Source organism: Eucalyptus grandis, chromosome 7, assembly GCF_016545825.1.
Source record: "Eucalyptus grandis isolate ANBG69807.140 chromosome 7, ASM1654582v1, whole genome shotgun sequence".
Taxonomy (NCBI): Eukaryota; Viridiplantae; Streptophyta; class Magnoliopsida; order Myrtales; family Myrtaceae; genus Eucalyptus; species Eucalyptus grandis.
In genome coordinates, this window is record NC_052618.1 from 11,355,705 (window position 1) to 11,427,793 (window position 72,089).

The 72,089-nt window shown below is 39.7% G+C and overlaps 3 protein-coding genes across 3 annotated transcripts; all 3 read right to left on the reverse strand.

The window, feature by feature from the left end:
* Positions 1-7,358: 7,358 nt before the first annotated feature.
* Positions 7,359-12,901, reverse strand: LOC104455027 (WAT1-related protein At1g68170). The gene is given in 9 exon segments (XM_010069888.2): positions 7,359-7,635; positions 7,736-7,769; positions 7,772-7,886; positions 8,004-8,162; positions 8,296-8,545; positions 8,660-8,776; positions 9,028-9,090; positions 9,197-9,494; positions 12,784-12,901. Coding segments are annotated over 9 exon segments (1,431 nt in total).
* Positions 12,902-24,814: 11,913 nt separating this feature from the next.
* On the reverse strand, positions 24,815-28,689 carry LOC104455029 (WAT1-related protein At1g68170). The gene is made up of 7 exons (XM_010069890.3): positions 28,490-28,689; positions 28,321-28,383; positions 27,957-28,073; positions 27,576-27,825; positions 25,429-25,587; positions 25,162-25,313; positions 24,815-25,061 (listed from the first exon to the last, which is right to left on the reverse strand). Exons 1-7 carry the CDS (start codon positions 28,687-28,689, stop codon positions 24,815-24,817), a joined length of 1,188 nt encoding a protein of 395 aa, XP_010068192.3.
* Positions 28,690-38,315: 9,626 nt separating this feature from the next.
* Positions 38,316-40,296, reverse strand: LOC104455030 (WAT1-related protein At1g68170). The gene is made up of 4 exons (XM_039316457.1): positions 39,893-40,296; positions 39,198-39,356; positions 38,930-39,081; positions 38,316-38,829 (listed from the first exon to the last, which is right to left on the reverse strand). The coding sequence occupies exons 1-4, from the start codon at positions 40,157-40,159 to the stop codon at positions 38,553-38,555; spliced, it is 855 nt and encodes a 284-aa protein (XP_039172391.1). The 5' UTR covers positions 40,160-40,296; the 3' UTR covers positions 38,316-38,552.
* Positions 40,297-72,089: the final 31,793 nt, after the last annotated feature.

Here is a 72,089-nt window from a genome sequence, read left to right on the forward strand (position 1 = left end):
AGATTCGCTGCAAAATCACAAGAAAGTAGAGAGTAAAAGCGAGAAAAAAATCGAGACACAAGATTTTTATCTCGGTTCATCTTTAAATTAAGGTTATATCTAATAGATGATTCCACTCTAACTAATATCTCATAATTTCCATTGGATTCTTCAATTACAAGAAAAAAAGAATATACATACGCACATCCACAATTGCTATTCATGGTTCAGGCCAAAATTATTAATAAAATATGTGTTCAAATTATAAAAATCCTCTAGTATCTTGGAGGCGCTATCCCGCAACTCTTGGACCTTGCAAACTTATTGGAGAGCGGGACCCCATGTTATTTTGTCGATACAAACTCTCGGACCTTGTAAAGACTCCATCACAACATTGCTCTCGCATTTTATTTACAGTGTTGAGTTAGGGCTTTACGACGATAACAAATAAGTGAAGAAATTATGAGGCATGTGAAAAAGAAATCAAAATAATAAATTGCGGCACCGGCGGGCACGCGGGTGGGAAAACGTCTGGCGTGACGTTATTGAACGGAGGGTTACCGTGGGATGGCGCCCCTCTCGTGCAATTCGGGCGTCGAGGTTGGCTTCGACGTCTCTTCCTTTCGAGCACGTGCACCGGCGACTGTGCTTGTCCCATAAAAGTTCGTGTCGGGTCGCGTTGCTTTCCACTGACCCCCTTTTGACTATTTTTTCACTCCACTGGCGGAAGCTGCAGCCAATTTGGCCTTTCGGATTTGAGACCTAATTTGTCTTTTGCTTCGATCTTTACTAAGCACTCGATTCCACGAACTCTCGTATTCTCGTCAATGGACCGGTGAATTTGCACCATACTTTTAATATATACACATACTGATAAAAGTATCCAAAAAATCTGAAATTTATTATATTTTTATTAGTTTAGTTTGAAATTTTTAAATATATCAATTGAGTTCTAAATTATTTTTACGTTTCACTAATTGAATTTATATGGTCAATTTTAACCGGAAATCGCTGAAGTGAATGCTGACAATTCCCCAAGTAAGTAACGAGCGCTCTCTGCAATTTGTGATATGCATTTGCATCCAAGACCCTAGCAATTCAATATTAGAAACCCATGAGTGCAATAATGTAGCAGGCACCTATAACCGTCCAGCTTAGAGCAACAAGAGAGATAACTAAATTAAGCCCATCAAATGCTAAATGGTTTCAAAAAAAAAAAAACAAGATATAAGAGTCTGAATTGCTGCACTCCGTCAACCAATAAACATGGGGGAAAAGATGCTGCTCTAAAACACATAGAACCAAACAGTGCATGAACCCGAACCACGGTCGGACCTCATCCACCAGCCCGAGCACCTTTGAGTAATCCCCGGCGTCCTTACTTTGGCCCGTCGCCGCACACTTCACGATCATCACCACAAACTCCACCACCGATGGCAACAATCCACCTCTTGCCTTCCCCTTGCTACCAAAATCAATCCTGCGCAGACTCTCTAACAACCTAATGTAGGATGCAAAACATGCAAACCCAAGATCTCCATAATGCACCTGTTTTGGAATCTATCATTCTTGATGCGGAAGTGAAAAGCGATGATCCATGCGCAAGTCCTTCTCCTCTATTGCCCTTTGTATCACTGGCTCAATGAGACGGCCTCCTCACCCTTTAGCGCTAGGTAAACACTCTTTTTGTGAGGATACTTGTGAGAATTAGGGTTTGAGAAGAGACTTAAGTACTATGTAGAGTTTTCAACTAGATCCTCTCATTACGAGTCAGGCTCAACTTGGCCCACACTAGCCAGCTTCATATTAGACTAATTAAGAAACCTTCTATCTCACCTTAGACTAACCCCGTAAAATGGTGAATTACAATATCAATTAATGTAGCCCACATCAGGAAAACTCTTACACCTAAAGCCCTCGCGCACTACGTCCACGTACAGCCCGTAGGACTCGAAGTAACGCATGTATCTGAGCCTCTGGACGTGGACCGAGTAGGGCTTACCGGCCAGTTGAGAGGAGAGCAAGCCGAGAGAGTTAAGGCACAGCCCGTCGGTCTTGAGGAGGCGGGATTGGTCGGGGTGGGGAGTGGAGAGAAGCTTTGGGAGGAGGGATAGGGAGCGGTTGAGGAACGAGAGGTGCTGCTTCGTGAGGGACTGGATCGCACTCTACTGTTGTTGGTGGCCGTCGGCGGTTGAGGCGGAGGGCTTCTTGGGCTTTGCGGCGAGGGTGACGGTGAGGTCGGAGAAGGGGCAGAGGTGATTGGAGAAGCGGGAGTGGATGTTGTCAGAGGATTGGGAGGTGAGTAGGGATTCGAGCTTGGAGAGGAGGGCGGATTAGACTACGTCGAATGCCATTGCAGAGAGAGAGAGAGAGATAGAGAGAAGGGGGAGGTGTGAACAGGGGCTGCCATGGGGCGAAATTGATTTTGAAATGCAACGCGCCTAAAAGTCGGAACTAGAGGTGTGCAACGGAAACTGCCCGAACCGGGACCGGACCGGACCGGCCGGTTTTGGGCGGTTCCCATGGTCGGCGGTCCGGTTCCCGGTTCCTAATCTTGGAACCGGCGACCGGTTGGTCCGGTTCCCGGTTCCAAGGTGGGAACCGGACCAACCGGACCGGAACAAATTTTTTATATATAATTTATATACATATAATATATGAATATTATATATGAAACTTATTGTAATTGGAATTACTCTTGTTGTTACTCTTTATTTATAGAGAAAACTTACTTGTTAGTTTCATAAAGATTGTCTATAAAATCTAAGCCAAGCACAACCTTTAATCACGTTGTTCATGGCTTTTATGCTTAAAATTAAACGTGAAACACATAAACTATGATTGATATTCACACAAGTGAAGTTTGAATATTTTGCACGTGAAAACATGTGTGAGTAGTTTTATTAAATTGTCCAGGAACCGAATTGGATTGATCGGTCCGAAGCATGATCATTCTTTAATAAATGGTCGTTCTTTAGTGAAAAAGAAAGTGTCGATTATGTTGGACCGGACCGGACCGGACCGGAACCGATGGTCTAGTCCGGTTCCCGGTCCTAGGACCAAACGGTCCGGTCCACGGTTCCCAAAATTGGGAACCGATTCTCCCGGTCCGGTTCCCGGTTCCACCTTGGAACCGGACCGAACCGGGAACCAATCACCCCTAGTCGGAACGACGATATTTTGGGAGACCTCCCAAAGGAGCGACTACCCCTTGCACTCCTACTTACGATTGCAATTTAGTCCCTATTTGGTAACCATCCTCGGAATAGCAATTTCTATTTTTTTATTTATTCTGAAAAAAAAAAAAACAGAAATCCATTTGGCAACATTTTTGTTCCCAAGAACAAATTTTTTTTTTTTTTTTTTAGAATAGATTTGGAACAAAATAAAAAAGTAAAACAAAGTTGTTTCTTGTTTCTAGAAACTATGTCAAGAATCAAGCCCAACTTTTTTTTTTTTTTTTTTTTTTTTTTCTTTTTCCTTCTCTCTTCTTCTTCTTCTTCTTCTTCCAGCCCTAGTTGGTCATCGGCCATTGTTGCTGTCGTTGATGGTGGGTGGTGATCAACTGGGTGAGGTTCAACAAGCCTCGACCTTGTCAAATTTGGGTGAGGCCAAGCCTTGTTGGTGGCCAAGTGATTTGGCAAGGCTTAGCCTCGCTAGGCCAGTCTTGCCCAAATCTGGTGAGGCCAAGGCTCGCCATGGCTAGGTGAGCCACCATTGAGCTTGCTAGCCTTGCCTTAGCTCGAGGAGGCTTCGGCAAGCTCGCCGGATCTCGCCTTGTCGGTTACCAGCCATAAAGAATGAGGAAGAATAAGAAAAAAGAAAAATATAATAAAAGTATTAAAAAAATAAGAGAAATAAAACAAATTAAGAATCCTATCAAACACATTTCTATCCCAATAATAGAAATTTTCTATAGTTACCAAATGTGTTTTTTTTTTCTTTAAAAAATTATTCTCGAGAACAAAATCAGAAAAAATCATTTCTGATTAAAAATTATTCGCGAGAACATAATGATTACCAAAAGCACTCTTATTGTCCCTCAACTTGTGGTCAAAAGTGCAATATCGTCCCTAGAGTTTTGATTTATGCAGTATGTTCCAGAACTTTGGTTCAACGTGCAATATCGTCTCTAAATATTCGATATGGTTTGCAAAGCATATAGAAATGTTTAAAAGTTTGGGGACCATGTTAGGTATTGAATGAGAATTCATGGATCATATTGAAAAAATAAAAAATTCATGAATGATATTGCATATTTAGCCAAAGTTTAGGCATCGCATTAAATATGTTAAGAGTTTCATCGACGACATTACACATATATTTCCCTACTTTTAATTACCTAAAATATATAGATTTATTTGCTTTTACAATTTTGACGGGTCTTGACATAATACTGCCTACCACGTTACACCACCAAAGGCACGACCTAATTTCGCAAAACATGGACGAATTTGATTGAACGTTTTAGTTGTAGTTAAAAATGGATATTCTGGTAGTTATACTACTTAATGTTTTTATCATTTGCACATTTACATTTTTTTTTTAGTCAGTCAAACTCCACTCTTATTCTAACTCTTACTCTCAAATTTTTGTCCTATATTCTTACAAGGCCTGGGAATCAAAATTTATATTTGAAACTAAATCGTCTCCACTCCAACCTTCTCTGAGAAAGTGAGGATTCGAACCCCCACCTCTCCTTTCATATTGGAATTGTGGCCATTGGGACAAAACCCCAATGGTTACATTTACTAATTTTCAACACAACATAAGAATCACATAATCTATCCAACAAAGTATGCTGTTGTAAGGATGGTTTGCACACTTCTAAGGACTTTACTGTGAAAAATAGGTTATTGTTACGTCTAATATATGTCAATTCTTCACTAATCACATAGTATATTCTGTTCAAGTAAATGGCGTCCTTGGTATCAAGAAATATTATTTCAAAGTGATAGAAAACATTACTAAAAAAGAATGTATTTCCGCTTGTATAAGAGAAAGAAAAACTATTACATACGAATACTAGAAAGATTATGGACAAAAGGATCAATTTTGCATTCTTAGTTGTATATTTCCTTTCAATTTTTTTTCTAAAATATAATTTTTCAATGCATATAATTATTCAGTGAAGAAAAAGTAATTAAAATTATTACACGTGTAAATATTCAGATTGTGCTGAAGGCACGGGCAATTGACTAGCTTTCTTCAAGACGAATCAACGACCCAAGGAGCCATGCGATTTTATGTTTTTTTCCCTTTTATTTTGATCAATCTTATTTTTTATCCCTATTTTTAAGAGAGTTCTATTTTGGTCCGCATGTTTTATTTTGTCATAATTCCAGTTTTTGCGATTGTTTTATTCTCCCTTCCACTCGTCCTTGTTGTCTTTATGAGTGTAAGTTTTTGGTGCCCCATCTTGTATATTTTGATTCTTAGCTTATATATTCTTACCTTACCAAAAAAAAAAAAAAAAAAACCCTTTAAATGCGAATTTACCTTTTGATCCTTGCATTCTGGCAATGTTGAATGTTCCGTATAGATATTTTCGTAAGAAAAAGAATATTAGCCTCTCCATTATGCTTGAGTAGATAGCCTAATGAATATTTCAAATCAAGATAAACTATAAAATGTGATACCTATTATAGGAGTTCATCGTTTCAATTTGACATGATTAGTTTCACTTGCGTAATGACATTTTTTATTTTGTATTCTACTCTCTTAAAAAAGAAAAAGATTAGGCGGAGTCAAAGTTTGACCGCAGGCTACTCCAGCCGAGCTCGAGCGGCTTGGCTCGAGCCGAGTCTGAGCTTAGGCTGCAATCCTCGGCTAACCAAGTCGAGCTCGATGAAAAGCTAATCGAGCCGAGGTGGGGGTCTTGAGGAGTCAAGCCGAGCTCGAGAAATTAAGCTCTATTGACTCCATTACACATCAATATTTGTTATCATACTACGTTGTTTTTTTTATCGTTTCTTATAACAACGATATCAAATAAGTTTAATCGAATTAAATGAATCGAGAATTATATGACCAAGCTGTCCTGAGCCATATCAGTTTTTTAATCGAGGGATGTTCATATTGGGCGCGTTTGGACAATAAATTAAGCTTGCTCTTGGACCACCATTAAGCACCTTCTAATTTTTCTTTTGTCAAAGGAAATGATGCATAAAAGGATCTATACAAAACATCAGAAATCACCACAACAAACGAAGACCATAAAATTGTAAAACTAAAATCCAGAAATCAAGGTACATCATGAGAGCATGGTCGGTATAAGTAAGCACACATTCATCCTTCAAAAAGAGATTTATAACTACATCTAAGCAAAACAATTGGTGGGTGATAATCGAATCACACATCATTATCATGTTAAACTGGTGACAAAAGCTAAGATGGTGTGAAGACCGTGACTAAGGAGGTAAATCTTTTAAGCAAGTAACTTAAGGACTTGATTAATCTTGGTAAGAAAACCAATGAAAAATAACAAATTAGATCTATAAAATATATTGAAATAAGTAGCTCGATATATATATAAGTGCTTTAATTTGTTGATGAGAGTTGTAACATGCTATTTATGTTATGAGGTGGTGCAAATCGTCAAATATCTAACTTATTAGTTCGTCAAAACGACTAGAGATAAACACATTATATTTTCTTTAAAACTTGGCATGATTGGGTCATAAAATTAAAATGACTCCAGGACCATCACTCTTGATTGGTTTGCCCTACGCTTCTTATAAAAAGAAGAGCTAACAAAAGTTACTCTTTTACTTAGTTAGGTAGTTTAGTTAGCCAATACATATAAAATTCTGAGTGGGGAAATCTTCCATACTTAGCCGGACCTATTTAAGACCATACTCATGATCTCTCACATATGCAATATGTCTTATGGACATGGAATTGGTCATATATCCACGGAAAGTAGCCTATAATTCTATGCTATAGCCAAAGAATTATTAGGTGAACCCACATCCACAAAATACCCTACTTTTTTTTATGGACCTAGTAAGACAAAACAAGAGCTTGGATCGACAACCAAAGATGGATCCTATAAATATTTTCTCAACAGGGTAAAATAATCCACAATTGCATAGAAATGAAATATCTTAATTTGAGGTATAGAAGCAGTTACACGTAGAACTCAAGAATACCCCTCCTCTTTAATTGAGATTTATGAAAAAATTATAACAATGTAGTTGAATTAATCATGCAAAAGGGAATCGCAAGACTTGGGTATATCTTACACCATTTGCATTCCATATCCTATAGACAATGTCTGACTATTTACCAAAATGCCCACTTTTGGACAAGATGAAGTTGCCTCCTCTTTGGCACGTCAACGTGGCTGCCTGTATTTGGGACAATTGTACATCGTACGATTATACAAGGTCAGTCGCTCGTTCAACTCGATCGTCCCCTTCTCCTCTTTTCTCTTCGAGACTTTCTTTCATCACTTCGCTCTCCTTCTGCGATGGCTCTTGAACATCGTCACCCTCCTTAACATCGTTCTTATTAGGAGAGACGACAACGATCTCGATAGATTTAGACTCACCGGGGCTACTCAATGGTACTAACCGATTCGTCTTCTTATCCTCCTTCCTTTTGCCCCATAGCACTGCATAGAGACCGAGTACTATGAGCCCTGACCCTAGAATGCTGCCATAAAAATAGATCGAGAATTTCAGATATCTCGTGTTAATTTATTTGAAGGGTTCAAATACTTTAAAAATATGTGTATATCTATCGATTTATATACCTTCCCATATGCAATTTTTCGTCCAACACCATGACCCTGCCAAGGCCACGGTCACCAGCATCAAAGGATTGAAAATCGACACGAACACCGGTCCTCTCATCCGCACACACCAAGCGATCAGAGTATAGCACAACGCGGAAGCGACTATCCCCTACAACACCACAGGCGAGGATTAGTCGACGATAGGTAACCGGATAATTCGACGGTTCGATATTGAGCCCTAATGAATGTGCACGACATTGGTAAGTAAGGGGCTTGTAGTGGGTACCGAGTATGATACGGTGAGGAGCCTGATGTTCCATCCGAGCTTCCACTGGCTCCAATCCCTCTCTCGGCACAGTGCATAAACCGCCGCTTGGATCGAACCCATGAAGGTCATCAGGGCCGTGCTTGTGTATTGGTGCGGGAAACCTTCGCTCATCTTCGCCTGTCCAAAAGATCATTTTCATTAGGACGACGACACGAAGCGAAGCAAAGGAAAGATCTCACGCAGTGAAACGAAGCAAGGTCAAAGGCGAAAACATGAAGAGACGTATTGGAAAGAAAAGGCGAAGACCCACCTGAATGATCAGCCACGAAGCGTAGCAGAAGCAGCTGGCCACGGCCAGAAGCGATCCCAGGAGGAGATCGCTCGAGCCCTCCTGGCCCCGCTGGGTCGCCGCCACGTGGCGCAGCAGGTTCACGTGCGTTGACCAGAGGTTGACTTCCGCGCCCTTGTAGAACGTGAGTAGCATCGCCCCACCGATCCCCATTAATGTTCCCGCCGCCTTTGCCTTCCCTGCAACCGTCCTCACCCTCACCTTCTCCAACCTAATCTCGATCGACCAACGCGAACATGAAAGAAAACAGCAACCCTCGTCAGAAGAACATCTCAGCTGAAGATCCACATGCTGAGGAAGTTGCATTAGAAAATCCTGTACATACCCAAGAAAAACGGCCAAGACGAAGGTCACGGCAGGGACGAGGTTGGCCATGGCAGAGGCGTAGGTCGCCGATGTCATGGATAAGCTTGCTAGGTACAAATTTTGCCCCATTGATCCCCTGCAGTTCATTCAATCAGAGTCAACAAAGAAGACCAGAAACTTCCCCATGCATGAACACCTGAGCCTTCCGTATTTATGCACTGGAAGTCTGTTTTTTAAAAGAAAAATCTAGTAAACGTTGTATATCTAGTCTGCTGCAGTATATGGAAACATGGCTTTTAGGCTGTTATCACAAGCGCTATCTTCATAGCACCACAAGCCACTAAGCATTTCCCAAATGTTATGGATCAAACAACACGAGGCACTTACCCAAATAACCCACAAAAGAAGGCTTGCACAAGCACTGTCCATGTTATCTTTGGCCTGCTCTTCCTGTTATATGTGAAGGAAGGAAATCAGTATACGCATACGTATTCGAATAGATTGATATCGCAAAGGGAAAATGTATACTCCGTTTGACAAGAGAAGAGTGTGTGACCTTTCTAAGAATAAAGCCAGAGGGGCCAGCAGAGCCGTTGCGAACATGAACCGGTAGGCAATGACCACTGACAGGTTCATCCCGTCGCTTGCGGCAAGCTTGTACAGTATGTTGACGCCGGCAAAAGCAACCTGGACGACCACCATCATCAGTGCGGCCTTCATTTCCTGCCTGGCCTCGAACAAGCGATCGCTCGAAACCCTCTCTCTCTCTCCCCCTCGAGATATCGGTTCCTTGAACGAGTGTGAAGGTATTTTAGGTAAACGCGAAACTTGAAATAAGAAGGGATCTGCTGAATCTTTGTATTGAAAATGAGTAAGAGAGTGAAGAATGGATGATGCAGAAGAGAGAAGCGTCTGTGGGATATATATAATGCAACAGAGAAAGAGGCCACCAGGTGCTTTGCTTGGCTATGTACTCACGTCACAATGCATTAAAGGACCCTCGCACGTGCGATCCCCGGGCTGGCACGTGGCAGGAAGAAGAGAGAGAGAGGGAGAGAGAGTCCATTTGGGTGTTGGCTTCTTCAGTGCGCAGCGGTCAAACAAATCCAAGAAAGTGGAACCGCTTTTTAGGGCAAAAGCATCGCGTGGCTTCACGGATGATCACAATCTCCACTAATTACATGTATAAGTTGATGCGAAGTATTACTTTACTTTACCATTGTGTGCTTAGCTACCCATTCAGGTAGATCAAATTAATTGGATTCCTAAGTTTATTTTGTGCTTCGAGAGCATCTATTTGTCCGCGGAGATTGATTGGGTCAAAAAATTCGGATGCCCTATACCATTAAAAAAAAATACTACGCATTTAAGTCTTAAAATACAAGGAAGCTCACATGCTTTAGTAAATGAGGAGCAGTCGTGTGCACATGCCAAATTGGTGCAGCCTATTAATGTTTACTATTGTGCAGGCTGATTTTATGGATTTAATTTGGTCATGAACCTTTCGATTGATCTAATATAATCCTAATCCTTCCAGTAATGCAATGAAGTTATAAAACCTTTCAACTGATCCATGTAGGATGGGCAACAATGACTAGACCACATTGTTAGCAATGTCAGGAAAGTTTTCCATGCCAAATCACCAATCATGACACGTAGGATGGCTGACGATGAACGGACTGCAACGTTAGCAATTTCAAGGGAAGAGAGATTTGGTCGGGAGGACTCAATTGCATTTTCACACAAAAGTTTAGGTATATTGTATTAACTAAAAGGTTCATGATTTAAATTGAAATTTATACAATGGATTTAGGACTAGAATATCAAATTTTCTTATATTCTCCTCCAATTAACTAGAAAAGATACTCACATAGTTAAGAAAAATGTGGAAAAGAAGAATATAGTTTTTTTTCGATATGTAGTAATGAGGAATACACAAGCTTATTTATAAGCAATATGAGATGGTTATCTAAGGTAAAAAAAATTAAACATAATATGAAATATAATTAACCAAGGATATGCTATATTAAAGGGGATTTATGCATAATCCTGAGAAATATTCTGGATCAACTAATATCCTAATATTGCTAACATCCCTTCAAACGCAAGATAAGTTGAAACAAATCGAGTTTGAAAAATAATCCGAACAACGTCACAAAAATCTTCGATTAAAATAAGCTCAACGAATCAAAGACGAGGTGGCGTGGCTATATCAAGCAGAATAAGCCAGACATTGCTAAGCAAAGGATACCATGCAAAGACATGTCTTTGCGGTGTCAAAATATACCTCCATTGAAAATAAAAGCTCAACTTGGCTATGCATTAGAGACATCCTAACACAATCACCGTGGCACTTGCTTAGACAAGAATAATACACTTGGGTGAACATTGTCGAGCTGCAGGGATTGATTTATTTGCTTGAGATGCATGGGTGTGCCGTTGAGAATGATAAAGTAGAAAAAATAGAATTGAGAAATTTCAAAGGTGCACCAGGTGCGTGGTGCATGGGGTGTGAAGTGCACTAGAATTGCCTCTTCGATACCAATTTAAAAAGACATTCTCTATCAAACGACATATATGCATAATACTGAGAGCCACGAGGAATCAACTAAATATTGCTAACACTTACATATGGACGGGATGATGCCAGGGCAATCTTTTAGGTGCAGTTTTTCCTTGTGGATGCATGTAGACACGCCAAAAAGATACATGCTATATTTTCTTCCATCATCTATCTTCTTTTCATGGGGTGGCTGACTAAGTTTGGGTATGATAGCACTGTTAGGAATCGCCGTTTTTTCTTCCATCATCTATGTTCTTTTCATGGTTTGGTTAAGTTTGTCTTTGATAGCACTATTTGAGATTCGCTGCAAAATCATAGGAAAATAGTGTAAAAGCGAGGAAAAAATGGAGATGCAAGGCTTCTATCCCGGTTCATCTTTAAATTAAGGTTATTTCTAACAGAAGATTCTACAATAATTAATATCTCTTGCTCTCGATTACATCATTCAATTATAAGAAAAAAAGAATATACATACACACCTGCCAAGTTGCTATTCATGGCTCAGGTCAAAATTATCAATAAAATATGGGTTCGGACTATAAAAGTTCTCTAGCATCTTGGGGGTGTTGTTCTCGCAACTCCCGAACCCTGCACGCTCATCGGGGAGTTGGGACTCCTGTGCCATTTTGTCGATGAAAAGTATAAATCACACCGCAACAAAGATTCTATCACGACATTCCTCTCGCATTTTATTTATAGAGTCGAGTCAGGGCTGTACAAGGATGACAACAAGTGAAGAAATTATGAGGCACGTGAAAAAGAAATGAAAATAATAAATGGCGGCACGGGCGGGCACGCGGGTGGGAAAACGTCTGGCGTGACGTTATTGAACGGAGGGTTACCGTGGGATGGCGCTCCTCTCATGCAATTCGGGCGTCGACGTTGGCTTCGACGTCCCTTCCTTTCGAGCACGTGCACCGGCGACTGTGCTTGTCCCAAAAGAGTTCGTGTCGGGTCGCGTTGCTTTCCACTGCCCCCCTTTTGACTATTTTTTCACTCCACTAACGGAAGCCGCAGCCAATCTGGCCTTTCGGATTTGAGACCTAATTTGTCTTTTGTTTCGATCTTTACTAAGCACTCGATTCCACGAACCGTCTCGTATTGTCCTTAATGGACCGCTGAATTTGCACCGTATTTTTAATATATATACACACATATTGATAAATTTGTCCAAAAAATCTTAAATTTATTATACTTTTATCAATTTAATTCAAATTTTTTTAATTATGTTAATAGAGTCCTAAATTATTTTTATGTTTCCCTAATTGAGTTCATCATGTCAATTTTAACTGGAAATCGCTGAAATGAATGTTGACAATTCCCTAGGTAATTAACAAGCCCTCTCTCCAATTGGTCATATGCATTTGCATCCAAGACCCTAGCAATTTAACATCATAAACCCATAAGCGTAGTAATGTAGCAGGGATCTATAACCATCCGGCTTAGAGGAATAAAAGAGATGACTAAATTACGCCCATCGCATGCTAAACGATTTAAAAAAAGACAAGATATAGGAGTCTGAATTGCTGCACTCCGTCAGGCGAATAAACAGGGCGGAAAAAGATGCTTCTCTAAAATACAGAAATCCAAAGGGTGCACGAACCCGAACCACAATCGGACCTCATCCACCAGCCCGAGCACCTTCGAGTAATCCCCAGCGTCCTTACTTTGCCCCGCCGCTAAACACTTCACGATCATCACCACCAACTCCACCACCAACACTGCGAATTCCCCTGCGTCCTTACTTTGCACTCAACTCGCAACTGCAATTTTTTTTTTTTTTGTTTTTTTTATAGAAATTATAGAACAAATGATCTATGAATTTTTGATCCAATGTGTAGTGTCGTTTCTAAAATTTCAATTTATGCAATGTAATATCTAAACTTTGGCCAATGTGTAATATCATTTTTAGACTTTTAGTTTGTTTTTACGTGGTTCATGAATTATTGATAAATGTTTAATATAATTCATGAATTATATAAAGATATCTAAAAGTCCAAAGGACCACATTAAGTATTGGACAAGAGTTTTTAAGGACTATATTGAAATAATTAAAAGTTCCCAAACAATATTACACATTTAATCATAATTCAGGAATCACATTAAATAAATTAGAACTTCATAAATGACATTGCAAATATATAAATTTAGTATTTTTCCAAGTTTTAATTACCTAAGATACATAGGTTTATTTGTTTTTACAATTTTGACATGATGCTACCTACCACATTACAGCATAAAAGGCACGACTTAATTTCACATAAAATCGACGAATTTGGTCAAATATTTTAACTGTGGTTAAAAATGGATATTCTGGCACTTGTGCCTAATGTCCTTATCATTTGCACACTTACTAATTTTCAACACAGCATGAGAATCTCATAATCTATCCCCGTGTTGAATTTGATAGAGTGGGTACTTCTTAAAATCCATGTTAGCTATTTTGATAAAACATTCGATGATCGATTCATCTTCAAGTTTAATTGTGCTGTTGAAATCAATCAATTTAATATAAGTTACTATGTATAGGATAAGGTATTCGTTCCTGTAGGTATTGCGTGGTATATGAAATGCACATTGCTAGTGTACTTAATGTATGCTGATATGTGTATGGTTTATACACTTGAGGACTTTATTCAGAAAAACAGGTTATTATTACATCTCATGTTGTCAATTCTTCACTAATTGCATAGCATATAGTAGTTGAAGTGAATGGCGTCCTTGGTATCAAGAAATATTCTTTCCAAGCAAGAGAAAACATTACTAAAAAAAAATGTATTTCCACTCATTTGAGAGAAAGAAAATTAGTACATATGAATACTAGAAAGACCACGGACAAAAGGATCAGTTGTGCATTCTTAATTGTGTATTTCCTTTAATCTTTTTTGCTAAAATATCGTTTCAACGCAAATAGTTATTAAGTGAAGAAAAAATAATTAAAATTATTATAGTAGAAATATTCATATTGTGCCGAAGGCACGAGCAGTTAACTAGTTCTCTTCAAGACCAGTCAACGACTCAGGGAGCCCAGCGATTTTATTTTTTATTTTTTATTTTGATAAATCATACTTTCGATTTCTATGTTTTTCAGAAAGTTCAATTTTGGTCCCCATGTTTTATTCGGTCATACTTCTAGTTTTTGTGATCCTTACTTGTACGAGCATTTAAATGCAATTTTACACGTTGATCCTTGCATTTTGGCAATGTTGAATTTTAGTCCGTGTACTTGTTTTTGTAAAAAAAATGAAAATTAGTCTCTATATCATTCTTCAAAAGATAACCTAATTAAAAAGTCAAATCAAGACAAACTATTAAAACGTGATACCTATTATTCAAGTTCATCAAATAAATTAACAAGTGATGGCGTCCTTATTTCGCGTTCATATCATATAAACATAAACTACTCATGTGCGAAAAAAAAAAAAATTGCTCATGAACCTAGAGTTGTGAATGATTTGTAAAGTATTTCTAAAAGAAAATCGTTTATATTATTTATAAAAATGAATGAGTGAAATATATTTCCATCATTTACAAAATATTTTGCTATAAATTACTATTGATGATAAAAATATTTTTCACTAAACTGAATACTATGTCAAATATTTTTTTTTTAAAAGTAATCAGTTTACTTTTTAAAAAAATTATCTTACGAAAAACAAATACAATATTAAATTATAATAGTTTCCAACATTAGGTCGTTGACTCGTTATGACAAAAAAAAAAAAAATGGGAAGCACAATTTTCTGGAAACAACTCTGGGAAACGGACCAATCCAACCCGATAAATACATATGATAGTTGTGTTTTCGCCATGTCAGGGTGGGGGGTGTTTTCTGCACTCATCTAATTAATATTCGTGCAAACATTTTTTTCCCGTGAGTAAGAGAAAATTCCGTGCATATTAACAGTGAATAGTAAAATATGGAAATTAAAAGAAATCCCCTAATTACGAAAAAGCAAAACTCCCGAAGTCAAACTCTCTGCAATGTCTCGTTTTCTTATAGTCTCAGTACATAATTCATTGATTGCAAGCATGCAATTCATTTCCAGTCGATCGGAAGATGAAAATCAAGGCTCCGATCAGCAGTGAGGATTGCCAATCAGTTATTCGTCAGCGATCGAACGGGGAGCGATCTCAGCCCACGTTTCCCTCCGCCGCTGAGAGGTCTGCGCATCGGAGAAAAAAAAAATATAATAATAAAGACTGAACCTTTCACATGCAGACTTCCCCATAATGTCGGACGACCAAATTCAAGTTTAGTCAAGCAAGAGTCAGCGGGCGTCATTGATCAAAGCCGGGGGTGTTCACATTGATTATCTATCTTACCCAGTTCATCAAGAGATGCATCAAGTGCTAAATTACAGATACTATGATCGTCTTATTGCTAATCCAAGCATCTCGGATTCATTGCCATGTTGTGTCATCCTAACTAATGTGAGGGATTGGGTATGAACCCGACACCGTCTGGAGCGCATGGATATTCCCACAATCTCGATCAATATATTTGTAAAGAAATGACCAGAGGCCTTGGTTTTTTGCAACATCAAGTACAAAATTTCTGATGGTGTCCAGGATAGTTCTTTCATTGCCATGCTTAGACTAGGGTGTCAATGAGTCGGGCCAAGCCGGGTTCTCATGATACCCGATCACCGACCCAAAACCTCAAAGGGGCACACTTGACCCAACCCAAGACCCCAATATCATATAATCCAAGGTTTAGTAGGTCGGGCTAGCGCTGATTAGCTAAAGCTCAAATCTAGAGTTTCGTCTTGCTAGTTGTTGATGAGCACATGCATAGGGAGAAGGGCAGAGAAAAGGGAGATTAGGCTGTGCTCTGGGGTGTAAAAACCTGCACCGGTCTGGCCCAATCTGACCCCAATCCAACAATATCAACATCTAAAAATCCCTACAGACTAACGCCCGGACCCTAAAATTTCACGCGGGCTTTTTCAACACCTCTATTTTAGAGGGCCACCGGAGACCACGAGGACTAAAACCAAACCAAATTCACACATTCGGGGCTAAAAAAAAAGATATACCAAATCCACAGATCGGGACTAAAATGACAACAAATCCACTCGTACGGGGCAAAACTGGAAACGGCAAAACATGCATAAAACGCGAGGGAGAGAGAGACCTGGTCCGCACTTGATCTGGCACTTGCGGTCGCACCACGCCATCAATGATGCAGCCCGCATTGAAGACCAGCTCTCTCGACCAAGAGGATCGGCCCGCATTCAAGCTCAATGAAACCGAGAAGCCATATCGACATCTTGAGTCCATCCCGAAGCTGGAAAGACACCTTGGGAGCCATAAAGACGTTATGCTTTTACTATTTCTCCTAGTTTTAATGCCCTGTCTTTATTTCTCCTAGTTTCAATGTTCTGTCTTTATTTCTTTGACTATATAAGCCATCCAATTTCTTGTAAAAGACGAACGATTTTTGATTAATGAAAAAACTTTGCTTTGAAGCAAGTCAACCTTGTTTTAATGCTCTGTATTTATTTCTTTGACGATATAAGCCATCTAATTTCTTGTAGAAAACGAATGACTTTTAATTAATGAAAAAAAATTTGCTTTGAAGCAAGTATCGTGAACCTTGTAGAGTTCATCCTTTTGAACCTAGAAAATTTTTCACTCCGTTCTTGAAGAGTCGGAGCTTTTGAAATGTGCACCCTTGAATTCGAGTTGCAGTCATCGATCTAGAAGAATCGGTGCCCCCTCAACTTCCTTGGAGGCCTAGAAGAGCAACCAACGGAGTTTCTATCTTTTCCTATTCCGTTCGTTATTTCCAACCTAATTTCGACCATCTTATTTCAAAAAACCCAAAACATAGAAATTTTAGATCCAGAAGTCTTTGTTTATTGGGCTTTGGAATCAGGTCGATCATACGATTGTTCTCCTAAGCTTGCGCAGTGCTGAAATTTCTGTTCGTCCTGTTTTCCCGTGTGTAAGTCACTCTCCCGATCCTACTGTTTGAGAAAGCCTATCCTTGGCTTGCATCAATCAGCCTTGCTGCACAGTTCGCGAAAAAAGAAAATATGCCATTTACCGCTAAAATCCTTCGAGAATCCTTCTCAGATCCAACCAACCGGTGAAGGGAAGCGAAAAGCTACTCACCGTTGGGCTGAACGCACGCGGTGGAGCAAGCATCGTTGCAATCCACGGCGGCGGACTCGATGGCGACGTCCATCCGTGAGAACACCGCGGTCAGGATCAGCACCGCCAGCAGCATCTCCTTAGTCTTCATCTTCATCGCCATCATCCTCGTAGCTTTTCCTCGGTCTTTTTCAGTGGATGGAGAAGGGAGTGTCGAGAGGTTGGGGTGGACCTTTACAGAGGATCGATCCGCTGGAGTGACGATTTTGCCCGCGCCCCGTGCCGGAAACTACGGGACTGCCATGCTAGTGGATGTGAAGCGAAGCCCCCGATGTTGAATCTGGATCCTCGAATGCACCGTTCGGATTGCGTGCGTCAGACACGTAGGCGGAGTCAAAGTTTGACCGTCCTCTACTAGAGCCGAGCTCGAGCCGAGTCTGAGCTTCGGCTGCAATCGTCGGCTAACCGAGTCAAGCTCGATGAGAGAGCTCTATTGACTTCATCACACATCGATATTTATTATCGTAGGAGGCAGTTTGTATCGTTTCTTGTTACAATGATATCTTACAAGTTTGATCAAATTAAATGAATCAAGAATTATATGATCAAGTCATGCTGAGCCATATTAGTTTTTTAATCGAGAGATGTTTGTATTGGGCGCATTTGGACAATAGATTAAGCTTGCTCTTGGACCATCATTTATCACTTTCTAATTTTTCCTTTGTCAAAGAAAATGATACATAAAGGCTCTATACAAAATATTAGAAATCACCGCAACAAACCAAGCCCATAAAATTGTAAAATTAAAATCCAAAAATCAAGGTTCATCATGAGAGCATGACCAGTATAAGTAAGTACGCACTCATCCTTCAAAAAGAGATTTGTGACTATATCTAAGCAAAACGATTGGTGGTTAATAACCGCATCACACATTATTATCATGTTAAACCGGTGACAAAAGCTAAGATGGTGTGAAGATTGTGACTAAGGGGGTGAATCTTTTAAGCAATTAACTTAGGGTGCGCATGGTAAACTTCCCCAGCCCAAGAATTTCTATTATTCTCTTCCCCAGAATGTTTGATAACGGCAAGTTAGTTTTTTGTTCCTGGGAACAAAAAGTTAGCCCGGGAATGGTTTTGGAATAGAAATGAGAAGTAAAAAGAAGTTGCTTCTTGTTCCCAGGAACAAGTTTAAGAAATAAGTGAATTTTTTTTTTCTTTTATTCTTCTCTTGCTGACTGCCATTGACTGCCCTTGACCGCCGCCTGCCGTCACCCGCCGCCACCGCTGCCGCCGTTAACCGATCGCTGCCGCTGCCGGCCGCCGGTCGCTGCCGCCAACCGCCGCCATCGACCGCCGCCGCTGGTCGCCGCCACCGCCACACGTTGTCGCCGGCCGACCGCCGCCCGCCAACCGCCGCCGCCGATGGGTCGTGCGATGGCGATCGGTGGCGGCGATTGGTGGGCGGCGGTCGGCCGTGACAACGTGCGGCGGCGGCGGCGGTCTACCGGCAAAAATAAAAAAACAAATAAATATAAAAAGAAACTATTTTTTACCAAACGCATTTCTATTCTTTTTCTATTTCTAGAGTAAAAATTTTGTGTAGTTACAAAATGGGTTTTTTTACATAGAAATTGTTCCCCAGAATAGAAATAGAAAAGAACTATTTCTGAAAAAAAATTGTTCCCCAGCCAAGAAATGTTACCGTGCGCAGCCTTAGTGGCTTGATTAATCTTGGTAAGAAAACTGATGAAAAGTAACAAATTAGATCTATAAATATATTGAAATAGGTAGCTCGAAATATATATATACATACATACACACATGTATGTATGTATATATATGTATAAAATGTGCTTTAATTTGTTGATGAGAGTTGTAACATGCTATTTATGTTATGAGGTGGTGCAAATCGTTAATTATCTAACTTATTAGTTCGTCAAAACTACTAGAGATGAATGCATTATATTTTCTTTAAAACTTGGTTTGATTGGGTCATAAAATTTAAATGACTCCGAGACTATCACTCTTGATTGGTTTGCCCCTTTACTCTAAATTTGACATGCTTCTTATAAAAAAGGAGAGCTAACTAAAGTTACTCTTTTACATAGTTAGGTAGTTAGCCAATACATATAAAATTCTGAGTGAGGAAATCTTCCATACTTAGCTGGACCTATTTAAGACCATACTAACGATCTTTGACAAATGCAATATGTTTTATGGACATAAAATTGGTCATACACATTATGCCATAAAGTAATGTATCACGTTGTATATCCATGGAAAGTAGCTAATAATTCCATGCTATAGCCAAATAATTATTAGGCAAACCCACATCCACAAAATACCTTACTGGTTTCACGGACCTAGTAAGATGGAAGAAGAGGCTGGCTGGACAGCCAAAGATGGATCCTATAAATATTTTCTCAATAGGGTTAAATAATCCACAATTGCATAGAAATGAAATATATTAATTTGAGATATAGAAGCAGTTACACGTAGAACTCAAGAATACCCTTTTAATTGATGTCACGCCCGAACCCCAAGCGCGTGCCCATCCCTCTCTGGTTGATAATAATTTGCGACTTCTCAGGACGAGTCGCCGACCCTTTTTATTTTATTGCACATGCGGAAGCGAAAAGAAATCCCCTGACAGTAATCATCTCGGGATAGAAAAGCAGGACAATAGATTCACAAACAAACATGCTTTTATATATATATATATTGAGTCATGTACAAAGGTCTATGGCCCAAAATACTACAAAAGACTAGCCTTCCAAAAAGAAGCGGTCCTAACTGACCTACGCTTCCAATCACCTCCTCTCAGCTCCAGGCCCTCCACTCAATGACCCTGAAAATGTTGTCCCACAACGGGGTGAGATATCATCTCAATGAGTCTAAGCTCTAAACCCCAATTAGGAGGGAAATATGCCAAGAAGCGTCCTAAGCACGCAATCACACAATCAATGAGACTTACCTCGTCTCAACTACACCCTGCAGGTCAGCACAGTTCATATCACAAATCAGAGCATCACTCAAGCTCAATTAATTGGAACACAATACTCAATTTATCAAGCGTTCCTAGTTTTGATCTCGGCATATAGCACGGCCTACTCTCAGTTCGGCGGTTTTCTGGCATTGCCAGGCTTCGTTTCACCCCATTGAGCATGGCACGTCTCTTTATCAGATGGCTTTCCCGAAGAAGCATAGGGTCCAGAATCAACTGCAACCGGCTTCCCGTTGTCCAAGGGGTATCCCAAATAGGGATAATGTCTAACTCAACAGCCCGGGACGATTTCTCTCAACCATCACACAATCACTCAAATATGGCCCAAGGCACCGTGCATTACACTCAAATGCTTCAATTAAAATGGTGAGCCTGGCATTTTTCTTCGTATTAGAAATTCACATGAAATTACTTGTGTGTGGGTACACGGTCAACTTGACCCAGAAAAATTGATATTCTTCCTTTTTGAAATCCCACTATTTCATATAGTACAAAAAAAAAAAAAAAACTATTTTCGGTGCCAAAACTCGACACTTAGGATTTTCTGAATAAATATTGGAAATTCACAATTTTGGAATTAAATACCAAAGATCCAATCGGCACTCGGTTTGCATAATTTAACACTCAATTGCAGAAATTAATCACACCATTGCAATCAGCACGAAATTCCGGTCACCGGCTATCTCGGCCTAATTTCCGGAAAAATAATTAATAATTATATAATTACTGAAATTAATTAAATAAATCAATTTAACTTCTAAAAATACTAACCTAGGCCAGAATCATTAAATTAATAACAAATACGGACCCGAAAAATTCCCGAACCCTTCTAGATAAATAGTACAATTTATTTAGGCCTTAGCTAAATCATGCTAACCACCTAACATGCTCAATTCAATGATTACATTTAATTTAATCAACTAACCACATAATTCCTAATAAAATAAATCTAAACACCCCTTAAACGTTATTAGCCTACTAAGTAGAGTTTAGAGTATAAACTCACCGGTGTATCGCAAAAACCGATTCACCGCGACGAAGACTCAACGGCGGCCGAAATCTTAATTTTCGGCGATGTCGGCGAACTCTTGGACCGGGCCTAAAACTTGGCCCAACAAATCTCAGCCCAAGTCTAAGATTTGCTTTTGAAATTGGACTGGGCTTGAGTTGCTTCGCGGACTTCAATTAACTCGGGCTTGGAAAGGCTGAGTTGGGCTCAAATTCAAGTGGGCCTTAAGCTTGCAATGGAATTTGGCCTGAGCTTGAATCACTTGGGCTTTGCTGGGTTGAACAAAATGGGCTGATTTTTTATGGGCCTGACTTCGTTTGGACTTCAAATGGAAATGTGAAACTCGCTGGCTTGCGGCAGAATTCACGTGGGCTTGGACTTGAAGACACGATGGGCTGATACGGGCTGAAGAAATGAAGCTGGGCTTCGTGCGTTGTTGCTAATCCACGTGTGGGCTTCGCTGGCAGCTTCGGTTGGCGAGATGGAGATGCTGAGTCGGTGGTAGAAGACAAACGACCATGGAGCAGCAGGGTTTTGTCGCTGGCTTCGCGAGGACGAGACGAAGATGCTGTAAAGATGGGCCTCCGGTTGGAGGCTTTGACCTCGTGCTGTCCAAGTAAGGACACGAAGAAGGTGGGGGTAGGCGCGCAGCTTGCGGAGTCCACAAATGTGCTGAGGTTGACCGGTTGGATGGAGATCTCAGTGCACTTGCTTCGTGGCAACTAATGGGGCAGGAAATGGAGCTGGATCCGTGAAGCGCGAGATGGATCCGAGGCAGGCGACGTCGTGGGCATGAAGCGCTGCGGGGACACCTCGGCGAGCGAAGACGTGCGGCAAGGAGTCAGCAAATTTTGAGGAGCTCGTTGGTTGACTGAGGGGATTTCGGTGGGATGAGTGGCCTCGGTGAAAAGAGTTGAAGAAGAAAAATGAAACACGAAATAGGAACAAAAGAAGTTGAGGCCGAATGAAGATAGGGATTCGAAGAAGAGAGGGGGAGGCTTCAGAATTCAGTGGTATATATAAAAAAAATAGAAAGAAGCAGAAGCAAAAGAGATAAGAATGGAGAGGGGATCGCGGAGATGGGACCGGTGAAGCAAGCTTGTCCAAGAAGCTTGAACAAGAAAGGAAAATAGTCAACAAGCCTTAGCCCTTGCATTAATTACTTGTCCCCTAATTCTTTCTAGCCAAATAAATCCCACAATTATCCAAATTTTGCTGCAAAGGTTGCTGCTCTTCCATAATTCCGAATTTCATTCAAAAAGTCTCCAATTTCTTCATGAAATTCCCCAATCTGACGTCCAATTTCAATAAAGAAAAAGCCCGTAAAACTTCTACAGGTGCCTCTCATCATAGAGCTCAACTTGTAAGCCCAAATTTCCTTCAAATGAGTCTATCTGAATTTCCGTTAATTTTCCGTAACGTCCGATTCGATTTTCTGTAAAAATCTCGGAATCTCTGAAAAATCTTCGGAGAATGAGTCGACGTTCCTAAAATAGGTCGTGACACCACAGAACTTTCAATTTCTGAAATCGGGTTCAAATTCGTCGTTTCCGGCGCGCTTTTAGCGTCACCTAGTCTACCGGGTAACTTTTAGGAATTTTTGGTGCAATTGACCCGTGATCGATTTATCTCGAGTCACAATGTACATCTTTAACACATTGACGACTCTCAATTGTCGTGAAAATCTCAAGGTTTTAAATATGAACACAGGGTACCCAAAACGATAGAAAATCAATTTAGTGCCGATCAATGAGAATTTTGCAATCAGGTGGAATCACCCACATTTTGATCACCTATCTCACTCGAATCGACCTATCTCTGATCTCCGATTAATTTTTAATTGTGCCGTAATGACCCTTGCAAATTAGCACGGTCGAGCAGTTGATTCCTGGTCGAATTCTCAAGTCTTTTGCGTTAAAATCCCTTAATAATTTTCCCAGATAGTCTAGTTATCTCTTGAGTGATCGGTTCAGAGAATAGCACTATAGATGCATCGACGAAAGGCCCGATTTATTCGATTGAAATCAGATTTGAAAAATCAAGATGTCACAATTGAGATTCACGAAAAAGATTATAACATTGTAGTTGAATTAATCATGCAAAAGGGAATTGCAAGACTTGGTACCTTACACCCTTTGCATTCTATAACGTATAGACAATGGGTGTGTTTGGAAAGGCTTTTGGGAAAGTTTTGAAGAAATGCAAAGGCTGTTGAGTGAAAGGTGTTTTCCAAAATGCAAATTGTGTTTGATAAATTGTATTATAAAAGTCATTTGTGAAATACTTTTGAGTGTAATAGTGTTTGGAAAAAAGAAGAGTTGGCTGGCCAAGAACTAGTAGTCGCCGGCGAGGAGCAAGAGGTTCGACGAAGGGCGGGTGGTTCAATGCAGGTCGTTCGGCAAGGGTCGCGGTGACCAAGTTTGCGACCAGATGGGTCATGCAAAGGTCGCGACTTCCACGGAGGTTGCCTGAAGGTCACGGCCAGTGACCCATCTGGTTGTAGCGCGAAGGTTGCAACCTTTGCGGTGGTTGCTTGAAGGTCACGACCAGTGACTCATCTGGATCTACAAGGTCGCAACCTTTGCGACCTCCATTGAGGTCATGACCGGCGACCAAATTTGCGTCTAGCGACCCATCGTGGAGCAGTCGCGAAGGTCACGGCCAGCGACCACATCTAGTTGCGACCAAATCTGCGACTAGATGGGTCGCGTGAAGGTCACAACCTTCGCGGAGGTCGCCTGAAGGTCACGGCTAGCGACTAGAATTACATCCTGACCTCCACGGAGGTTGCCTGAAGGTCGCGGCTGATAACCCATTTGGTTGTAGCGTGAAGGTTGCGGCCGACGACCAGATCTACAACCAAATGGGTCGCGTGAAGGTCACGACCGGCGACCACATCTAGTTGCGACCAGATCTGCAACCAGATGGGTCGCACGAAGGTTGCGACCTTAGCGGAGGTCGCCTGAAGGTCACGCTCGGTGACCACATTTGGTCGCGACCTCCGTAGCAACCTCTCGATCGGAGGTCGTGGCGTGGCGGGCGCGACGGTCGCCGGCAATTGCCTGCTCTTCATTGACAACCCCTCACGAAGAAGAAGATGAATAGTCAGGGCAAAATTGAAAAAACGAAAAACCAACGAGGACAATTTGGGAAGAAATTTTTTTTTTATTTAGCCCCTCAACTCAGCATGCCGAGAAGGCTAAAAGCCCAAGACAGCCCCCCGCTTGCCTTGGGCTTTCAGCCTTGTGAAGGCTAGCATTCCGCAAATGGGGTTTGAAGAAATTTTATCAAATACCCATAAATTAGCCAAAGGAGCTTTGGGTGTTCAAAGTGGCTTCTAAATGCCACTCCCAAATGCACCCAATGTCTGGCTATTTACCAAAATGCCCACTTTTGGACAAAATGAAGTTACCCCCTTTTTTGCACGTCTACATGCTTGCTTGTATTTGGGACAATTGCACATCGTACGATTATACAAGGTCATTTGCTCGTTCAACTTAATCTTCTCCTTCCCTTCTTTTCTCTTCGAGACTTTCTTTCATCACTTTGCTCTCCTTTTGCGATGGCTCTCGAACATCGTCACCTTCCCTAACATCATTCTCATCAAGAGAGGCGACAACGATCTCGATGGAATTAGACTTACTGGGACGGCTCAATGGCACTAATCGATTCGCCTTCTTGTCCTCCTTTTTGCCCCACAGCACCGCATAGAGGCTGAGTATTATGAGCCCTGAACCTAGAATGCTGCCATAGAAATGGATTGAGAATTTCAGATATCTTGTGTCAAATTATTCGCAGAGTTCAAATGCTTTTAAAATATGTGTATATCTATCAATATATATACCTTCCCATATGCAATTTTTCATCCAACACCATAGACCCCGCCAAGGCCACGGTCACCAGCATCAAAGGATTGAAAACCGACACGAACACCGGTCCTCTCATCCGTACGCACCAAATGATTAGAGTATAGCATAAACCGGAAGCGACTATCCCCTACAACACCACAGGTGAGGATCAGTCGACCACACGTAATCGGGTAATTCAACGGTCTACATTGAGCCCTAATGAATTTGCACAACATTGGGAAGTAAGGGTTTGTAGTGGGTACCGAGTATGATACGGTGAGGAGCCTGACGTTCCATCCAAGCTTCCACTGGCTCCAATCTCCCTCTCGGCACAGTGTGTAAACCGCCTCTTGGATTGACCCCATGAAGGTCATCAACGCCGTGCTTGTGTATTGGTATGGGAAACCTTCAATCATCTTCGCCTGTCCAACAAATCATTTTGCATTACTATTTCTTGTTACAACAAATAGCAATTAGCAACATGTAAGGGCGCGTTTAGTAACGATTTTGTTCTCGGGAGTAGATACTGATCAGAAATGATTTTTTTTATATTCTATTCTAGAGAACAGATTTTTAGCATTTTAAACCGTTTGGTAATCTGTCCAAAATTTCTGATTCTGGAATAGAATTGTGTTGGTACAATGTTCATCGATTCTTTCCAAATCAATTTTTTTTAATTTTTAAATAATTTTTTACTTTTTTTCCTTTTTTTTATTATTCTTTTCTTTTTTGACTTTTTTTCTCCTATTCTTCTTCTTCTTCTTGTGGCCTCGGTGACCTCATTGGTCTTGCGTCGCGAGGCGGGCCATCGGGCAAGGCTAGGCGTAGCGAGGTTTGCCCATCTTTGGTGGGCCTTGCCAGGGTTGGGCGAGGCCTGCCTGGCCACCGATGAGCTCGTCGGACTAGCGGACGGCGACCGGCAGCGGCGGACGGTGGTGGACGGCGGTTGCAAGATGGCGGAAGGGAAGAAGAAGAGTTGATTTTGATTCTCAAATTTGTTCTCGGAATAAAAATTAACTTTTTTTTACTTTTTTATTCTTGATTCTACTTCAAATTTGTTCCCGGAACAAATTTGTTCTCGGGACCAAAAATTTTACTAAACGCGATTCTGTTCCAAAACTACTCTTGGGAATAAAAAATCAGAATTTGGTACTGTTTGGCATGTTACCAAACAACCCTAACTGACCATATTTTCTCATTCTAAGAACGTTTTGATTAGTTGTCCCAAGTAGTTACCATCTATTATGTCACATTAGCCTCTTGCGAAGGGTAATCAAAAGTATCCATTTGAAATCATTGGTGTAGGCAAAACGACCCTGTCCATTAGCATTGGGCAAGGCTTGGCTCTACTCATAAGATGGTAGGTGTGACTTTTATGGTTGCTTTGGGTGTGCGACGTTAGGATTCAAATTAACAAGCTGTGCATCCAAGTTGAGCGCACTTAAACCATTTGGGCTCGTTTGTTTGTGTTTCTTTTTTTTTGTTTTTGAACACTTTTTCTGTTTTTTTTGTTCCTGGGAACAAAAGGAGCAAAACGCGTTTGGAGTGCGTTTACTGTTCATTTTTTGTTCCCATGAACAAAAAAGAAACAGAAATAAGAAACAACAAATTTGTGTTTCTTATTTCAAACACATTAGAGGAACACTTTTCTATTTTCTCCTTCTTTTTCTTCTTATTTTCTTCTTCTTTTTTTCTTTTGCCGGTCGCCGGCCTCGCCATGGCCGGCGGCCTCGCCTAGCCACGGCGAGGCTCGCCGTAGCCGGGCGAGGGTCGGCCTCACGGCCGGGCGGGCGAGCTCGATCTCGCCCAGGATTCGGCGAGGCCGAGCTCGCCCGGCGGCCGGCGAGGCTTGGCCTCGCCGGGGGCCGGCGAGCCTCGGCGTGGCCGGGCGAGGCCACCAGCCCTCGTCGGCCGGTCGCCGGCCATGGCGAGGGCCGCGACCGGCCAAAAGAAGAAAAAAAAAAAAAAAAAAGAAAAAAGAAAAAAGGAAAAATAAGAAAAAAATAGAAAAAATAAAAGAAATAAAAAATTATACAAAATTACCAAACGTGTTTCTGTTTATTTTTTATTCCCGGAACAAGTTTACCAAACACGTTTTTGTTCAAAAATTGTTCCCAGGAACAAAACACTTTTTTCTATTTCTTTCCCTAGAACAATTTTTAAACGAACGCAAACAAATGCGCCATTGATCACTCCGGTCCCTTAGAGGCTCATTAGGTCTTGTGGGTTGAACTCTTTGGTATCTAGATAAATCTCAGCCATCGAGAAGAATCTCATTTTTATAAATGTTTTTATAAAAGAACCTTGACTAGGCAAAGGTGAATCACGCTAGAAAGATCTCCACACAGTGAAACGAAGCAAAATCCAAAGGAACGTGGAGATGTATCGAGAAGAAAAGGCAAAGACCCACCTGGATGATCAACCACGCAGCGTAGCAGAAGCAGCTTGCCACGGCCAAGAGCGATCCCAGGAGAAGATCGCTCGAGCCCACCTGGCCCCGCGGGGTCCCCGCCACGTGGCGCAACAGGTTCACGTGCGTTGACCAGAGGTTGACTTCCGCGCCCTTGTAGAACGTGAGCAGCATTGCCCCACCGATCCCCATTAATGTTCCCGCCGCCTTTGCCTTTCCTGCAACTGTCCTCACCCTCACCTTCTCCAACCTAACCAACGTGAACATGAAAGAAAACGGCAACGCACGTCAGGAAAAACATCCCAGCTGAAGATCCCCGATTTACTAAATCATAAGCCAAGTACATGTCGAGGAACTTGCATGAGAAAATCCTGTACATACCCAAGAGAAACAGCCAAGACGAAGGTCACGGCAGGGACGAGGTTGGCCATAGCCGAGGCGTAGGTTGCAGATGTCATGGATAAGCTTGCTAGGTACAAATTTTGCCCCATTGATCCCCTGCAGTTCATTCAATCAGAGTCAACAATAAATGTCCAGAAACTTCCCCATGCATGAACACCTGAGTCTTCCATATTTATGTACTTAGAAGTCTCTTTTAGAAGAAAAATCTAGTAAAGGTTGCATCTAGTCTGCTGCAGTAGATGGAAACATGGCTTTTATGCTGTTTACGAGTGCTATCTTTATAGCATCACAAGACACTAGGCATTTCGCAAAGGTTATGGATTCAACAACAACAGGCACTTACCCAAATAGCACACAAAAGAAGGCTTGCACCAGCACTGTCCATGTTATCTTTGTCCTGCTCTTCCTGTTATATGTGAAAGAAGGAAATCAGTATACGCATACGTATTCGAATAGATTGATATCACAAAGGGAAAAAGTATACTCCGTTTGACAGGAGAAGTGTGTGTGACCTTTCTAAGAAGAAAGCCAGTGGGGCCAGCACAGCTGTCGCGAACATGAACCGATAAGCGATGACCACTGACAGGTTCATTCCGTCGCTCGCAGCGAGCTTGTACAGTATGTTGACGCCAGCGAAAGCAACCTGGACGACCACCATCATCAGTGCGGCCTTCATTTCGTGCATGGCCTCGAACAAACGATACATCGCCATCGCTCGAAACCCTCCCTCCCTCCCCCCTCCCTCTCTCTCTCTTTCTTGAGATATCGGTTCCTTGAACGAGTGTAAAAATATCTTTGTTAAACGCGAAAATTGAAATAAGATGGGATCTGCTGAATCTTTGTACTGGAGATGAGTAAGAAAGTGAAGAATGGATGTTGCAGAAGAGAAGAGTGTATGTGGGATAAATATATAATGCAACACAGAAAGAGGCCACCAGGTGCTTTGCTTGGTTAAGTAGTCACGTCACAATGCAGTAAAGGACCCTCGCACGTGCGAGCCCCGGGCTGGCACGTGCCAGGAAGAAGAGAGAGAGAGTCCATTTGGGTGTTAGCTTATTCAGTGCGCAGTGGTCAAACAAATCCAAGGAAGTGGAACCGCTTTTTAGGGCAAAGGCATCGCGTGGCTTCACGGATGATCACAATCTCCACTAATGACATGTATAAGTTGATGCGGAGTATTACTTTACTTTATTATTGTGTGCTTAGCTACCCATTCAGGCTGATCGAATTAATTGGATGCCTAAGTTTATTTTGCGCTTTGAGAGCATCTATTTGTTTGCAGAGATTGATTGGGTCAAAAAATTCGGATGCTCTATACCATTAAAACATATATACTACGCACTTAAGTCCTAGAATACATGGAAGCTCATATGCTGTAGTAATTGAGGAGTAGTCGTGTGCACATGCCAAATTGGTGCAGCCTATTAATGTTTATTATTGTACAGGCTAGTTGTATGGATTTAATATAGTTATAAACCTTTCAATCGATATGTAATAATCATAATCCTTGACTACACATTAGAGACGTCCTAACACAACAGCCATGGTGCTTGCCAATCAAAGGATTCCATGGAAAGAATAAAAGCTCGACTTGACTACACATTAGAGACGTCCTAACACAACCGCCATGGTGCTTGCTCAGACGGGAATAATACACTTGGGTGAACATTGTCGAGCTGCGGGGATGGATTTATTTGCTTGTCACGCATGGGTGCGTTGTTGAGAATGATAAAGTAGAAAAAAATAGAATTAGGAAAATTTCTGAGGTGCATAGAGTGCGAAGTACATTAGGATTGCCCTTTTGATATCAAGTTAAGAAGACATTCTCTATCAAAGGAGATTTATGCATAATCCTAGGAGGTATGAGGAATCAACTAAACGTTGCTGACACGTATAAAGGGACTTAGATATGGACGTGATGATGCCGGGGTAATCATTTAGATTCCCGGTGGATGCATGTAGACACACCAAAAAGAAGCATGCTATATTTTCTTCCATTTTTCTATCTTCTTTTCATGGGTGGCTCACTAAGTTTGTATGTGATAGCACTGCTAGGATTCGCCATTTTTCCTCCATCATCTATCTTCTTTTTCATAGGGTGGCTGCCTAGATTTGCCTATGATAGCACTATTTGCGATTCACCGCAAAATCATAAGAAAATAGAGAACAAAAGTGAGAATAGAAATCAAGATACAAGGTTTTTATCTTGATTTACTCTTTAAATTAAGGCTATATCTAGCAGGTGATTCCACTATAATTAGTATCTTATGCTCTCAATTACATTCTTCAATTACAAGAGAAAAATAATATATACACACACCCAATTGCTTTTCATGGGTTCAAGTTAAAACTACTAATAAAATATAAGCTCAAACTATTAAAAACCTTCTAGCATCTCGAGGCCGCTGCCCTCTCAATTTTGGACCTTGCATGCTCATTGGGGAGTAAGACCTTAGTGCCATTTATTGATGGAGAGTATAAATCACACTGCAACAAGTGGCTTTACGACGATCACAAACAAGTGAAGAAATTAAAAAAATGATAATAAATGGCGGCACTGGCGGGCACGCGGGTGGGAAAACGCCTGGCGTGACGTTATTGAACGCTGGGTTACCGTGGGATGGCGCTCCTCTCATGCAAATCGGGCGTCGAGATTGGCTTCGACGTCCCTTCCTTTCGAGCACGCGCACCTGCGACTGTGCTTGTCCAAAAAAGTTCGTGTCGGGTCGCGTTGCTTTCCACTGCCCCACTTTCGACTATTTTTTGACTCCACTAACAGAAGCTGCAGCCAATGTGACCTTTCGGATTTGAGACCTAATTTGTCTTTTGCTTCGATCTTTACTAAGCACTCGATTCCACGATCTGTCTGGCATTGTCCTTAATGGACCGGTGAATTCGTTCGTATTTTTAATATATGACGATAAAATTATCCAAAAAATCTTTAATTTATTATATTAAATCAATTTAGTTCAAAAATTTTAATTATGTTAATTGAATCCTAAATTCTTTTATGCTTTACTAATTGAGTTTATCTAGTTAATTTTAATAAAAAATCACATTCGCCAGGTAAGTAACAAGCCCTCTCCGGAATTTGTCATATGCATTTGCATCCAAGGCTCTAGCAATAAAATATCAAAAACCCATAAGCGTAATGATGTAGCAGGCACCTATAACCGTCCAGCTTAGAGGAATACAAGAGATGACTAAATTAAGCCCGTCCCATGCTAAACGATTTAAAAAAAAAAAAAACAAGATATAGGAGTCTGAATTGCTGCACTCCGTCAGGCCAATAAACAGGGCGGAAAAAGATGCTAATCTAAAATATAGAAATCCAAATGGTGCACGAACCTAAACCACGGTCGGACCTCATCCACCAGCCCGAGCACCTTCGAGCAATCCACAGCGTCCTTACTTTTTAGCCCCGTCACCACACACTTCACGATCATCAAGAGCATGAGAGCATAGAACTCCAAAGACCAAAAGGAGGGTGAGTGACACCGCGAATTCCCCATCCTCACTCGCCTCCTTCACAACCGGCTATGGCAACAATCCACCTCTTGCCTTCCACCCCCCACTGTTAAACTGATCTGCCACCGTGTACAAGTACACTGCAGTCAAATCGATCCCGTTTCGGAGAAGAAGAAATTTTAACAACCTAGAGCCCTTCGCGCACGGCGTCCGCGTTTGGAGAGAAGCCGTCAGCCCACCCCGAGGACTCGAAGCAGCCCACGCCTTATTCTTCAGCCATTCTGGACGTGGACCGCAGTGGGCTTACTGGCCAGTTTTGAGGAGAGCGAACCGTCAGGCTTCTTCTTCAACACCTGTCGAGGGTCGACAGCCCTGTAGGTCTGGAGGAGGCGGGACTGGGGATATCTCTGCATCTGGGAAAGTTAAATATGGGTAAAAAATCAATCAAGGGGAGCGGAAATATGAATCAAATGAAAATTAAATATGGGAAAAAATGGTCTGAGAAATGGGTCTAAATGGGTTAGCGAAAACCCACTGAGTTTAAACCCATGGCATTTTTTAACTTTATAAAAATATTTTTTTATAAAAATCGTGCTGCTTCGCGAGGGACCGGATTGCGCTCTGCTGCTTAAAAAATTTAAAATTCATTTTAAAAAATATTTTAAAAAGAATTGCTTTTCCATTAAATTTATATTGCATAAAAATTGTTTAAAAAATTTATTGTATAAAAATGTTTTAACAATACTTTTTTTTTATAAAAAAAATCATAAAAATGGCCGGCAGCGGCAGCGGAGGGCTTTATACGTTTTTTGAACTTTTTATTTTATTTACTATTTTTAATTTAATTTGAAGTTTTAATCCAATTAGCATATAATAGAAATGGGGCTTCGCGGCAGGGGCGGTGGCGAGGTTGGACTCATTTGTCGCCCCTACTAGTGTCCTTACTTTGGTCAGTTCCACCACCAACACAGGTGAGCACTGAGCAGGGACTCAAGCTTGGGGAGAGAGGGGGCTTGGGGGGCCATTGTAGGGATGTGTGGGGGAAACGACGGTGGGGGTCTTCTTTTCTCGGGGCGCGAAAAATCAGTCGGAACGGCGGCGTTTTTGGAGACCAACTAAAGGAGAGAGTAGACCTTGCGCTCCTACGCGCAAGTGCAAATTTCTTTCTAATTAGATTTAGGGGATAATAGCATAAATGATCTATGTACTTTTGGTTAAATGTGCAATGTTGTCCTAAGATTCTGATTTGTCTGTGAATTATAGCCCAACATGTGACATCATTTATAGACTTTTAATTTGTTTCTATATAAGTCATGAACTATTGGTAAATGTTCAATATAGTTCATAAATCATATACAAATATTTAAAAGTCTAGGGGATGGCATTAAGTATTGGGCCAGACTTTTTAGAGATTATATTGAAATAATTAAAAGTTATTGTATATTTGACCAAAATTTGGAAATCTCATTAAATAAATTGTAAAATTCATGAATGACATTGCAAATACATAAATTTAGTATTATCCCTAGTTTTATTTACCTAAAATATATAGTTTTACTTGTTTTTACAATTTTGATAAGTCTTGACATGATGTTACCTACCACATTACACCACAAAAGCACGACCTAATTTCGCAAAAAATGGATGAATTTGGTCAAACATTTTAATTATAGTTAAAAATGGATATTTTGGCACTTATACTACTCAACGTTCTTATCATTTGCACATTTACTAATTTTCAACGCGAGAATCACATATTCTATCTCCATATTGAATTTAATAAAGTGGGTACATTGTAAAATCCATGTTAGCTATTTGGATAAAACATTCAATAATTGATTCATCTTCGAGTTTAATTGCATCGTTTGAAATTGATCGATTTAATATAAGTAACTAAGTATAGGATAAGGCATTCGTTCCTGTAGGTATCGTGTGGTATATGAACTGAACATGGGTATTGTACTCAAATGTATGCTGTTATAAGGATGGTTTAAACACTCTTGAGGACTTTTTTTTTTCCTTCTGAAAAATAGGTTATTATTACACCTGTTACATGTCAATTCTTCACAAATTGCATAACATATTCTGTTAAATTGAAGGCGTCCTTGGTATCGAAAGAAAGAAAATTATTAAATATGAATACTAGAAGGATTATGGACAAAAGGATCAATTGTGCATTCTTAATTGTATGTTTTCCTTTCATTTTTTTTTTTTTTGGGCTAAAATGTCATTTTCAATGCAAAAAGTATTACTAAGTGAATAGAAAGCAATAAAAAAAAATAATTACAAAAAATTACACGTGCACATATTCAGATTGTGCTGAAGGCACGAGCAATTAACTGGTTTTCTTCAAGACAAATCAACGACTCAGGGAACCATGCGATTTTACGTTTTTTTTTCCTCTTATTTTGATAAATCATATTTTGATCCCTATGTTTTTAATAGAGTTCAATTTTGGTCCACATATTTTATTTTGTCATAATTCTAGCTTTTGCGATCCTTACCTGTACAACCCTTTAAGTGCAAATTTACACTTTGATCCTTGCATTGGCAATGTTGAATTTTCGCGTTTTCATAAGAAAAAGAAAATTTGCCTCTTTTTTATGATTTAAAAGATGGCCTAATGAAAATATCAAATCAATACAAACTATAGAAGATGTGATACCTTTATATAAGTTCATTGAGTCAATTTGACACAATTGGTTTAACTACATGCTATAATGAGTAATGGCATCCTTATTTCACGTTCATATCCACATAAACATATTTAGAACTACTCTTGTGAAAAAAAAAAAATCAGGTGGGGATAATTCTCGAGCTCTATTTTTATGAGAAAAATAATTAATTTGAAAATATTTTTCAAATAATGGATGTTTGTATTATTTAAAAAAAAATGAATAAACGAATTATATTTTCATTGTTCATGAAAATTTTTAGACATCAAACACTATCAATGATAAAAATATTTTTCATTGATAAATTATTTCAGGTGATACAAATAAATATTTTTTATAAGTTATTTTTCAAATTATTTATTTTTCACAAAATAAATGAAACCTTGAATTATAATCGTTCGCAAGGTACATTTGTGGGATCATTGACTCACTACTTAGTTTGATAACCTGATACGACAAAAGAAAAAATAAAATGTGAAATGTAATTATATTTGTGTTTACCACCATGAGGGGGGCTGTTTTTTCTGCACTCATCTAATTAATATTCATGCGTAAATTTTTTCCTGTGAGTATAAGAAAAATACGTGCATATTACAAAAGTGAATATGTAAATTATGGAAACTAAAAGAAATCCTCCAATTATGACAAAAGAAAAACTCTTTGCAACGACCTGTTTACATATATAGTCACAGTACATAATTCATTGATTGCTAGCATACAATTTATTTCAAATCGCTTGCAAGATGAGAATTACAGCTCTAATTAGCGTAGGTTGCCGATCATTGTTCGTCGGCGATCCAACAGAGTGATCTCAGCTGACATTTCCCTTCGCCACCAGGAGGTCTGCACATCAGAGAAAAAATAAAAAAAATTGAATAACATAATAAAGACTGGACCTTCCACATGTAGACTTTCCCGATTATATCTAACGACAAATTCAAGATTAGTCAAGCAAGAGTAAGCGAGGACGATTGATCAAATCTGGGGCTCTTTACAATGATTTCAATCAAGAGAAGAATCAAGTGCTAAATCACTGATCCTATGATCATCTTCTTGCTAATTCGAGCAGCTCAGATTAGTTACTATGTCATGTCATTCAAACTAATGTAGGGGATCGGGCATGAACCTGATGCCGTCGGGAGCACATGGACATTCCCGCAATCCTGATCAACATTGATTCGTAGTTAAATGACCAGAGGCCTTACTTTTGCGGCATCAAGTATGAATTTCCAATGGCGCGTGGGATAGTTCTTTCAACGCCATGCCGGAAACTCGAACTATTTAGACGGGGATGTCAATGGGTCGGGCCAGGCAGGGGTTTAATGATCCCGGCCCAGCCTGAAACCTTATAGGGGCATGCTTGACCCGACCCAAGACCCTAATATCATATTACCAAGAGAATGGGTCAGGCTAGGTTAGGCGGGTTGGGCTAGCGCCTACATCTAAAAATCCCCACAGACTAAGATTTGACCCTAAAATATCCAAATTTTAGGGTCTAGTCTGACTCGAGTAAGGCTGACGCAGGCTTTTTTGACACTCCTAGTTTAGAGGGCCACCGGAGACCGCGAGGACTAAAACCAAACCAAATCCACAAATCGGGGCTTAAAATGATACCAAATCCACAATTCGGGGCTAAAACGACAACGAATTCACTCATTCCGCGCAAAATTAGAAACGGCAAAACATGCATAAAATGCAAGAGGACTAAAATCAAACCAAATTCACACATTCTGGGCTACAAACGACGCCAAATCCACTATTCGGTGCGAAAATTGGAAACGGCAAAACATACATAAAGCGCCAGAGATAGAGAGAGAGAGAGAAACCTGGTTCGGCTACTGGAGCCAAGCTCGAGTGGCTTGGCTCGAGCCGAGACTGAGCTTAGGCTGCGATCGTCGACTAACCGAGCCGAGCTCGATAAAAAGCTAGTCGAGCCAAGGTAGGGGCTTGAGGAGTCGAGCTTGACTGAGGCGGAGGCACATGGAAATTAAGCTCCCTCGACTCCATTACGCATCGCTAATGATATTCGTCCGAGTCGTCTGGATCGTTTCTTGTTACAATGATTTCTTATAAGTTCGATCGAATTAAATGAATCCAGAATTATATCATCAAGCCATGTTGAGGCATATCAGTTTTCTTAATCGGGGGATGTTCGTATTGGGAGCACGTTTGGACAATTGATTAAGCTTGATCTTGGCCCACCATTTATCACCTTCTAGTTGTTTCTTTGTTTTGGTCAAAGAAATGATGCATGAAAGGATCTATGGAAAATCTTAGAAATCACCCCAACATAATAGGTCCATATAATTGTAAAACAAATTAAAATCCAGAAATCAAGGTATATCATCGGAGCATAGTTAACAGAAGTAAGGATGCGCTCATACTTTAAGAACAAATATGTGACTACATCCAAGCAAAAGAATTTACGGTGGATCACCAAATTACATATCATGATTAAACTAGTGACAAAAGCTAAGATGGTAAGAAGACTTTGACTAAGTGGGCAGAATTTTAGAAGTAGGCAATTTAATGAATCAATTAATCTTGGCAAGAAAATCAATGAAAAACAACAAATTAGATATATAAAACGTATTGAAATAAATAATTCAACATAGTGGTGAGCAAGAGTTTAGGTAATCCAATTCCCAGTTCCAAAGGGAGAACCAGACCTCCCGGACAGATTGTTTTTATGTATATTTTATTTCTTTAAAGGCAAACCTAATAATCCTAACCTAAGCCAAGCTAGTAAGCCTCATTGCCTAAGATTGTCTAAGGGAAGAAGCAATATTGTCCTCAAAATTCATCGTTTCAATTACTTCACTTGCCAACTATTTTACCATTTAATTTCACTCCCTCTCATCCCTTCCTCAACTCTTGAATCTCTTTTGTAGCATTTTGTAAGACTATTATTGACTGTTTTAGAATGTATGATTTATTATTTAAATATTCTAACACTCCTCAGTATGCTTAGTTTAATCTTTTTGCCTAGTACTAAGTGTAAAAATATAAATGGGAAGGCAAATGGGGCTCATAAAGATTTGAACTCAGAACCAATAGTATGTTAAATCTTGTGGAGTCGTTATCCATGGTTCTAAAAACTTCAATTATTAGATAAAAACATGATTTATTATTTTAATATTTTAACATCTTTCTCTTTCTCTCTGCGCACCTCGTTACAAACAACAGCAATAGCAAACTACAAGAGCCGCCACTAGCTGTAGCAGCAAGTAAAGGAGATGACCCTCTAGGCCTTGAACACGATAATCCAGCTCCACTTCGAGAAGACTATCAAGAAAAAGCGCATCATCGACAAGCAGAAGGAGGTCCATTGCCTCTTCCTCCTCCTCTTCATCTTTCTCGTCCTCCTCCTCAATGGTATCTCCCAATCGTTGTCCTGCCTCCAATGCTGCCATGTTGGGTCTCGAACTCCCTCCTCTTCCTTGCCCACCTGGTCTTCTACATCTCCATTGCCCAGACTCTCCGCACCAGGAACGGCTTTCAAGTACCGGCCACGGTGCCACGGGACTAGTTCCACAGGATCACCTGAAATTGGACCGAACTGGGACTGATTCCGAGCACATCCGATTTGGTCCTTGATTCCTAGATGGGATTGGACCAGATTAGGAATCGATCACCTCTAATTATGTTAAGAGGTGGTGCAAATTGTTAAATATCTAACTTATAAATTTGTTAAGACATCTAGAGATAATATAGTATATTTTCTTTAAAACTTGGTACGATTGGGTCATAAAATTAAATGGCTTCAGGACCATTCTTATAAAAAGAAGAGCTAACTGAAGTTACTCTTTTACTTAGGTAGCTAGCCTATATATATATATATATATATATGGGGCTATATCTATACTTAGACGGTCCTAGCGAAGACCATTTTCGTCATCTCACGTATGCATTATGTCTAGACGACATAGAATTCGTCATGCCCATTATTTCATAATATAATTTATTACGTGGTATCCACAAAAATTAGCCAATAATTCTATGCTATACACAGGGAATTATTAGGCGAACCCACATCCACGGAATACCTGACTTATTTCACGCACCTAGTAAGACGGAACAAGATCCTGGGTAGATAGCCAAAGATGGATCCCATAAATATTTTCTCAATGGGGTGCACAATTGCATAGAAATGAAATATGTTAATTTGAGATATAAAAGCAACTACATGTAGAAATCAAGTATACCCTCCTCTTTAATTGGGCTTTACAAAAAAATTATAACATTGTAATTGAATTAATCATGCAAAAGGGAATGGCAAAACGTGGGTATATCTTACAGCCTTTGCATTCTATATCGTATCGACAATGTCTGACTATTTACCAAGATGCCCCCTTCTGGACAAGATGAAGTTACCCCCTTTTTTGCACGTTTACATGCCTGCTTGCATTTGGAATAATTGTACATCATACGCTTATACAAGGTCAGTTGCTCGTTCAACTTGATCTGCTTCTTCTTCTCTTTTCTCTTCGAGACTTTCTTTCGTCACGTTGCTCTCCTTTTGTGATGGCTCTCGAACATCGTCACCCTCCTTAATGTCGTTCTCGTTAGGAGAGGCGACGGCGATCTCAATGGATTTAGACTCACTGGGACCGCTCAATGGCGCTAATTGATTTGTCTTCTTGTCCTCCTTCCTTTTGCCCCATAGCACCGCATAGAGGCCGAGTACTATGAGCCCTGAACCTAGAATGCTACCATCGAAATGGATTGAGAATTTCAGATATCTCGTGTCAAGTTATTTGAAAAGTTCGAATATTTTAAAAATATGTGTATACCTATCAATATATATACCTTCCCATATGCAATTTTTCATCCAACACCATAGACCCCACCAAGGCCACGGTCACCAGCATCAAAGGATTGAAAACTGACACGAACACCGGTCCTCTCATCCGTACGCACCAAACGATTAGAGTATAGCATAAACCGGAAGCGACTATCCCCTGCAACACCATAGGCGAGGATCAGTCGACGACACGCAACGGGGTAATTCGACGGTCGATATTGAGCCCTAATGAATTTGCACGACATTGGGAAGTAAGAGGTTTGTAGGGGGTACCGCGTATGATACGGTGAGGAGCCTGATGTTCCATCCGAGCTTCCACTGGCTCCAATCCCTCTCTCGACACAGTGCGTAAACTGTCGCTTGGATCGACCCCAAGAAGGTCATCAGAGCCGTGCTCGTGTATTGGTATGGGAAATCTTCACTCATCTTTGCCTGTCCAACAAATCATTTTGCATTACTATTTTTTGTTACCGACAAATAGCAAATAGCAACATGCAAATGACCGTATTTTCTCATTCTAAGAACGTTTTGATTAGTTACCCCGTGATCAGCCTCTTAGTAAGGGTAATCGAAAGTATCAATTTGACATCATCAGTGCAGGCAAAACCACCCGCCGGTCCATTAGCATCGGGCGAGGCTCTACTCATAAGATGATAGGTGTGACTTTTATGATTGTTTTGAATGGTAAATGTTAGGATTCTAATTAACAAGCGGCACATCCAAGCTGAGTGCGCTTAAATCACTCGGTCACTCCAATCCCTGGGAGGCTCATTAGGTCTTGTGGGTTGAACCGTTTGGTATTTAGATAAATATTAGCCGTCAAGAAGATCTCATTTTTATAAATTTTTTTTATAAAAGAACCTTGACTAGGCAAAGGTGAATCACGCTAGAAAGATCTCCACACATTGAAACGAAGCAAAATTCAAAGGAACGTGGAGACGTATTGAGAAGAAAAGGCGAAGACCCACCTGGATGATCAACCACGAAGCGTAGCAGAAGCAGCTTGCCACGGCCAAGAGCGATCCCAGGAGGAGATCGCTCGAGCCCACCTGGCCCCGCCGGGTCGCCGCCACGTGGCGCAACAGGTTCACGTGCGTTGACCAGAGGTTGACTTCCGCTCCCTTGTAGAACGTGAGCAGCATTGCCCCACCGATCCCCATTAATGTTCCCGCCGCCTTTGCCTTCCCTGCAACTGTCCTCACCCTCACCTTCTCCAACCTAACCAACGTGAACATGAAAGAAAACCGCAACGCACGTCAGGAAAAACATCCCAGCTGAAGATCCCCGATTTACTAAATCATAAGCCAAGTACATGTTGAGGAACTTGCATGAGAAAATCCTGTACATACCCAAGAGAAACAGCCAAGACGAAGGTCACAGCAGGGACAAGGTTGGCCATAGCCGAGGCATAGGTTGCAGATGTCATCGATAAGCTTGCTAGGTACAAATTTTGCCCCATTGATCCCCTGCAGTTCATTCAATCAGAGTCAACAATAAATGTCCAGAAACTTCCCCATGCATGAACACCTGAGTCTTCCATATTTATGTACAGAGAAGTCTCTTTTAGAAGAAAAATCTAGTAAAGGTTGCATCTAGTCTGCTGCAGTACATGGAAACATGGCTTTTATGCTGTTTACGAGTGCTATCTTTATAGCATCACAAGACACTAGGCATTTCCCAAAGGTTATGGATTCAACAACAGCAGGCACTTACCCTAATAGCGCGCAAAAGAAGGCTTGTACCAGCACTGTCCATGTTATCTTTGGCCTGCTCTTCCTGTTATATGTGAAAGAAGGAAATCAGTATACGCATACCTATTCGAATAGATTGATATCATAAAGGGAAAAAGTATACTCCATTTGACAAGAGAAGTGTGTGTGACCTTTCTAAGAAGAAAGCCAGGGGGGCCAGCACAGCGGTCGCGAACATGAACCGATAGGCGATGACCACTGACAGGTTCATCCCGTTGCTCACGGCGAGCTTGTACAGTATGTTGATGCCGCCGAAAGCAACCTGGACGACCACCATCATCAGTGTGGCCTTCATTTCGTGTGTGGCCTCGAACAAACGATACATTGCCATCGCTTGAAACCCTCTCTCTCTCTCTCTCCTCTCGATATCGGTTAATTGAACGAGTGTGAAAGTATCTTAGTTAAACGCGACAATTGAAATAAGAAGGCATCTGCTGAATCTTTGTACTGAAAATGAGTAAAAGAGTGAAGAATGGATGATGCAGAAGAGAGAAGCGTATGTGGGATATATATAATCCAACAGAGAAAGAGGCCACCAGGTGCTTTGCTTGGCTATGTACTCACGTCACAATGCATTAAAGGACCCTCGCACGTGCGAGCCCCGGGCCGGCACGTGCCAGGAAGAAGAAGAAGAAGAAGAAGAAGAGAGAGAGAGAGAGAGAGAGAGAGAGAGAGAGAGAGAGAGAGTCCATTTGGGTGTTGGCTTCTTCAGTGCGCAGCGGTCAAACAAATTCAAGGAAGTGGAACCGCTTTTAGGGCAAAAGCATCGCGTGGCTTCACGGATGATCACAATCTCCACTAATTACATGTATAAGTCGATGCGAAGTATTACTTTAGCATTGTGTGCTTAGCTACCCGTTCAGGCAGATCAAATTAATTTGGATTCCTAAGTTTATTTTGCACTTCGAGAGCGGCTATTTATTCTCAGAGAATAATCGGTTAAAAAATTAGGATGCTGTATACCATCAAAACATATATATTGTGCATTTAAGTCTTAGAATACAACAAAGCTCATATACAGGCTGATTGTATGAATTTAATTCAGTCATAAACATTTTAATTGATTTGATGTAATCATAATCCTTCGGGTAAAAATGCAATAAAATTATAAAACCTATCAACTGATCCATGTAGGATGGGCAATGATGACCAGACCGTAATGTCAACAATGTTAGGAAAATTTTCCACATCTAATCACTAATCATGACATGTAGCATGGCCAATGAAACTGGATTGCAACTTTAACAATTTCAGGGGGAAGATTTGGCCGGGAGAACTCGATTGCATTTTCAGACAAAAGTTCAGATATATTGTATTAATTGAAAAATTCATGATTTTAATTGAAATTTATAGAATGGATTTAGGACTAATTTTTTTTTTTGTTGATGTTCTCTTCAAATTAACTAGAAAAGACACTCATATTGTTAAGAAAAATGCTGAAAAGAGGAATAGAGATTTTTTTGTTTGTTTGTATATTTCGATATGTAGTAATGAGAAATATACGAGCTTATTTATAGGCAATATGAGATGGTTATTTAAGGTAACAAGATAAACATAATATCAAATATAAATAATCAAGGATATGCTATATTAAAGGAGATATATGCATAATCTTGAGAGATATGCAGAATCAACTTAATATCCTAATATTGCCAACATCCCCTTAAATGCAAGATGAGTGGAAACAGATCAACTTGAATTTGAAAAATAATCCGAATGGCGTCATAAAAATCTTCAATTAAAATAAGCTCATTGGATCTGAGACAAGGTGGCGTGTGTGATCGCTCCAAACTTCCGTTGATAAGAAGATTTCAATATGTTACCCGTGTGATGGCCATGAGTTCGGTGGTGGTGTCGGCTTCTTGAAATGAGAAGTAATAGGTTGAGAATCGAAGGCATTGGAGCCAAACTACATGTGTCCTATGCGATCGATTTTGTTGGCGTGACAATAACTTAACAAACGTAGCTAGTACGATTAGTGTGGCTACAACAAGCAGAGTAAGCCAGGCATTGCTAACCAAAAAATACCATGCAATGATGCAACTTTACGGCATTGAAAAATACCTTCATTGAAAATAAAAGCTCAACTTGGCTACACGTTAGAGACATCGTAACGCAACCACCGTGGCACTTACTTAGATGGGAATAATAGACTTGGGTGAACATTGTCGAGTGGCAGGGATTGATTTATTTGCTTGGAATGCATGGGTGCATCGTTGAAAATGATAAAGTAGAAAAAAAATAGAATTAGAAAAATTTCTGAGGTGCATAGGGTGCGAGTGCATTGAAATTGCCTCTCTGATATCAAGTTAAGAAGATGCTTTCTATCAAATGAGATTTATGCATAATCCTAAGAGCTACGAGGAATCAACTAAATATTGTTAATACGTAAAAAGAGGACTTAGATATGGAGGTGATGATGCCGGGGCAATCTCTTAGGTGCAGTTTTTCCCGGTGGATGCATGTAGACACGCCAAAAAGACATGCTATATTTTCTTCCATCATCTATCTTCTTTTCATGGAGTGGCTGACTAAGTTTGTATATGATAGCACTGTTAGGAATCGCCATCTTTTCTTCCATCATCTATCTTCTTTTCATGGGGTGGCTAAGTTTGTCTATGATAGCATTATTTAAGATTTGCCGCAAAATCACAAGAAAATAAAGAGTAAAAACGAGAAAAAAAATCAAGACACAAGGTTTTTATCCCGGTTCATCTTTAAATTAAGGCTATATCTAAAAGAGGATTTTACTATAACTAATATCTTATGCTTTCTGTTGCATCCTTCAATGACAAAAAAAAAAGATTTTACATACACACACTTCCACGCCCCCAATGGCAATTAATGGATTAGGCCAAAATTATCAACAAAATATGAGTTCAAATTATAAAAGTCCTCTAGTATCTCGGGGCGCTGTCCCCACAACTCTTGGACCCAGCAAACTCATTAGGGACCGGAACCCCATATTATTTTCTCAATAGAGAGTATGAACTATACCATAATAAAGACTCCATCATGACATTCCTCTTGCATTCTATTTACAGAGTCAAGTTAGGGCTTTACGACGATGACAAACAAGTGAAGAAATTACTAGGATGAAAATAATAAATGGCGGCACCGGCATGCCCGCTGGTGAGAAAACGTCTGGCGTGACGTTACTAAACGGAGGGCTAGCGTGGGATGGCGCTCCAATTTCATGCTTTAGTGGATTGCTTTTGACTATTTTTTCACTCCACTAACGGAAGCTGCAGCCAATTTGGCCTTTCGGATTTGAGACCTAATTTGTCTTTTGCTTCGATCTTTACTGATCACTCGATTCCACGACCGGTGAATTTGCCCCATATTTTTAATATAAATACACACATGCTGATAAAATTGTCCAAATTTTTTTAAATTTATTATACTTTTAGCAATTTAGTTTGAAATTTTTTAATTATATTAATTGAGTCTTAATTTTTTTTCACGTTTCACTAATTGAGTTCATCCAATCAAATTTAACCAGAAATTGCTGAAGTGAAAGTTGACCATTTTATGTAGCATGGTTGGTGTTGATATTGACAATGTTTTTTATTTTTATTTTTTTCTCAAGTTTTTATAAAAAAATTAAAAAAAATTAAAAAAAAATAAAAATTGCTCCCATTTTTCATTGACCCTGATAATCATCTCATCTCACATTTTTCTGCATATAGTTATCATATCCTTTGCTTGGTGCTTTTAATGTATTCGCGAAAGTTTTTCAAAATATTGATATAGCCTATTTTACCCTTCATTCCAGGTTATATTGTTAGTCTCAACAAAAGAAATCCCTCAAACAACAATAAAAAGGCGACCTTAGTCTTGACTTGGGTGTAACATAGTGGAAACTATGATCACTAAGTGACCTATTCAAACCGCCTATCTTCAGTTGTCGATATCAAAGACATAGTTCGCACGAGATTGGGTGAGTCCGATCAGAGTTTTCTAGCAACCGAAGGGCTGTATTCCTTGCATCGACAAACCTTCATAGTACCAGGCGATCCACCAGAAGGACATTGGCTCCCCGGAGGTAAAACACACTGGTACACATCCATGCATTTGAAATTCTCAACAGTTTCTGGTTAGGTTAATGGCCGACTAGTTACTAAGGTCTTGATAGATGATAGGTCGACAATGAATTTGATTGCCTTACGAATGTTCCCTTGTTGGGTTTTGCTAGTGCGGTTGGCGATGCCGACGGGGTGGTGCTTGGTGACATTACAGTCGGTACAAGAACACTTAAAAACGACTCGTCTGTAATTGATGCGGATGTATCATACAATCTATCACTGGATAGAGACTGGATTTGCAATAATCATTGTGTACCCTCGAGAAATAACTCATTTGCGAGCAAACCACCAGAATCCGTTTTGAAAGATCTGGCTTTCTGTCGCGTGTCTGATAGAGGGGTCAAATGGATCCTAAAAGAAATGGACTGGTGACATGGCAAGGGGATATACTTTATGAAAATATTTTGGAACACTGTGTTCTGTTAGAATTTTTGCGAAAGCCTGAAGATTCCGATTATTGATGGATGAACAAAAGCCGTGCATGCATAATCAGAATCGAACGTAAAACGTGAAAATTTTTGTATTGACCTCCAGCTAGTGATGAAATTCAATTGAAGCAAGATTTGTAGAGACTTGAATGATCAAGAGTAGGTACTTCTAGTCAATTTCCCTCTCAACGTTGATGGAGGCTTTTTAGATTATGAGAGGGTTTGGCTTATATGACTTATTTATATCCCCATTCAAACACCCTTTCATATAACTTCTTCAGTCAAGGCAGCTAACTTAATATTGGGTGATCATCATAGTTATCAAATAAAACGTTGACGGAATTAATTAATGTGGACAATAATAAATTGAATGTGGAATCACTTGCAATAGTCTAATCTCCAATAGGCGACAATTGCACCTTTCAAGCCAAGAGCTACATCCCTTCTACACAATATACAATAATGGCAATTCCATGCTTTTTTCTTTAGGAGTGCTAGATACTTGAATTGCTAAAACTTGGCACAGAGGGACATTTAAATGCTAAAAGTTAGAAAAGTGGCAAAATGGATTAGTGAAATGCTAATGGTGATAAAATCCAGCCAAAATGCCGACATTGCAATCTTCCGACAAGGCAGGTGCAAAACGACGTCAATTTTGCATGCTATTGTGGCTAGACAGTGCAAAAACGATGTCGTTTTTGCACTTGACGTGGGTAAATAATAAATTTTAAAATTAATTTCATTTAATTTAATACCATTTTTTTAAAAGGGAAGATAATGAATAGTTGCAAGCAGTTGAGAGCTTAGCCCTCGTCTCTGCCCTCTCCCCACCATCGCCAAGAAGGGTTGGCGACGGTGGGGGGAGGGTCAGCCAGGGTCGCTAGGTCTTGGACAGGGGCCGGCAACCTCGGCTAACTAAAGGTGAGGGCTTGCAAGCCTTGGACTAGATCTAGGGTGAGGGTCGCAGCCCTTTCCTAGATCCAGTGAGGGCCAACGACCCCAGCCAACCCTTACCCTACCGTCGCCGGCCTTTCTTGGTGATGGTAGGGAGGCAGTGGTGACGAAGACTAAGCCCTTAGTTGCCTACAACTATTAATCTTCTTCCTTCCTCTCTCTGTCTCTGTCTCTGTCTCTCTATCTCTCTCTTTCTCTCTCTTTATTTTTTTTAAAATTTAATTTAATTAATTTTTAATATTAAATTTAAATCCGCACTAAAACAACTTTGTTTTTGCATTTTTTTGCTAAGTCAGCTCTCTAGCAAGTCATGTAGATGAGCAAAATTAATAAAAAATTGCCACATAGAATTTTGAGCGGGGTTCGCCAGAGGTGACATTCAAGTGTTCCATTTTTTTTTAAAAAGTGGCACTTAAATGTCATTTTTCTTTTTATTTTGACACTTAAGTGTCTCATCGTACCAAGTTTTGGTACTTGGGGTATACTTTTGCCTCTTCAAAAGCATACATCGTCTTTGATTCCACAAAAATAGCTGACGTCTTTTGCTTCTTAAGGTTGAACAAGACATTTACTAGAAGTCTAGGTTATGAATGTGATTATTCCACTAACATGGCGCCCACCTAAACGGTCTATTGCAAATTGACATCCAATTTAAATTTAGTTTTTAGAAATTGAAAATAGAGCATTTGGTTATGGAGGGAAATTTTGAATATTTCTTTTGAATAATAAAACATTTGATTGTTGAACAAATCTCCTCATTTTGAATTAAAAAAAAAAAATCAACAGCCGTATAATTTTTGGAGCCATTTTTTGTTGAGAAGATGAGTGAATATTGGAAAATCTTCAACAACTTTGAGTGCTTTCACTATAAAATGCGAGGCTTCAGAACCGAGCTAGGGGGTTCTCTTCGTCTTCGTCGAAGGAAAAAAAGAATGCAAAAGTGAAAAGAAAGAAGAAAAGTGAGGAGACGTGAGGGGAACTTCTCTTCGTCCGAAGAAAGATAAAGGGAAGGGAAGTGAGAGAGAGAAATTCTTTTAGGTTTTCCTTTTGTAGACTTCGAAGTCAAAAGAGGTGCGGAAAGTAGAGAGAGATGATGTGAGAGATGGGTGAGAGTGATGGAGAGAGAGAGAGAGAGAGAAAAGGTAAAACAAAGAGAAAAAAAAAAAGCTATTGTTCGTCTTCTCCAGAGCTTCGCCCCACCGCTGCTCATCACCTCCGCGCCGCAGCACTTGAGCCTGCCTCCGCTTGCAACCCAGCGATCTTTGCGTCTTTGCTTGTAGCATTGCAGATATTGAGCCCCCTTTGCTGACGCCGACTTGTAGCGCCAGAAGCCCTGACACCCCCGCTCCGCCGGTCCCTGCTGCTCGAACGTTGCCTCTGTTTCGCCTGACGAAGCTCCTACTATGCCGATTCGAGTCTCACTCGAGCGACCACCCGAGCTGCTTCAACCGCTCCAGATTCGGTCACCGGTAGCCCGACACCACCGAGTCCATATCGCTGGTCTCGCTCCGCTACTACGCGTCTCCGCCACCGCTGATCTGCTATGCTCGACGCTAGAAGTCGCCGCCCTTGCCTGTGACGTTGCTACTAGGGGTGTGTAATCGGATCGGGTAAACCCAGTTCCCGGACCGGCCCACCCGGAAAACAGGGTCGGGAATTGGTTCTCAAAAGTCAGAACCGGTTTGAACCGGTCCGGGAACCGGTTTCGAGGGATTACCCACCCGGGAACCGGATTGACCGGACCGGTTTGGGAACTGGTTTGAGAACCGGATTGTACGCCTTCTTGTTGACCTTGTGGCTTCATTGGTTGCTGGAGTCGCGAGGAGCCAAGCGGTGGTGCTGGTGCAGTGGCGGCTTCACAGGGGCAAGGGCGACGACGACGGAGCTTCGGGCGGTCAGAGTTGTCAGGTCGTCGCGGCCACAATAGGGGCGACGAGTGGCGGTGCGAGCTCACGGGTGAGGGGGCTCCGGTGGTGGTGCGGTGGTGCGGTCGCGCGATGCGGCGCAGCGGTCGGCGGCTATGGCGTGCGGAGGGAGCCCGTGAAGAAGATCAACGACACCGTTCGTTTCTTCTTTTTTTCTTTTCTCCCCGCCGGCTTGTCACGTCTCCCTCACGTCCCTCTCTACGCTGCCCACGTCTCCTCTCGCCTCCTGACATTGACCTTGACTCTCAAGCTTTTCCTTCTTTTCTTTTTTTTGTTTCTTTTTTCCAAGGAATGAAGAAGGCCCTCGCCGAGTGATCCCAAAAAAAAAAAGAGCCCATTGTAGTCGCTAAACTATCGCGACCTAATCTCTGGTGAACCACTTAGGATTTGATTAATACATACGAAATGAGGTAGACATTTATTTATTAATTACACTTAATATTTCAATATAAATTAGAAGAATTATGTTATTTTCTTACGTATTAAAATAGAATTCGAAGTCGTATAGATGGGCGGTTGCAAAACTGGTTCCAATATAAATAGGGTTAACTCTGGAACCGGATCGGAAAAACAGGGTGGGTCGGGTACAGGGTCCAATGCAAATAGGGTCGGGTATAGGGTCCAAAAAAGGGGAACCGGTTATAACAGGGTCAGGCACAGGGTCCAGGTCTGGAACCTACCCACCCTGGACCCGATCACTCCTAGTTGCTGCTCCTCTGCTTGCTGCTGCACGCCCGAACAGAGCCACCTGCTGCCTCCCCTATTTTTTGTTGCAGGTCAGGTTACCGCCTAAACCTCGCCGGAGCTCCGATAGATAGCCTTGTTCCAAACGGTGACCCCTCGGTGAACCACCATTGCAGGCTACCACTTGTGCCGACGCCACCCCTCGAGAAATCCGTACCGGAATAGGTAAAATTCTTAGGCTAAATTTAGTTCGAGTATTCGAACTCATAGTTTTTTTTTTTTATATTCTAACTTGATTTGTTTTGATTTATTTTTATCATTAGGAAATTTGTCATATTAAGTCATAATAATAAAAAATATTGAGCCGCGAGACGTCGCGTTAGATTTTTGATTATTTCGACTTTTTCATGGTAAATTCATGAATTGCTTTGCATCATTGAGATAATATGTTTAATAAGACATATATTTTGGTGTGTTATCATTATTTGCTCATCACATATCATGCATCACATATCATTTCTAGAATTTAGGTATTTAGGTCCACAAACATTTCATGTTTAAATCAACGCATTTTAATTTTTAAGATTCATATAGAATTAGGATAATTTTCCTTTAATAAAATCAAAACAAAAAAAGAACAGAAAAAATGTTATTTAGGTTATATAGATTTTATAATGTGCACACCATATGTCGCGCTTCAGTTAGTGGGTCATAAATTAATGCTTTAATATTCCCGTCGTCTAGTTATTTTTTAGTAAAAAAAAAAAAAAACCAAAGATTAGTATTGCATCATTATGTTATTTTTTTAATAAGAATTATTAAGTCATTTTAAAAAAAAGAAGAAAACACAAAAGTCATTTATTTGGTTAGTTAATAGGTTAGTTTATAATTAATCCCATTTCATGTCATCATTGTTAGTGTAGGTTGCATATGTGTAATAAAAAATTATTAAAAAATCATAAAAGGAACATGCATATAGAATTATCACGTCATACATCCCATATCATATAGCACATGCATATTTAGGGTTATGTAAATTAGATTGCACACATATTGTAATGATTTAAATTATGTCACATGAATTGCATCTCATATGTCATTAAAGTAAAACTCATGCATATCAAATTTAGATTAAGATTGCATATAATTAACATTTTTTTTTAAAAGGAAAAAGAAAAATTATGTGTCATGTCATTTAGAAATCATGTTTAGGGCATGCATCTTGATTATCATTTTTGTAAGTTTTTCTTTAGAGAGTGGACCTTAATCAAGTTGTAGTTTATAATTTCTTACAGTTTATCATTTCAGTCGATTGAATGTTATTTCATTGATTGTGCACCTGCATGACCACCCTTTGCATGTTAGTAGCTTATGTTAAAATTAATCAAGACTGCTTGCAAAATATATATTTTAAATTAAAATGACAAAGTACCGAAAGGGCGTTAGATTTTTCTAGCATAATCATGTTCCCGGATCTATTGAATCTTTGGTTCACAAAAGTAAAGTATTCACCCATACTTGGGTTTCTATCCAACCCTAATTGGTTAGTGGTGGCTCCAAATTGAGTATAATTACATGTTTAAATGAGTTAATTTCTTAGTATCAAGTTGCGATTGGTAGGACTTGGGAGGGTCCGTGTGACATCCCGATTTTTCTCAATTTTATTTTCAGTCAATTGAGTCGGGCAATTCAATTGTGCATATAGTTCGTCTCTCAGAGTTGGCCACTCACGAGGGAACTAGTCTATTGAGTGAGGTAATTAAGGAATTTTACCGCGTTAGACTTGGGGACTGATCACCCTCGGGTCGGATGCAAGAAAATTTCCCTAAAAGCCACTCAGTGGATTAGGCGCGCTGAAATCGCACCAGATTGAATTCAACCGAAAAAATTGAGATTGAATTTAGAAGTCAGAAGCTCGGTCATGTCACACATCTTATTAGGATCATGGGATAATTTTTGTGGACTTTAATTTGGACTCAATTAGAAGAGAATTGATGGAAATTGAAGTAATTGAATGTACAAGAACTTGGACCCCGGCGGAAAATGAAATTGAACCTATTGGAAGATGTTATGGAGGATTTGAATTAGTGGAGAGTGACATCAACAGGTGATGTCATGGTGGAGGCCAAATTTAAGGAGAGCTTGACAAGTGTCACAAGCCAATTGGCTCACCAAAAGTGGGGGTGTCACATCAACTTCTTCTTCAACCTTGGAACCGGTTGGGAGGAGAAGAGGGAGAAGAAGAAAACCAGCGCCGGATCACCTTCGCCGAGCTGCTCGCACGCCGCTTGGTCATCGCCTTCGCCGTTCTCCGCCGTCGCACGCCGTCGCCGTCGCCGCTCGTTCGCGTGCGAAGCCTCGCGTGTGCGCTCGTCGTGTCCCCGTCGCGCCATCGTCTCTTCGTCCGTTGCTGGTCGCCGTCCGCCGAAGCTCCCGTCACCGCCGTTCGTCCGTCCGAAGCCTCCGCCGGTTGTTGCTCAAGCCGCGCCCTTCTCCTCCGCCGTTTCTCCGTCCGTTCAGCCGCCGTTCCGCCACCCTTCAAGCTCGGTTTGTCGTCGGTGTCGTCGTGCTCTTCGCCGGAGACTCGTCGGAAAGCGATTCCGGTGAGTTTACCTCACTAATCCGCGATTAGCGAGTTAATGATGCCTTAAGTATGTTTAGCTTAAGTTGATTGAGATTAGGTGGATAGATTGGCTTAATTAGTTATGGATTATATTAAGGTGATTAATTAAGGTAAAATGTGTTTAGTTTAATGGTTAAGTATGTTTATTTTAAAAATAAACCTTGATGTGACTTAAAGGAGTTTATTTATGATTTAAATAAATGCTTCGAAATTGTTGGATTATTTAATAATATATCTTATTCCGAAATTCATTAAAATATTATTTATAAAAAAAAAAAACTCGAAAAATTTATTTTGACTCTAGTTGCTCAGAATTTCGTGCCGATCGTTGCTGTGCTAGTAGAATTTGAAATTGATGATTGATTGTGACGAATTGAGTGTGATTGCGATTTATGAGGGCTCTTTAGAAAATCCTAAGTGTGGAAATTGATGGGAGATTGGCCGTGATGAACCACCTGTGAGAGGTCGTGCCCAGTGAGGCCGTGATGTACCACCTAGGAGAGGTCGTGCCCAGTGAGGCCGTGATTGACCACCTATTAGAGGTTGTGCCCAGTGAGGCTGTGATGGACCACCTATGAGAGGTTGTGCCTAATAGGGCCGTGATGGACCACCTATGAGAGGTCGTGCCTAATGAGGCCGTGAACTACCACCTAATTGCAGGTCGTGCCGAGTGGGGCCGTGATTGCCACTGGTTATTAAACCTTCCTATAGGGTCGAGATTGGGAGCAGTAATTGATTTACTAGAATGACATGTAATCGGCCGAGTCGATTGATCGCTGAGACGATCCCCGTGATTGAGCTGTTCTGATGATGTGATTGTACTTCCGTTGTTGAGTTATTAGAATTGCACGTGGTTGAATTATATAAACTGTGCTAACCTGTAGATGAGGGCTAAGCCGAGGTAAGTCTTCTTGATGTCGTGGCAAAGCTATTTTGGGGCGTATTTACTTTCTAATAGGGGTTTAGGAGGGGTGAACTTGCTGAGACAAAGTCTCATCCCGGTTTGGGGAAAATATTACAAGACCGTAGATGGCGGGACCCCCAGAGAAGAATGGCATCCCAGTGCAGATTATCGAGCAGGTGCACACCTTCCCTGATCATGGGAGCCATTGGGTCTACGAGTTGATCAGGACTACCGTATGGATCCAGGAGACTGAAGATGTTAGGGTACCCCATAGGTATAGGGCATGGTTCCGTTTTGGGGCCAATGGCTTTAGGATTGGTCCACTTGACAGTTTTGATATCCCACTGGCCGTGATGGATGCTATCCTGGGTGAGGGTGTAGCTGACCTTCCTGATGGTAGGGTGGATGACCCATCGTCTCTGGACCCAGCGTTGTCAGAGGTGGAGGATGTGGGATCGTCGAACGAGTTCGATTAGTAGTAGTAGGACTGTTCCTCTTTTTGGTGGGCTGATCCGTGTTGTGTAGGCTAACCCCTTTTTGATGCACATAAACTCTGACCCATTTTTGGTGCATAGTCTCTGGATCCTGTTGATGTACGTAAACCTTGTAAAGATGATGATGTATGAAAGTATGTTGTTTGATTTTGAATTGATGTTCCTGCTGTCCTATCCTGTATGCTTTTGTCAGGGGTTTCTTCGTACGTTCCGCTTGCGCATTAAAAAGTAAATTGGGGTCGGCGACACTACCTGGGAATGTCGCATTTACATGACCACGGTGGGTTGTTTCACGTGTCTCGGGGTTCGGGGCGTGACAGTCCGTGCCAAGTGTTCAGACTTAGTAATCCAATAGCCTTCTTTGAATAATTCACCATCGGGAAGGTCGCGACAAAATCTCTCACGGGTAGATTGCTTTTAGGATCGTTGCAAGATCATCGGCTCGCGATAGCGTCGACTTAACAATGCCTCCCATCAATCCAATGCTCTCATATTTTTGCCAAATTTTTCAACATAAATTTTGTTTTGAGTGCTTATGACTCAAGGGTGTTAGTTCTTGATATTACACCATCATTACAAGTTCGAAACTGACATGGCACGACACTTATTAACCTTTTCTTTTGTTGAAAGAGATTTACATTAAAACAATTTGATAGCAAGCAAAAAATTAAATAAATGATAAATGAATGCCAATAGAAATTGAAATGATGAAGATAACTAAGCTGATTCTTATTTCATCTGAACATCATTTTTTTTCCCTTATACATTCACATAAGAGGTTTCCTCCCTAATTGTGTAGGAGGATCCCATGGAAAACAAACATCATAGTTTCCATTATGTTCATTGAATTGACAAGGATCAGTGTGCCAGATTACCCAAGGACACCAAGCGCAATGTTTTTCATCCCTCTTTTGCACATAGATATCAAACTGCTCAAAATGACTTGGCCATGCAAAGCTACAAAAGAACAATGTATTCTTAATAGGCTAAGTGGACGTGAAGGAGAATGCCCAGTTCACCTCTACATATTGGAACCCAAGATCATCATCCTTGGATTTGCAATGAACTGTGAGTAGTTTCAGTTGTCACATTGTTGAAGATCACGACATGTGCCTTGTCCCAAGGATATCCCAAACAACTAGTTAACAACAAAGATAAAATAAATATGAGCTTAGCTGATGAACTCCCTATTGCGGGGGTATCTATGCTCCAATTTCAACATCATTCAGCTATTTAAGGACAAGGAATGGATGCTATCAGATGTGGTTAACTTTCCATAACCATATTATATTTAATTAGGTTCCTTTTTACTCTGGGATAAGAATGGCTTTATCACCTTTTATAATTTTCCTTTTTATGGTATAAGAATCTCTATATAAACATCTATTAGTACCAAGTTTAGTATCTTATGTATAGAATAATTATAATAGTTCTAAAAATATATCTAGAATTATTCTTAGAATCCAGCTGCCACTTGGCTAGATACCATAAAGAGGGTAAGCGGGTGTAGAATGTTTTCTTTCCTCTAAGTCACTAGCTAAATAAGACTAGCGTATACAAGCAATTTTCCCGTACTTTTGGTTTTAGACTAATTTAGTCAACTAGCCAGTAATTTTGTACCAAGTATGCATATATGATCATGTTCAGAATGTTTGTCTTCACTCACCATGAACAAAATTAAATTGATGAGCATTTCATGAGAATGAGAATTCAATACCAAGTTTACAATTTATTAAAAAAAAAAAAAAGCACTTTGCGAAAAATTTGGAATAGAAATTTTTTACAGTTACCAAACATGTTTTTGTTCTTTTTCTATTTCCGGAATAGAAATTGTGTACAGTTACTAAACGCATTCTTTTGTTCAAAAACTGTTCTCCGGAACAGAAATAATGTTTTCTATTTCTGTTTCCTGGAACAATTTTTGAACAGAAACGTTACCAAACGCGCCCTAAGATATCTTTCCAGCTAAAGGACATCACACTTAGATTGTCATTATTATTTGCTTCTTTTATACTCCCATGCGGACATTGTTATCAAAATCTTTTAATTCTCCACTCGCAACGGCTAGTTTTGATCTAAGATTTAAATAATATGTATCTATTAGGAAAAATTTATAAAGCATTGTAGATATAGTTTTCCCGTTTATTCTTTAATTTTCAGTTCTGTATTTAATGATTTTGTGGCTGATATCGCTAGAATATTGTGGCTGCTTATTGCTGAGGTTATTTTGATATTAGTTGGTTGAGTTTTGGAAAGGTATTGACCATGGAGTTCTTAGTGAATTGCTATCGTTTATCTCCAATAAAGTGGCATATGAGCTAGCATGATGGAGAAAACCAATGTCACCATGTTTAAGTTAAGTGCCTTAAATTATTTATTTGGAAGCCTCGGATGGAAGACTGTTAGACACCTAAAGTTTGATTTTCTTATTTAATCATTTATTGCATAAAAAAATTAGGAAATATAATTATAATTTAGCCATCATAAAAATTGAATGAAAATGCTACTTATAAAAATAGGGCACTGAATAAAAAAAATCCAAATGCAGAGAAGCTAACATTATTTCAACTCTTTCTTTTAATTTGTTCTATTACACGTCTATCTCATTAACAATACGTGAAATTTTTAGGCCAAAAATTTTGTTTTTCCAATCCAACAATTTTTTTTACTTGATATTTCCTACATTCGATAGTTAACAACCCAAATGAAACTTGTGTCAAAATCTACAGAAACAAATAACGTAATGAAAAATAAAACACAAATAAAAATACGTTCTTCAATAAAGGTCAGCGCAAAGCATGGATTACGCAATTGGAATGTTAATTTCACTTGTGATTCCATTGGCCTTTCAGTCAATTCAAAAGAGATATCAGTAGATAAGAAATTAGCTTTTGAAGATCTAAACATTAAAATGTTAATTTTAAATAGTTAAAAAAGAATAAAGGGTAAAAACCAAAAGGATAAACAAAGCTTTTGACATGCTTGGATTGTGCACTCACTTACCCAAATAGCCACAAAAGATGACCTGCACAAGGACTGTCCACGTTATTTTTGGCCTGCTCCTCCTGTTATACGCCCAAACACAAAATTAGTATACACATACACATTAAAATCAATTGATATCACAAGAGTTGAGATTTGTGAATGAAGAGGAAAATAATAATTTATTTTTAAAAAAATTCGTTGGAAAGCGTCCAAGTCATGATGGAACAGTGGTGGGTTTTCCAGGTTCGAGACGCGACGACGCATGTGATAGCGTCTAGCGGTGGTTGGCAACAAAATTTCAGTATTTCTCTCGTTTGAGGGTGATGAGTCTGATGGTCGTGTCCTTTTGATAAAATGAATAGTGGAAATGTGCTAAACAGCAACTTAAAGCTTCGGTCTTGACGGAAAATTGATAGAGATGCGGCCGGTGCGCTAGTGTCATGGCGGCCACCTTGTAGCAGACTCCATGAGCACACCTTGTAAACAAGGGCCCTAATACCAAGTTGAGATTTGTGAACGAAGAGAAAAATCATATTCTGTTTTTGCGAAAAACCCGTTGGAAAGCATACAAGTCATGACGAAGCAGTGGCGGGTTTCCTTGGTTCCAAGACACGATGGCGTATAGTGGCCCGTGTGGCGGTGTCCGGTGGCGGTTAGCGACAAAATTTCAGAATTTTTCTTGTCTGAGGGCAGCGAGTCTAATGGTCATGACCTTTTTCAAAATGAACAGCAGAAGTGTGCCGAACAGCAACTAGAAAAGGAAATTGGTTTTATAGGAAAACTAAACTGTACTCGCGCGTGCCCTTTCCAAGAAGAAAGCTATAGGGCCCATAATAGCCGTTGCAAAAATTAAGCGGCGGGCGATGATGAGTGTCAGGTTACATCCCGTCGCTTGCTGTGAGCTTGCTTGGTATGTTGACTCCGGCGCATAAGACGTGGGGTGGCGTCCTTCATTTCATTCACGGCCTTGGACGAATGATACATTGTCGTTGCTCGAAACTCTCACTCTTTCTCTCTCCTCTTTAGATTTTGGTTCCTTGAACGAGTATGAAAGTGTCCTAAGGAAACATGAAGATTGAAAAAGATGGGGTTTTGAACGTGGCGTGCATGTAATGCAATGGAGGAGGACAGAGGAGGCTAGCTATTTTGCTTGGCACCCATTTCGAGCAATTTGTGTTACATCATTAAACAAATTGTTTGTAGCCTGGTAAGTACATGGTTCAAAGGTTTCCTCCTACAACAATTTAGGGTAAAAAGAATTCCCCATGCTAATTGTGATTCTTAATTTATTAATCAGATGAAAACTTTGGGCAATATGATAAATTGTGTTGGATGGTATTGGTTTTCTCTTACCCCTAAAGCTAGTTCAAAGGGTGAGACTTTCATTTACACTTATAAACCGATGATCAGACCCTTATGTTGGAGAAAACTCCTTATTGTTTTGAAGCTGACAAAACATTTCCCTTAAGTCTGAAGAACTCCAGACGCTACTGTCAAAGTTTGAAGATTGCTAGACTTTAATCTCAAAGTCTGACTTCACTGACAGATTCCAAACCGAAGACTGAAGACTTATCCAGATGAAGATTTATCTTTAAGGATTTGGTTCATTTGGTTTCTGGAAGATCTTATGGCTGAATATAGCATCTTATGATCAGTTATTCTTATTGGAATCCACTCCAATATGAAGATCTTTTGAAGGGCGAACAAACTTGTAAGGTTCTACTAATGGAAACCAAGATCCTAATTGTATGGGCGAGCATGATTGATGGGCTATCATCACATTCCTTAAACGACTCGAGATCTCCTTAATTGATACTGTCCAATAGGTAGATTGGAAGAATTCTTTTGGAAAGTGCCAACGGTTGTAGAGGCATGGAGTAGTATATAAGGAAGACTCTTAAGTTGTTCAAGTGTGTGCGTGAAAGAAAAATTTCAAAGTCTAAAACTTTCTAGTTCTTTGCTACTTCAGTTGTTGAGCTAAAATCTGTACTCAAAAGAGAGAGCAAACACCTGTGAGACTTTGTAAGAGTGTAGTAGAGGTTCTACACTAAGAAGTCAAGGACGTGAAACTATAAAATCTCTTTTGATTCATAGTGAAATCTAGCTAGTGGGCTGTCAGTGCGAGGGAGTGGACGTAAGCTTGATTTAAGCCGAACCACTATAAACCTTATGTTCTAATTTCATTTCCTTAACTCTTTACTTTTATTTGATGCTTTATATAATTGTTTAAAGCTGTTTACGTTCTTAGTCAATTATCTTTAAGAAGAATTTATTACTATTCAGTTCTGCGAGAAAATTTTATTTACACATATTCACCCCCTCTAGGTGTTCTTACTAGCCCTTTCAATTGGTATCAAAGATTGTGTGCTCATTTTATTGAAGTGTTTTACTTTTTAGTTAAAGATCTATGACTAGTATTTTGGCTCTAGGTTTGGTTGAAGGCCAAAGTAACAACAGACCCCCTTACTTTGATGGGAAGGAATATAATGTGTGGAAAAACAAGATGAAGGCATTCCTAAGATTGAAAGATCCCCTGGAATTAGACGTGGTAGAAAAATGGATTATTCCCAAAGCTACATCCACCTCAGAAAGAGGAAAAGAAGTTGCAGACGTTGGCGAAATGACACAAGAAGAAATAACCAAGAGACAAGCTCCTGATGCTAAAGCTATTTACTCTTTATATTGTGCTTTATCTTTTATTGAGTATAACACAATTTCATCTTGTGAAGCAACCAAAAAAGTCTGGGATAGGTTGCATGTTACTTATGAAGGAACCGATTGAGTTAAAGAAACAAAAATCAATATTTTAGTTGGATAGTATGAATCATTCAAGATGAAGCTAGGAGAATCTATCACTAACATGTTTAGTCGTTTCACAGAAATTGTAAACAGTCTAGCATATCAGGGACATCCAATCTCAGGATTAATGAAGGTTAATAAATTACTGCATGGACTCTCCAAAGATTGGAATCATGTGAAGAATTCAATAAGAGAAACCCAGAGGATCATACCGCTTTCTGTAGATGAACTTGTTGGCACACTTCAATCATATGAAGTGGAGCAAATCAATGAGGAAGAAGATCCTAAATGTAAGAAGTCAATTGTCTTAAAATCTAATGGTGATTTTGATATAGATTCCGAAGATGATATGGATGATGAAGAACTAGCTCTCGTGATAAGGAGATTCAGAAAATTGAATAGAAAGTGAAGAAGGTTCAACTGGAAAAAGCAAGGCACTAAAAAATTTCAAAACAAATCAACTGAGGATGATGAAGTCAACAAAAATGTGATCTGTTTTGAATGTAAGAAAAAAGTGACACATTAGACCCAACTGTCCTCTATTGAAAAAAAAGAAGGGAAGCACCGAGAAATATAGAAAGGCTCTCAAAGCAGAGACATGGAGTGATACTGAATGTGAAGAAAATGATGAAGAATATGCCAATATATATCTAATGGCAAATTCAGAATTAGACTCAGATCTTGAAACAGATTCAGACTCAGACAACGAAATCGAGGTTAGTAATTTGAAAATTTTTACTAAAGTCTCAAAGTACATAGATGAATTTTGTGTTAGTCTCAAAATCTCTCTTAAAAGGATTTCTGAACCGAAGAGGGAGAATTCTAAACTTAAGCAACAAGAAACTTTTTGGAAAGAAAAGTTTGAAAATCTAGACAAAAGTTTTGCTAATTTGAAAGAAAATGCAGATTCTCTTTCAAAAGAAAATACTTTTTTAAAAGAGGATATTTCAAATATCACAAAAAGGTTTTCAAAAGGATCTGAGAAATTGGAAAAGATTTTTTCAGTTCAAAGAACTTATTTCAACAAATTTGGTTTGTGAATGACACCTGAAACCATTCTTCTAATTGATTTTCCAAAAGTAAAAAAAAATAAAATAATCAAACAAAGACCTACAAAAACGTTTCATAGAAATCATTTTCAAAAATCCGTTGGCTGAAGTGCTCTAAAATGTTTAAAGTGTAATGCTTAGAACATTTTGAGAAAAAATGTCCCAAGGTTTAGAGATCTGTTAAGAAGGATTATGCAAAAACTGTATTTTGTACTAACTCCCCTGGACCCAAGAAGATATTGGTGCCAAAGAAAGCTTGAGTTCTTTTTGTAATTGCAGGTCACTATAAAAAGAAAAGATCAAGTGGTATTTGGATAGTGGCTGTTCGAGACACATGACTGGAGATTCAAGCTATTTCATTAAGCTTGTGCAAATAAATGGTGGAAAAGTTTCCTTTGGTGGAAATAGCAAAGGAAAAATTGTTGGACGTGGAACTGTGAAAATTGGAAGTCTCACAATCAACAACGTTTCCTTGGTGGAATGATTAAATTACAATCTACTTAGGATTAGTCAATTGTGCGACACTGGATTCAAAATCAATTTCCAAGAGAGAATTTGTTTGGGAACTAGTAAAGATTTATCTCAATCCTTCACTGGACGAAGACATGAGAATATTTATCTTATGGATATAAAACTAGAAAGCTTTCAGTGTCTAATATCCATTCAAGACGAAACAAATCTCTGGCATCGAAAGCTTGGCCATGTTAATATGAAGCAAATTGCCAAGATCTCTTCTAAGAAACTTGTTCGTGAACTCCCCAATTGTCTTTTCAAAAGACTGATCTATGCACACCATGTGTTTTGGGAAAATAAGTTAGAAGTTCTTTCAAACCTATAAATCAAGTTTTTACTAATCAAGTTTTGCAGCTTCGTATATGGATCTTTTTGGACCAACCAGAACTCAAAGTATTTGTGGAAAGAAATACTGTCTAGTAATTGTGGATGATTACTCATGCTTCACATGGGTATACTTCCTAGCAAGTAAGTCTGAAACATTTCCTTACTTCTTAAAATTTGCCAAGAAGGTACAAAATGAAAAGGGTTATACCATATCAAGCATGCGGACAGACCATAGAGGTGAATTTGAAAATCAAGACTTTGCTAAATTTTGTGATGAATATGGTATCTAGCATGTTTTCTCTTCTCCATATACTCTAGAGCATAATGAAGTTGTGGAAAGAAAAAAATAGATCTTTGCAGGAGATGGCAAGTGTTGGAGAAAACTTCTTTATCTATTTTCAAGTTGACAAAACGTTTTTATCAGTCTAGTCTGAAGACTTGCAGACTCTATCGTCAAAGTCTGAAGACCTCTAGAATCAAGATTTAAAGTCTATCATCACTAATAGTTTCCAAACCGACAAAGAAAAGATTTATCCGATGAAGAAGACTTATTTAGATGTAAGTATATCTTTAAGGATTTGGTTCGTACGGTTAAAGAAGATCTCACGACTGGATATAGCATCTTGTGATCAATTATTCTTATTGAAATCAATTTGAATAATTAGATCTGTTGATTGGTGAAGTATACTTGGAAGGTTCTACTTATGGAAACTTAGATCTTGATTGTATGGGTGAGCGGGATTGGTGGGCTATCATCACATTCCTTAAATAACTCAAGATCTTCCTAATTGATTCCGTCCAACGGGTAGATTGGAAGAACTCTTTTAGAGGGTGCCAACGAGGAGTATATAAGGAGGATGCTCAAGTTATTCGAGTGTGTGCGTGAAAGAAAAATTCCGAAGTCTTAAGCTCTTAGTTCTTTGCTAGATCAATTTGTCGAGCTTAAACTGTATTCAAAAGAGAGATTGAATACTTGTGAGACCTTGAGGAAGTGTAGTAGAGTCTCTACACTATGGAATCAAGGGCATGTAACTGTAAATTCTCTTTTGAATCTTAGTAGAATCCAACTAGTGGGCTGTCAGTGCGGGAGAGTGGACGTAAGTTTGGTCTAAACCGAACCATTATAAACCTTATGTTTCAATTCTCTTTCCCTAAACTCTTTACTTTAATTCGCAGTCTTATATAACTGTTTACAGTCTTTTATATCTTTTGTCTATTGTTTTCATAAAAGTTAAGTTAAGTTGTTAAATCTTGCAAAATTGCTTTAACATCTATTCACCCTCTAGGTGTTCGTACTAGTATTATCAATTGGTATCAGAGCCTGTGTGCTCATTTAATTGAAGTGTCTTTATTTCTGAGTTAAAGATTTATAGCTAGTATGTTGGCTCTAGGTTTTGTTGAAGGCCAGAGCAACACCAGACCACGTTATTTCGATGGAAAGGAATACAACATATGGAAAAACAAGATGAAGGCATTCCTAAGATCAAAAGATCATCTGGAATGGGATGTGGTATAAAAATGAATTATTCCTAAAGCTACATCAGTTTCAGAAAGGAGAAAAGAAGTTACGTATTAATCGGGTGAGATGACTCAAGAAAAAATAATCAGGAGACAAGCTCTTGATGCCAAAGCAATTTACTTCTTATTATGCATTATCACCTACTAAGTATTACAGAATATCTTCTTGTGAAATAGTCAAAGAAGTCTGGGACAGGCTGCACATTACCTATGAAGGAACTGATCGAGTGAAAGAGACAATGATCAATATTCTACTCGGATAGTATGAAGCCTTCACGATGAAGCCAGTAGAATCTATCACTGACATGTTTAGTCATTTTACAGAAATTGTAAATGGTCTAGAGTATCAAGGACAACCAATCTCAGGACCCATGAAGGTTAACGAGTTGTTGCGTGGACTCTCCAAAGACTAGAATCACATAAAGACTTCAATAAGTGAAACTCAAAGGATTATGCCACTTCAGTCCTATGAAGTGAAGCAAATCAACGAGGAAGAAGATCTCAAAGGTAAGAAGTCAATTGCTTTGAGATCTAACGATGATTCTGATGTTACAGATTCTGAAGATGATATGGATGATGAAGAGTTAGCTCTTGTGATAAAGAGGTTCAGGAAACTAAACAAAAGTGAAGAAGATTCAATTGGAAGAAACAAAGCACTTAAAAGTTAAAAAAAAAATCAACTGATGATGATGAAGCCAATAAAGATGTGATCTGTTTTGAATGCAAGAAAAATGGACACATCAGACCCAACTGTCCCATGTTGAAGAAAAAGATAGGAAAAGTTGAGAAATACAGGAAGGCTCTCAAGGGAGAGACATGGAGTGATACTAAATGTGAAGAAAGTGATGAAGATTATGTCAATATTTGTCTAATGGCAAAATTGAAATCAGACTCAAACTCCGAAATAGATACAGACTCGGACTCATATAGTGAAATTGAGGTAAGTAATTTAAAAATCCCTACTAAAGTCTCGAAATACATTGATGAACTTTGTCTTAGTCTCAAAACCTCTCTCGAGAGGATTTCCGAGCTAAAAAGGAAGAATTCTACACTGAAACAATAGGAAATTTTTTGGAAATAAAAGTTTGAAAATTTAGATAAAAATGTTGTTACTTAAAAAAAAAAACGTAGACTCTCTTTCAAAAGAAAATACATTTTTGAAAAATGACATTTCAAATATTTCAAAAAAGGTTTTCAATAGGATATGAGAAGTTGGAAAAGATTCTTTCAATACAAAGACCCTACTTTAACAAATCAGGCTTGTGAATGACCTTTGAAACTATTCCTCTAATTGATTTTCCAAAAGTGAAAGAAAGAATCAAATAAAGGCCTACAAAAACTTTTTACAGAAATCATTTTCAAAAAGTCTTTGTAAAACCTATTGAGCGAAGTGCTCTCAAATGTTCTAAGTGCAACAGCTCAGAACACTTTGAGAAAGAATGTCACGCCCCGAACCTCGAGCACGTGCACATCCCACTGCGGTCGATAGAAATGTGACTTCCCAGGACACGTCGCCAACCCATTCAATTTTATTATGCACGGAAGCGAAACAAATCCCCTGACAACATTAAACTTGGGATAGAAAAGCAGGCAATGAATCACAACCAAACAAGCTTTCTTATAAACACATATGTTTATATACAACACTGGATTGCCTACAAAATAGACTGGCTCAACAAAAAGGGAACTGTCCTATGACCAACTTGTCAGATACGTTCGCCGATTCTTCAGTCTCCACCTTCCGAACTCCAGGACTTTCGGTCCTCCATGACCATCATCTAGAGACCTGAAATATTATCCCACAACCGGGATGAGACTACGTCTCAGCGAGTCCTACCCTCTAAAACTCAATTAGGAAGAAAATACGCCTCGGGCGCTCTAGCCACACAAATAGAATAGAGGACTTACCTCGCCTCGCCCTTCCTTCGCACATCGCACAATTCATATTCAAACAATGCTGATCATTCACAATGATTCAATTCAATCATATTATCTATCTTTCCATACTGTCTACCAAACCAGTCGTTAATACAACATATGCTTTCCAAAGCTGTAGCTGATAGATAATATATTAGCTTGCCAGAAGCTGCCGCAATATTCATATAGTATACTATAGCTCACCAGAAGCTGCCGCAATATTCAATATAGTATACTATAACTCACCAGAAGCTGCCGCATATTCAATATAGTATACTATAGCTCACCAGAAGTTGCCGCAATATTCAATATAGTATACTATAGCTCACCAGAAGCTGCCATATATATATGTATATCATAATTGCTCGCCTAAGCGGATACATATATATAAACCAATGCTTGCCAAGGCTGATCATTCAATAATAAACCATAGAACTGGATATACAATCCAATAACACTCAACGATTGAAACTAGTCATACAAATCAATTACGGTGCTAAATGCCAACGCCAAGTATTTTCAAGTTAAATACCACAACTTCATCAATTTCACTCAATTCCACACTTTTGGAATATTTAACCATAATCATCAATAACTCAATTTCTCAATTTAAACATACAATTAACACAAACCGATCGCACTGCTGCGATCAACGCGAAATTCTAACGACCGGCCATCTCGGCATAATTTTTGAAATTATTAAATAATTAAATTTAATTCGAAAATTAAATAATTAAATATTATATTATAATAATATAATTTAATAAAATAATATTTATAAATTCGAAATAATTATTTAATTGAAAATAATTAATTAGGGCTTATACAAGATTACACTAATTTAATCATACAATTAGCCCTAATTAAACACCCATTAAACTAATCATACAACTAATCTAATTTACATTAAAATAATCTAATTTAATTACATAAACCTAATTAGACTAATCTAAACACCCCTTAAGCGTCATTAACTCACTAAGCAAGAATTAGAGGATAAACTCACTGGATTAATGTTCCGGCGAGTCCACGGCGAAGGCGACGCCAAGGCGGGCGATAAACCTCAAGGCGGCGACACCAACCAAGGCTGGGAAGGGCTTGAAAACGGGCCACGAAGTCTCCAAAACCTTGCTGTCTTATGCTTCTGATCTGGACTGAATTGCAGAGAAGAAACCAGCAACTTCAATGGCGAAAACGGGCCGATCGGAGCTCCGGCAAGCGAGTGGTTGGCAACCAATGGCTCCCGGGGGTCTTGGAGATCTTGTAGGAGGTTGGGATGGGCAAAGGAAGGGTCAGAAAGGGGCAAAACAACAAGAAAACGCGAAACAAGCGGAACCGGGCAGGTCCGGATTTGGTCCGGCGAGCGGCAGCTTCTCTCAGGATTTCAGGACAGCCGAGAATCATTCCGGCAAGCGGTGAGGTGCTCCGGAACGTTCGATGTCGTCTTCGCGGAGATGGGTATCTCGTTTGCTGATTCAACCGGGAAGTTAACGTTTTACTCGGATCTTTGGCGAAAGGTCGGTTGGAGTAGAACTGGAACGAGGGGAAAACAAGGTAGGAAAACGGCCGACGATGGCCTTCCGGGCGTGCGACGATGGAGAGGCTGGTGAGCTCGGTTTCCTCTGGTTCTCTTGAGCTTTTGCTAAGCCTCAACCATGGAGAAAGCCATGAATGAAGGAAGAAGATGGTTTGCTGAAGAGGGGGCCTCCTTGGTGGCTCACTAGAGCTCAACACTTGCCATCTTCTCACCGGCTTTGTCCCCACCATGACACCACATGACCTCAGCCACTCTCTCTCCTCCAATCTTCCTCTACAAGCTTGGCAATAGGTGCAAAATGTCCCTAGCCCCATGGCATACGAATTATAGACATTTGTGCATCAAATTCAATCAATTCTCACTCAATTCCATCCAATTGAAGCTTAATTAAATCAACCCATGTGTCCTCAGCCTTCTCATGACATTTCCCCATCAAATGATCCAACTTGCATCCCGAAGATTCGATTAAAACGGCCCTCCGACAATCTCGAACAAAAACGGCCTTACTTTGCTTTTTGCCAAAAATCTCGGTTTGTAGAAAAATCTCTTGGAGATGAGTCGACATTCCTAAAATGAATTGTGGCTTGATAGAACTTCCAATTTCTGTAATCGGGTTCAATTTCACGGTTAAATTCAATCTGGCGCGACTTTAGTGCGTCCTAATCTACCGGGTAGCTTTTAGGAATTTTCTCAGCAAATTGACTCCGTGGTTGATTATTCTCAAACCACAAAGTGCATCTTCGATACTTGGTGACTCTCGATTGTCGTAGAAATCTCGAGGTTTCGATTACGGACACAGGGTACCCAAAACGACAGAAGAATCGGTCTAGTGCCGATCGACGAGGATATTGTGATCAGGTGGAATCACCCACACTCTAATCACATATCTCAGTCAAATCGACCTATCATTGATCTCTATTCGATTCTGACAGTGTCGTAATGATCCTTGCATATTAATACGGTCGAGTAGCCGATTCATGGTCGAATTCTCAAGTCTATTGTGGTTAGATTCCTTAACGGCTTCACCTGATAGACTAGTTATCTCGTGAGTGGCCAACTCAGAGAAGAAAGCTATAGACGCGAAGATGAAATGCCCGACTTATTTAATTGAAACTAGAATTGGAAAATCGGGATGTCACAAAGAATGTCCTATGGTTTGGAGACCCGTTAAGAAGGAATGAACAAAGATTGCTTTTTGTACTAACTCCTCTGGACCCAAGAAAATGTGGGTACCAAAGAAAGCTTGAGTTTATTTTTTAATTGCAGGTCACTATCAAGAAAAATGTTAAATGATATTTGGATAGTGGCTGTTCAAGGCATATGACTGGAGATTCAAGTTGTTTTATAAAGCTTGTGCAAATAAATGGTGAAAAAGTCTCTTTTGGTGGAAACAATAAAGGAAGAATTGTTGGGTGTGGAACTGTAAGAATTTGAAGTCTCACAATCAACAATATCTCCTTGATGGAAGGACTTAATTACAATTTGCTTAGCATTAATCAATTGTGCGACACTTTGGATTCAAAATCAACTTTCAAGAAGGAATATGTTTAGGAACTAGTAAAGATCTTTCACAATCTTTTATTGGACGAAGACATGGGAGCATCTATCTTCTAGATATAAAACTAGAAAAATCTCAATGCCTAATTTCAATTCAAGATGTAACAAATCTTTGGCATCAAAAGTTTAGCCATGTCAACATGAAGCATATTGCTAAGATCTCTTATAAGGACCTTGTTCGAGGGCTGCCCAACCTGAGTTTCCAAAAATTGACTTATGCACACCATGTGTATTGAGAAAACTGGTTAGAAGCTCTTTTACACCAATAAATCATGTTTCTACTAATCGTGTTTTGCAGCTTCTGTATATGAATCTCTTTAGGCCAACCAGAACTAAAAGCATAGGTGGAAAGAGATATTGTCTAGTAATCGTTGATGATTATTCATGATTTACTTGGGTTTACTTTCTAGCAAGTAAGTCTGAAACATTTTCTTACTTTTCAAAGTTTGCTAGGAAAATTCAGAACGAGAAAGGATATGCTATTTCAAGCATACGAACAGACCATGGAGGTGAGTTTGAAAATCAATACTTTGCAAAATTTTGTGATGAATTAGGTTTTCAGCATGTTTTCTCCTCTCCATACACTCCAGAACAGAATGGAGTTGTGGAAAGAAAGAATAGATCTTTGCAGGAAATGACAACAACTCTTTTAATAGAAAGTAGTACTTCCTCTCATTTTTGGGTTGAAACAGTTTATACAGCATGTTATATTATCAACAGAGTCTTCTTAAGGCCTATTATGGAGAAAACTCCTTATGAGTTATTCAAAGGAAAGAAGCCAATTGTTTCTTACTTTCATATATTTGGTTGCAAATGTTTTGTATTGAAAAATGCAAATGATCGAACTGGTAAGTTTGAAGAGAAATCAGACGAAGGAATCTTCCATGGATATTCAATCACCAACAAAACTTATAGAATATTCAACAAAAAGACTCAGTCTGTGGAAGAATCTACGAATGTCAAATTCCAAGACTCTTTGTAGAATCAACTAATTCAGACTCATTCTAAAAAATCTGAATCTGCTCTAAACTCTACAAAGTCTACCTCTCCTGAAGCAGCTTAGACCTTTGAAGATCAACAACAAACAGAAGTTGAAGAATCAATTGAAGTAGAAGAACATCATTCTGCCAAACCAACAAGCAACTAGAAGCACAAGTCCATGATATAGCTAGTATAAGTACCTAGAGGGGGATGAATAGGTATATAAATGATTTTCTCGATAATTGCACAATACTAGACAGTTGATAGATTTGAGACAAACGATAATCAAAGTAAGATTGAGAGAAGAGAAAATTGAACATGCGGTTTATAGTGGTTCGGCTTATGTCAAGCCTACGTCCACTCTTTTGCACTGACAGCCTATTGGCTGGATTCCACTAAGAACAAAGAGATGTTACAGTGTTGTTCTCCCTTGCTTTCTCGGTGTAGATGATCTACCACACTCGCTCAAGGTATCACTAAGTATAAACACTCTTTGTGTGTACAATTTTGCTCAAAATGTATCAACTGATAATCAAGGTACTTCAGACTCTGGAATTTCTCTATCGATCATGCACTAAAGCAACTAGAATGTCTTCCTTTTATACTCCTTTATGCCATCATATCCATTGGCACTTACCAAAGGAATTCCTCCAATCTACCCGTTGGACGGAATCAATCAAGAAGATCATTCGAGCTATTAAAGGAACCTCGACGATAGCCCATCAATCTCGTTCGCCCATACAATCGGGATCTTGGTTTCCAAGAATAGAACCTTCCAAGAATATTTCGTCAACCATCGGATCTTCAAATGATCTTGATTACGAATAAAAGAATCCGTTATATTTATCCAGCCAAGAGATCTTCTCCAGAGGATAAGACCAAATCCTCAACCAAATACTTTGGCTCTGGATTGCCTTCGTCATTGGATTAGAAAAACTGTCAATGAGAATAGTCTTGAGTCTTGAGTCTTGAGTCTGGTGATCTGAAAGTCTTCAGACTCTAAACAGAAGGTCTATACTTATCTAGACTAGACTAATAGAAACGTTTTGTCAGCTTCAAAATATTCTGGAAAGATTTCTCCAACAATCTCCCCCTTTTTGATGGTGACAAAACTTTCTTGTAGATTTGAACAACTTTGACCCGCAAAACATTACTCAAGCAATATGGCTATCTCATAAAATAAATCAACTGACTCGCACCCATAGAAAATTGGTTAGATTTTCATGAGTAAGACCATATAACAACACTTGATATAAATGCAAACAAATAAACATCAAAATCCACACAAGTCGGGCCAAATTCAAGTTCACACCCAAGTCATACTCAAATATTCAAACACGTCAAAGTTTAAAAGAGTTTAAAGAGTTCAAATTGCAAAGAGTTCAAATTGCAATTCTCCCCTTTTTGTCATCATTAAAAAGTGAGAAAAAGTCAAGTCTTCTTGGGAATGCGCACAACTGAAATCTCCCATCGATTGACGATGCCTTCCAGCCTCTTCAAGTCTTCCCGTAGATGAGCCACCTCTTCTTCTTTGGCATTGGCTTGAATTTGAAGAGCGAGGGCTTTCATTTGATCTCGCCAGTGGTAACATAAGATGCTTGTCCAGCATTCTTCATGACTTGAAGTTCGCATTCCGTGAGCATAGATTTGACCCGCATTTCTAGAAGAACATCAAGGATACGACGAAAATCTGTTGTATTGTCCGTCTGTGTGCTTGCATTTACTTTTTCGGATGGAGTGAAGGCAGACGATGGAACTTCAGTGTAATCGAGTAGATTTGGTGTTGACGTATCATGTCCTTCTTCAGGCATTTGAGAAGCCTGAAAGTCTTCTAGATTTGCTGGTGAGCGACTCACACCTTCACTGTTGATAGCATGTGGTGTAGTCCTTCCTTGCTCACCATCTCCCCGTCTCTAAGACCTCAATTGGGGAAGAGTGATGGTCATGCTCTTCTCGCGCCTTGATTCCCTTCCTCCGTAGCTTCATCTCGCAGACTTTTCTTTTTTCTCGCTTCTCCTTCCTTCAGCTTCTTTCTCTTCATCTTCTTTCTCTTTCTCTTGTTGCTCCTCTACTTCTCTGTTCTTTGCTTGTCCCTCTTCTACTCTCTGTTCTTTTTCTTCTACTTCTTTTCCTTTCTTCTGATGTTCTGTTGATTCAGGTATAGAACGTTTGGTTCTTTTCAATGCAGGGATAGTGAGATCTTCCTCTTCATCTTCATCCTCCAAGATAAGAGCTCTTTTCTTTTTGGATGGAGCACCCATGGGTTCCTTCCCTTTTTTTTTGATGCAGAAGATGCTGGAGTCTTCACTTTGAACTTCTCCATTGCCTTACTAAGCTCTTTCAGACGCATTTTAGTCAACATTTTCAAACCCACCACCATTTTGTCGCATGGTCGAACACAAAGAGTATGTGGAGGTTCAATGTTCAAGTGTCCAAGATCTTGGTCACAAGACCAGAATAAGACAATTGGCCCTTGTCCTTCACCATTGCTCGTACATGTGAAAGAGAATGGTGTGAGGGAGAGAGAACTTTTTCCCGAATTGATCGCATACATCAATTTTGCCTCGAATTAGACACGCGCCTTTGATGTAGACTTTGGCCTCGATACAGTTGATCACAATTTTGTGAAGCAAGATGTTGATGGCATGCATTCTTGAATAGGTAACTCTTCCTTCTGTACTCCTGTCTTTGACAAGTTCTAGAGTGGTACGAGCGATTGAAACCTTGATTGATTTATATCGTCCTCTTTCGACTCCAATTATGTCTGCCAACATGTCCACATCCACCTCATAGACTTGGTCTCGAACACGATATTCTATTCGCATCCAAAAGCTAAGATTCGAATAGAAGTATGCTGATAATTGCGCATAACCGTCGTGGTATCGGAGCAGAATTGCTCAAGTTGAAGCAGATTTAACTTCTCCCTTAAGTTCACATTAATGGCATCTAAGAAATTGAAATCAACACTCCTAGGATTTATCACCCTCGTTTCAACAAACCAAGAACAGATTCTCATGTTCCTTCGATTTAAACAAGTCCTTCCTTTTTCCCTTCACCTTCGCAAACTCCCATTAGAGGTTGAAATTCTCTCGAACATTTTATCATCATCGTTCCCGTCGCGGATTCAGTCCCGATACACGAGGGTCACTTGGAATATTCGCAAGTGCTTCCTCAGCCTTTCCTTTGGGAGCAATTCCCAAATCCTCCATTCGTCGCAGAAATAGATACTCATTCCCATAATTCTTATCTTTAAGGAAATCATCTATATAGTTCAGCGGAGTCCCAATGCTCTTCATTGCACGATAGAGCTTGTAAATAAAAGAGGGTTTTTGGACTCTTACAGGGTCTGCGTCCTCGATTATTTCTTCCTCCGGTTGATGACTCACATCTTGTGGGGTAGATGATGAAGAGTGACGTGGTGGAGAGTGAATCGGGCTCTGTTGCTGACTCGGTAAATCTTCCTCTTCGGTGATATCGAAATGGGTAGGTCCCGCCTTCATTCTCTCGTGGTCCCCTGTTTGCGATTCTTGAAGACTTTCTCGAGGAAGACATCCTTTCTTGTCGTTGAAAAATTCCTTTACTCGCTTTCCCAAGAAAAGATGACAACTTTCTCGAAGATAAACACGAAGTAGAAACAGGATTGGGAGGAGAATGCCTTTTAGGGTTTTGAAGTGTAAGCGAGGAAAACTGTATGTATATAACTCGCTTTAAAAAGGAAAAACCAATCGGCACAAAGGAAAATGAACAAGCCTCTTTTAAAATCAATAACTGCCAAAATAGAGGTTAATCCCTTTTAAAAGACAAGATTCAGTTTTTCATGGAAATTATAAACTAATGATCGTACCTTTTCGAGATTGAATATAATAACGACTTACGCCTCTATAGCCATGAATGTCTGAGTCAGAGAGTTGGAGAGTCTCTAGACTTTAACTTCCTCAAGCTTCAAAATGTTGAGTCTGGAACGGATGAAATCGAATTGATTTTTCTCCAAAGGCTTTGTGAATATATCCGCTAGTTGATTTTTTTAATCAACAAATTGAATTGAGATTTCTCCATTTTGAACATGATCTCTAATGAAGTGATGGCGAATCTCTATATGCTTTGCTCTTGAGTGAAGGATTGGATTTTTAGTGA

Coding starts and splice junctions, on each gene's coding strand:
- LOC104455029 (XM_010069890.3), bottom strand. CDS start 28,689: ATGGCGATGTATCGTTTGTTCGAGGCCATGCACGAAATGAAGGCCGCA. Junction 28,384..28,489: donor CTGGCTTTCTTCTTAGAAAG/GTCACACACACT, acceptor CACATATAACAG/GAAGAGCAGGACAAAGATAA. Junction 25,588..27,575: donor CTGCGTGGTTGATCATCCAG/GTGGGTCTTTGC, acceptor TTTGTTGGACAG/GCGAAGATGATTGAAGGTTT.
- LOC104455030 (XM_039316457.1), bottom strand. CDS start 40,159: ATGTTCACGTTGGTTAGGTTGGAGAAGGTGAGGGTGAGGACAGTTGCA. Junction 39,357..39,892: donor CTTCGTGGTTGATCATCCAG/GTGGGTCTTCGC, acceptor TTTGTTGGACAG/GCAAAGATGAGTGAAGATTT. Junction 38,830..38,929: donor GAAAAATTGCATATGGGAAG/GTATATATATTG, acceptor TTTCGATGGTAG/CATTCTAGGTTCAGGGCTCA.